This window comes from Phyllostomus discolor, chromosome 3 (assembly GCF_004126475.2).
Source record: "Phyllostomus discolor isolate MPI-MPIP mPhyDis1 chromosome 3, mPhyDis1.pri.v3, whole genome shotgun sequence".
Classification (NCBI taxonomy): Eukaryota; Metazoa; Chordata; class Mammalia; order Chiroptera; family Phyllostomidae; genus Phyllostomus; species Phyllostomus discolor.
The window spans coordinates 156,274,762-156,346,850 of NC_040905.2; the positions used below are offsets into that span (position 1 = coordinate 156,274,762).

The 72,089-nt window shown below is 34.6% G+C and overlaps 1 non-coding gene across 1 annotated transcript; it reads right to left on the bottom strand.

Moving 5' to 3' along the window:
* Positions 1–21,257: 21,257 nt before the first annotated feature.
* Positions 21,258–21,361, bottom strand: LOC114513779. Its single transcript, XR_003685871.1, has one exon. It is a non-coding gene; the product is annotated as a U6 spliceosomal RNA (small nuclear RNA).
* Between the last annotated feature and the right edge of the window lie 50,728 nt (positions 21,362–72,089).

Consider the following 72,089-nt stretch of genomic DNA (forward strand, 5'->3'; position numbering starts at 1 on the left):
AAAAACTCAAAGAAAGGGTTTGAAGTATTCTCTTGAAGAAAGAAGAAAAAAGTAAATATTGTTATGGAAAAGTCCAAAGTTTCTTTATGACTTATAACTGGTAAGTTTAGAAACAGATTCTCAAGGACTCCATAGTACTCCAATCAAAATATAAGCTGTTTCCCATGGATGTAAATCCTTGCTCAGTGAAATCAGTGTGAAAAAGAGAGGTCTGAATTTATGAATTCATAGTTTTAAGCAAAATGATAATGCATTTTTAAAAAGTGATACAATTTTAAATTGACCACTCAAAGTGTAGCTTAAAAAACAAATGTATAAATCAGTAAAGCTAACTTAATAATAACATAATCTGTACTCTTCCACTATAATACATCAAACAATGAAATTAATCAACAAATTATCCTATAAGTTACTTTAATAACAAACTGTAGTATTCAAATTATATTCCTTACCAAGTCTTATTAATTTCTGCCTCCAAACCAGCTTCTTTTCATTTAATCATTCTTTTCCTTCCTATGCTTCAGATTAGAAATTTATTATCTTTGCCCTGGCTGGCTTAGCTCAGTGGATTGAGTATGGGCTGCAAACCAAAGGGCCAGTTTGATTCCTAGTCAGGGCACATGCCTGGGTTGCGGGCCACGTCCTCAGTGGGGGCCACGTGACAGACAACCACACATTGATATTTCTGTCTCTATCTCTCTGCTCCCTTCTCCTTTCTAAAAATAAATAAATAAACAAACAAATAAATATCTTTATTTTATCTTGTTTTTTACTTCAGCATTTTTATACTATTTTTCAAAATTCTGGACATTTATATCTCAAACATATGTCTCTAGTTTATCCTTTTCTTTCCTTTGTGGTCTGCTACTATTCTCTCCAGTCCTTCCATTATCTCAGGGGTGAGTCCTGAGTGTGAACTAATACTTCATCCACTGTTCACCTAAGTCATCCCTCCTATTATTTCCAGTCATGTGTGCAAGCTACTCCTCTCACTATGACTCTAATCACTGGCTGTCTCATGCACAATATCAAGTACATATTCTGTTTCCTTTTTTCCCAAAGCCTTATGCATGCTATTTGTTGAGAGCTATGTTAACCAGGAGAGAACAAGACACAGCCCCTGTGATTTTTGATTTTACAGTCTAGTAGATAAGGCAGCCACTGAACAAGTAATTACAAGTACATCTGAGTTTTATAAAGGAAAAATAAAGCAAGCCACATGAGTATTTAAAGGGTTCTTATTATTTTTATTACATTCTACATACTATTTCTTCTTGTACACTTTTCCCTTCATGAGCGTTCCTTTGTACTCAGGCCTGCTAATCTATTGAACATTCACAAAGCATGTCCCGCTATTTCATAACTGTGTGTTCTTCTGCACTCTTATGCCATACCAAATTCTTAAAAACTCAGGCAGGATGGCACCCCTGATACAATACTTTTTCTGTGGTTCCTGTTGTATTCTCTGAATACTTCTATGATAATACTTGTCACATTATACATTATAGGTAGTTATAATTTTGTCTGTCTCTTCTCCCAGGTTGTTAGATTTTTTAAAGCAAGAATTATGTTTTATGAATGTTTAGACCATTCTAGCATCCAGCTTGTGATTTTATTAATCACTTAATAAAATGTGTGTTGGATTGCATTGAATTGGTTTTATGGAATAGTTGCTTTCTTCTCTCTTCCCAATAGATTGGCAGATAATCAATTTAAAAGAATTAATGTGATCCATGATATCTGTAACTCACTTTGTCTGGTTCTGCAAGGGTGTGGTTGGTGGGGTCATTCAGCTTTTCTAAGTCAAAGCTAAAAGACAATTTAGGCCTAGATGTTAACTTTAGTTTAACAAACCATTGTCTTTGAGGTCAACGGACCTGAGGCTTTGCTTGTGAGGCTGATGCTGACCCTGACCAGAACCTGATTGTGCTGTGGGCTCAGTGACTGAACACACCAAAGAGAGGCTGGTGGGGGAGTCAAGGTGCTGAATGAGGTCAGTCTGAATGAAAAGGACAAAAAAAGTAAAGTCATATTAAATAAATGAAGTTTCTGCGTGGTTATAATAAGACTTCCATAAAAATTGAAACTTGTAGAGACCTATTTGAGATAATCTTTGTTATATTGGCTTGATTGAGGTATTTTGCTACATTACAAAGATCTCTGAGATTCAGTGGAATGGAGCATAGACTTTGAAGGTATTCCAGTCTTCATATAAATTGAGGATCTATTTCTTACTAGCAGTAAGTCCTCAAAACGTTAATTTACCCTTTAATTTCTATTTGAACTTTAATTTCTCACCTATAAAATGATGATTAAAATACTTTGGTGGAATACTTTGACTATCAACAGATGATGAATGTAAAGAGCCTAGTCCATTGGAGGCAAATTGGGGCTGAGCCTGAACAAATACTTTATAAATAATGCCAAAGTAACATATAAAGAAACAGAATATACTGTCATCAGCAACATATTATAATTATTCCTTAATTAGAATTCATATTCAAAGGTTTTCTTTGGGCACAATATTAAGAAAATTAATAAAGGAGAACAATTTGCCATGATGGAATGTGCTATGGAATAGTTCACAGCTAGGTACAAGTCTAAATTCAGTTTTATTTTAACTAAAAGAACTACCATCTGGTCAATGTCTAAGGTCTCTTGGAAATGAATTAGAGGTTTCAGTTCTATGCTTAAGGGACACAAATACCCATAATAGGATAAACCAGAGGCTACTTCCAGATTTAGCACTCTTGTCAAAGCTGTGGTGGAAAGGCCAAGGTTCAAGTGGCATAGAACAAAACTCTTCTCACATTAAGTGCTTGTCTCTTAAGCAAGGCCTCTGAGGGCATCTCAGTTTTTCAGAAAAGAGTGTTGCAAATCTTTCTCCACTTACCATGGAAGCAAACAGGAAAGTCAAGTGATTAAACTGGTACATAAACTGAATAAAATTAGATGGCTGAAGGCATACGCTATTCTGCTTCACTATTTTGGGGAAAAATTAATAGTTGACATGGTCTATTCAACTTTCCTCCTTTCTCAAAGGAGAAAGAATGCTACGGAGGATACCAAGATAATTTATATAATATGTATAAAAAGTAATGACTTTTTCTAAAAGTAAAAATTTTCCATTTTATTTCTTTCCATAAGTACTTAAAATAGAAACCTTAGTAGTTTTAATTTATTAGTTGTTTCTTAAATTACTTCTCTTGTCTTCTCTTGTGAAATTAGCATGGCATGGGATAGGCCATTATATATCCAGTCAAAATCATAATTAGTCCTCCTATTGTTGCTTTTCCCAGAATCTATGGACACCACTGTCTTTAATGCTTGATAGGAGCAAAAGTAAGACAATCACTGGAACATAGCATCATAGTATTAAATAAAATTGAACATGAATAATATTTTCTGTGGAGACTTCACAGTGCATAACAATGACATTCAGATGCACATTGATGGTGTGGACCATGGTGAAAGAGCTATAATCCTAATAGAATGAATACTTCATAGGTAGATTTTTTTACTGTTGTTCAATTACAGTTGTCCCCACTTTCCTCTCATTCCTCTCCCCCGCTCTACCCACCCTCACTGACCCCTTTCAGTGGGAGGGAGCGAGATAATGGGGGGAAGAAGGGGAAGGGTCAAGCAGAGGTAGATGCTTGATTGAACACATGCCTGACAATGTCATGGCAGCCAATTCTAATGTGTGAAGTGTGGCTCTGGGAGTTGTTAGAAGCTAAGCAAGCTTCTAATTCTTTATTTTTGAAAGAGTTCTATAACTCTATAAACCAATTAGGCAATTCTATAATATATTAAGATTTATTATTTCCATGGGGATAGCTTGCAGATTCCATTCTCTGCAACTGAATCCACCAGATACTGCTACAACTTCTTGCAACAGTATCTATCAAGCCCACAGCATATTTTGAGGAAAAAAATTTGGCCAATGTCTTCATTAATTTATAGCAATCTTTATATTTTATAACTTATTGGTGTACTTTAATATTTATATTTCTAGAAAACTACCCAATATTAGAAAATTTTGAAATACATTAGGTAGAGAGTGGTGCTAATTCTGAATATCTGAGATGAAGCCCTACATGGGCAGTGTTCTTCATTTTGTCCTCTTTTTATTTGTTGTTAGATACACACAAAACATTCACCATTCTGTTTGTCCGTTAAAGAAATTATCTCCAGCAATAATTGGTTAATTCTATTTATTTTTGTTTTCAAATTTATTTATTTCTGCTTTAAATTTATTGAGTACTTTGATTTGATCATAATTTTTAAACTTATTTTTCAATTACAGTTGGCAAACAATATTATAACAATTTCAGGTGTCTAATATAGTGATTAAAGTGATTTCCTCAATAAGTCTAGCACCCATCTGACACCATACATAGTTTTTACAATATTATTGACTAGATTCCTTATGTTATACTTGTTAGGTCAGAGTCACTCAAGAAACCAGACGGATGCACCAAACTAAGGAGAGCAGGGAGGTTGGGGAGCCAACCAAGGGAGGTTGGAACTCCCTCAGTTGTTCTGAGATCAGGGTTTTTAAACACAAAAACCTGCAGTTGGGGAATTAGAGTCTGATTGGATAGATCTGGTTGCTGGGTGAAAGCTGCATCCTGTTATGCTGCATAAACTGACCCCAGACCCTAATCTTCTTGAGTTGAGTCTGCAGGCAGTTTTCCAAGGTGCCATTTTCTTGCCTTGTGATTTTCATTCCTCTTAGGCCTGCCTACATCTAACAGTACTTTACATTGTAGTGACTATTTTAATAACTGGAAATTTGTATTCAGTTCCCTTTATTTATTCCAGCCATCCCACCCCCCAACCCACCTACCATCTGGCAACCATCAATTTGTTCTCTGTTATTTATGATTTTGTGTTTCTTTTTTGTCTCATAAACATTTTTATAAAGATTTTTTTAAGATTTTATTTATTTATTTATTTTAGAGAAGGAAGGGAGGGAGAAAGAGAGAGAGAGAGAGAGAGAGACATCAACGTGCAGTCACTGGGGGCCATGGCCTGCAACCCAGGCTTGTGCCCGGACTGGGAATCAAACCTGCGATGCTTTGGTTCACAGCCTGCACTCAATCCACTGAGCTACGCCAGCCAAGGCTGTCTCATAAACATTTTAATAGATGAATCATTTTATGACACATATATTTCCCTTTCCAACTTTTTATCATGAAAAATGTAAACATATAGAAAAGTGAAAAGAATAGTAACTAAAATAAAAGCTTGTATACTGTCTATCAGATTCAACACTTGTTAATATTTTCCCTTATTTATTTTATCTTGCATGCTCTCTCTAGAGAGAGCCCACAGGATAAAATAATTAAGTACATATATATCTGTACTTACATATATGTACAAATGAGTTATATACACACACACATATACTATTTTAAAGGAAGCTGTAGACATCCTGGTATTTCAACATATTCCAGTGATAAAAATAATCTTCTAATACATGTAGTATCACTGTAACTATTAACATTATTTCATTTAATATCCAATTCATATTCAGATTTCTCCCACTTGTCTCACTTTAAAAAAAATAGCTAGGTTATGTTAAAACATAAAAAAGCCAACTTGAAGGGGCTTCTACTGGCTGAATTGGGGACAGTTTTATCATCAAAATAAATAATAAACTAAAAATATGATAAAAATGGAATATTCACATGGTTTCAAAATACCTCCCCCACAAAATACTTATTAATTATTAGGGAGAGAAAAACCACTTAAGATGTGTTTTTAAGAGAACCCTGGCTAATACTACATGAGAAAAAGAACTAAAAAATTTTGTTTTGTTCTTCCTGAATAAATAGCCAACTAAGTTCTTGAGTTGCAAATAAAATGTCTCTTTAGTAGTTATTGTAAATCTATACCAGTTCTCTTACCCCTCTTTTTTTTAACTCTTAAAAATAATTAAATATTTTAAAAGATTGATAGTATTTGAATTCAATAAAGTAGTTCTAATTGTACCATAGCTATTGTTTTGTAATTAATTAATTCAATATCATATTAAATTTTGTTTTAATTTTCCTGCTAGTTACTCATAAAATGAAGTGAGACAGAACATAAGATTAAAATGTCTGCTCTTAGAATTCAACTTTATTTTCTCCTGCCTACTTGCTTCACAAAACAGAGATCCAGATCTTTTCAGGAATTTGGCACCTAATTTTTCTCACTAACAAAGTATAACTGTCAATAAGGTAATTTGTAAATATGCTTTTCAGGTATTTTTTGACTTGAACTAGAGTAGTTATATTTTATTATGAATTATTAAGCCACAGCTTTATCTAATTGTGATAAGCAAATTATTAATTTATGGAATAAATAAATCTTAATTTAGACAGAAAAAATTCAATTACTATATATTAAACAGCTTTCTCCTTTCCACCATCATTATTTTTTTTCTAAACATTTTCTTACTAAGGAAAAAGCATGCAGCTATTAGACATGATAATATTGCACTTGGGAACTGAGAAAATATATGCAAATTTATCTATAAAAGCAACTTTTAGACATTTATTTATTGCAATATAAAATATCAGATTAGCCTTGACTGGTGTGGCTCAGTGGATTGAGCACCTGCCTGAGAGCTGAACGTTTGCTGGTTCAGCTCCCAGTCAGAGCACATGCCTGGATGTGGGCCAGGTCCTCATAGAGAGCGTATGAGAGTCAACCACGCAGTGATGTTTCTCTCCCTCTCTTTTTCCCTCTCTTCCCCTCTGTCTAAAAATAAAATGAAATAAAATCTTAAAAAATAAAATAAAATATCAGATTAGAAAATTATCTGATTTATGTGTGATTATACTAATATATTTTCTTATATTGAACTTTCAGCTAAGATATAGCCTCATAATTATCTGACTATCTACCATAATAAAAACATAACTGATACTGATTCTGATGCCTGGATTAGTGTGGAAACTAGCAGCTTTGTGAAATGAATGAATTATATGAATAGGAATGAAGAAGTGATCTCATATATATATATATATGTATATATGTGTATATATATGTATATGTGTGTATATATATATATATAGTCAGAGGCATGGTACTCTAAATAAATATGTATTTTCACAAAGGAAATTCATATTCAAAATTCAAATGATAGAGGATATGTAATTTAAATGTATTTTTCTGATTTATTTTATAATATAATAAAATGATTATAAAGTGGACAGCTTTATGTCATAAAACATTTTATAATTCAATAAATATGTATAGTGTTTGATTATTTCTATTTGCAAAAATATAAACCCTATATTAACAAAGATTTTGTCAATTTTTTTAACACTATCTCCAGTACTTAGAAAATTGATAGACTTATATAAGTATTTATTGAATGAGTAAGTATAACTTCAATTTTTTTAAAATATCACACAACTTTACTCAACTTCCATGTCATTCTATGAATACACCTTCTGTTTAATTGTACTATCAAAAATCTTGAGAAGAAAAGAGAGTCATGCCCAATCCTAAATTTTTTTTATAAATCACTTTAATGTGATTTGGCCCAGCCAAAGTTTTATATGGCCCAGCAAAACTTCCTAAAGGAAGTGCTATCAAAGCTATGATTACACAAGACAATATAGAGATGATACATTATAGGGTTACACACCTAAATAGTCTTATTAACCACTGTCATCCCAACAAATTTAATAAAAAGAAAAAGCGAAAGAGAAGAACAAGACAGAAAAAGCTACGACATGACTAATTCATAGATAGCAATTTGTAAAAGAAAAGAAATGGTGAAATGTAAATAATATAACTTTTCCCATGTTTCTAGGATGTAATGGTGACACTATCATTTCACAATGTTCTATGTCAGAGTACTAAACCTCATTTGAGAAATGAAGCTAGCTAGAGTACTGGGAAGAAGTCCAGCTTTTGGTGTGTAATGGTCATTTATTCATATTTTCATTTTACTTGACTGAACATATTGATTTAATTTAAACTGGATAAAATTGTATATCATTTAGTTTCTTTTGCTATAAAGTCAGCTTCCATGTCCACATTGTAATGTTATTTATTTTAAATGGATGAAAAAATGTGTTTTTTTTTCTCTTCAGTGTTTCCCAAGGGCAAATGACATGTGCTATATTACTCTTTCAAGTCATGTGCTCAACATTTTTGTAAAGGCTATTTGATTGTAATTGCTTTACAATTCCTAAATAATCTGAATTCTATGATTACATCAAGAAATTGAGTTTATATTTGGAGTAATCAGAGGTTACCATGGCATGTTCTGTTGACTTAAGTCACAGGTGGCAAACACAAGGCCCGCAGGCTGAATCCAGCCCTCCACCTTGTTTTTCTATTGGTGGCAACACTGAGTTCTTTGTTTCTAGTTAAGGAGTAGTTACATTTATACAGTCCTAAAATTACATTTGGCCCTTTGAAGGCAACCACAAGGCTGATGTGGCCCCTGGTGAAAATGAGTTTAACACTCTGACTAAAGTGGTGCCCTCTTTAATACATGACATTATAATAATTTTTGGTCTACAACATGAAAAAGAAACTCATTACAGCATTTCCCTACTTCTCATGCTAGTTAACAAGCACTAACTCTTGGCAAGTCATCTAACCTCTCCACTATGCATTTTCCTCCTTTGTAAAGTGAGGGTATGATCTCAAAAAGATGTTTTCAGATTGTGCTCTGGGAGCTCTTAGAGTTCAACATTTTCTTCAGGAATTATCTGGCTGGGCTGTGGGAAGGATTAAGGGCAGAAACTAATGAGGCAGGACTTCACAGGCCTTCAGTCCCCTCTCTTCCCAGTCCTGGTTGTCTACCAAACACCTCCCCAACCAGAAGTCTTTTATTTATTTTATATATTGTGGTTGAGCATAAGATTTATTTCATTTTTTCCCTATAATGATAACTTCACTCCAAAATTTCAAAACTGTCAAACTAATAACATTATAGATCTTTTACTGTTTATGACTTTGCATACCTAGAAAATGTCTCTTACCTGTTTAAGGAGTTCCTTTTCTCCTGCAGTTTATCTACAGTAAGAGGTTAGCTAATGTCCAGTGGAAAAACATGCATTTTCATCCTTGCATCTTCAAAATGTAGCCAAGTATGAGGCTCCAATGGGTGTTTAACAAGGGGTTGTTTATTAAATGCAATGATGAGTTCATTAATGAATGGATAACTCCATTGTCCAAACTTCCTTCTGTATATTTCACTGGTGATAATTTAAATTAATTCATATTATCAGTTTAGAATAAGGCATATTTTTAGCTATCAATTTTAAACAGGTCCCTTAAAACACTGACAACTATGTTCTAGAACCGATTATAGAATATTTTCATTAATTTGATTAATGCAAGAAATAATGCAAAGTATTAATTAAAAACCAATGTCATTTCCCAATTTTTATGTTGTATACATCAACATACTTTGGCCTCTTTTCTTGAGAATATAGTAAAATGACCCGTGTTCCTATTCTAGATGACTGTCTGAAAAGTGGGGGTTTTGCTAAGGTTTCTGACATGCATCAAGGTACTCCCAATACTAAAATTCAGGAATAATTAATGTTTTTGTTAATGAATAAAGAAAGATATATTGGATTAATTATAGTTCTGAATCTTTTTAGCGAGCCTACCCTGCTTGACAGAACATTGCATTTGTGCACTTCTGCTAAGTGGAGCAGGTATTATCATTCACTGCAGGGATTTCAACCTTCCCAGAGCTGTCAGAGCAGAGGGGTGTAGGGATAAATCACTTAGTAACCAGACTGTAGTGAGTTATACACAGACTATCAGGAAAATTCAGACTAGATAATAGCAACCATCTAAAAGCTAAATTTACACCTTTATAAACAATGCTCAAGCCCATGGTGATAGTACAGAAATTCAGGGATTATTATTATTCCAAAGTGTTTGGAATAATACTTTGGAAATAATTCCAAAGCATTATTATTCCAAAGTATTATTTACCTCTCATCATAATCATGGTCCATAATCATGATGAAAGGTAAATAAATATTTGATTATTATGGACTCACACACCCACTTTCAAATTTATCACTTCTTAATTTGTTTGGTCTCCTCCTGGACTATAAATATAGGACTCCTAGATTTGGGGATCTATTGGTCACAGGAGGTGGACAAGCAGGTAAATCAATCTGAGACTTTGTATTTTACTGGGTTACAGCTCTTGTATTTAAATAAATGTGACAAAATTAATAATAAAAAACTAGACATCTCTCTGAAACAGTTGCAGGCACGGAGATTTAGAACCTTCTTTTTTTAAAACTAAATAGTGCATTAACCATGCATGAGTTTTTAGTAAATTATTTTATTACCATATTTTTTGGACCATAAGATGCACCTAGGCTTTAGAGGAGGAAAATAGGGAAAAAATTGGAGCAAAAATGTGGTAAAATATTTAATAACATAAATAACATAATATTTCACCAATGTAAATGTAAACAGCAGCATTAACAACTATTATTCCTTCCAAATTTTAAGGGGTTGTGTCTTATAGTCCAAAAAATATGATACTCATATAATTCTGTGTCCAGCTTGCTGCTGTTTAACTTTCACTCATCCTTCAGGTCCTACTCAAACTTAATTTTCTTTTTCTGATCAGATTGCTTCATTTCTCTGACAACCTCCTCAACATTTTTTTTCAGCTTAACGAACCTCATTTTTAGCTCAGTTATAGGTTCACAGGAATATCGAGTGGAAAGTACAGAAAATGTCCTTTATTTACATATGGTACAGGCAGGTCTCCCCACTGTCAGGATCCAGACACCACAGTGGTACAACTGTTACCATCACAGAACCTTAACTAAACTGTTATTTAACTCTGAAGTTTTAATGTACTGGATATGGCTACATGTAGTAATTTTTTTTTCTTTTTTGCATTTGTTCAGGTCAATGTTTTCTGAGCTCTAAGATCTGTGGTTTGTGGCTAGGATTAATTTAACGAAAATTTACAGTCATTTCTCCTTTAAATATTGTTTCTGTTCACTTCTCTCTTTTCCTTCTGGTATTCTCATTATGCAGATGTTGCATATTTTATAGTTGTCCCACAGTTCTTGAATATTTTGTTCTAGTTTTATTTCAGTCTTTGTTTTTCTTTGCATTTCAGCCTTGTTTTTTTCTTTGTTTTGAGGATATTGCCATATCTTTCAGTAATCCCTTAGCTTATTAATCGTAGTTTTTTAAAAACTGATTATTCCAACATTCCTGCCACGTTTGACTCTTATTCTGACATTTGTTCAGTCTCTTCAAACTATGACTTTTTTAGTATGCCTTGTAATATTTTTGTTGAACGTTGGACATGATCTATTGAGAAAGTGGAACTGTGGTAAAGAGGCCTCTAGTGATGAAGTGATAAGAACTGAGGGGAGGCAAAGGCTCTGTATTCCCAGGCCTAAGTCTCAGTCTTCTGGTGAGGCTGTGGCCCCAGAATGTAAACTTCACCACAGCTCATGAATTCCCCTCCCCTTAGATGGATCTGGATGCCTAGAAGGGAATGTAGTTTGGTATACCCCTTCCCCTAGGTAGGTTAAGCTTTGATAAAACCCCAGCAGGTTGGGCTCTGGTAAATTGATTTCTCCCAAGGACAGGCCTTATGAAGAAGCAGAGAATGCTCTGATACTTTTTAAATGGTTACTTTTCTTTTCCTTTTCATGCCAGACGCAGGAGGGAATATTTTTCTGATATTCACTGTGAGAGCCTGACAGAGCTCCTGAATATGCATCTCATAGAAGTATGATCACTCTCCATGACTGAAGCAGTCCCTTTGGAATTAGAACCCTCGGATTTGTCCACACTGAGCCTCCATCAGCTTGTCTGTTACAGTTCAGATTCTCTTACCCAAGCACTGGTTTCTGCAGAGGCTTCTGTTGCTGGGTATATGTTATGGTTAAGTTATGATTCTCCAGACTCATGTGTCTGTTTCTCCAGTATTAGAGACATCAGTTTTCCTTGTGACCTCACTTCACTGCCATCTCTAAGAAGAGCTGTTGATTGCCTTTTCAACATTATTGAGTTAAAATTGGTATATAACATTGTGTAAGTATAAGGTGTATAACATGATGATTTGATCCACTTATATATTATGAAAGGATTACCACAGTAAGGTTGGTTAACATCTCCATCACCTCACATAATTACCTCTTTTTTTGTGTTGACAATATTTAAGATTTATTCTCTTAGCAATTTTCATTTACATGTATAATTCACTATTGTTAACTATAGCCACCATGCCATATGGCAGATCCCCAGAGCCTATTGGTCTTAGAGCTGGTAGTTTGTACTCTTTTACTGACTCCACACTCCAGTCCCTGGAACCACAATTCTGTTCTCTATTTTTATAAAGGTTTGGCCTTTTTATATTCCACATAAAAGTGAGGCCATCAGTATTTGTCTTTCTCTGCCTGATCTGTTTCACTTAGCATACTGTCCTTAAGTTCCATTCAAGCTGTCACAAATAACAGAATTTCTTTCTTTTTTATGGCTGAATAATGTTTGATTTTATATGTGTACCACTTTTCTTAGCCATTCCTCTGTCAGTGGAATTATGTTGATTCCACATCTTGGCCATTATAAATAAACACCATCATTTATAATGGCCAAGAGGTATCTCTTGAAGGGAGTTATTTTCTTTGGATATGTACTAGTAAATCAGATTAGTGGATCATACAGTAGTTCTGTTACAATTTTTTGAGGAATATCCACATCATTGTTCACAGTGGCTGTACCAGTTTACATCCCCATGTGCAATGCACAAGGGCCCTTTTTCTCCACATTCTTGCCAACAGTTGTCATCTCTTGTCTTTTTGATAATAGTCATTTTAAGAGATGTGAAGTGATACTCCTTTGTGGTTTTATTTGCATTTCATGATGATTAGTGATGTTGAACATCTTTTCATATACCTGTTGATTATTTGTATATCTTCTTTAGAAAAAAGTCTATTCAGGTTATCTATTATTTAATTGGGCTTTTTTTTTTTGCTGTTGATTTCTATGGTTTCATTATAGATATAGGATATTAACACTTTTTAAACTTTATGGTTTGCAGACATTCTGTCACATTTTGTATATTGTGTTTTAATTTAGTAAATTGTTTCTTTTCTTGTGCAGAAACTTCACAGTTTGATGTAGTTCTACATGTTGATTTTTGCTTTTGTTATTTTGCTTTTAGTGTCATATCTAAAAAGTCCTCAAGAAAAATGTCAAGGGCATTTTGCCCTATTTTTTGTACTAGAAATTTTATGGTTTCAAGTATTATATTTAAGTTTTTAATACATTTTGAGTTAATTTTTGTGAATGGTATTAGTGTTCAATTTCTTTTGTATGTGATTTTCTACTTTAAACAATACTATTTATTGAAGAGACTACCCTTTCCCCATTGAATGTTACTGTCTTCCTCCTCAGGCATTAGTTGACCATAAATGTATGGGTTTACTCTTGGGCTCTTCATTCTGTTTAATGATATATGTGTGTGTTCTTATGCCAGTGCCCTGCTGTTTTCATTATGATAGATTTATAAATATTTGAAATTAAGAAATGTGATGTCTCCAGCTTTGTTCTTCTTTCTCAGCACCGTTTAAGTTATCCAATGCCTTTCGGTGCCCCATATAAATTTTAGAATTGTTTTTTACTATTTCTGTAAAACATGCCATGGGATTTTTTTTTATAGAAACTGCATTTAATCTACAGATGCCTTTGGATAAACATGAAAATTTTAACAATACTGATTCTTTAATCCATGAGTATAGAATATCTATCAGTTTATTTGTATCTTCTCAGTTTCCTTCCTCAGGGTTTTGTAATTTTTGATCTACAGAGCTTTTTATTCCCATGGTTAAATTATTCCTAAGTATTTTATTTAGGGGGAGGTATTATTATTAATGGGTTTGTTTCATTAATTTATTTTCCATGTAGTTGTTTGTTCAAGTGTAGAAACACAATTGATTTCTGACTGTTGATTTTGTGTCCTGCAATTTCTGAATACACGGATTAGCTCAACAGTAATTTGGTGGAGTCTTTAGGATAATCTATATAAAAGATCAAACAAATAATTTTACTTCTTCCCAATTTGGGTGTTTTTTAAAAATATATTTCCCTGCTTAATTGAACTAGCTAAGACTTAGTTGAATAATAGTGGTGAGAATGGGTACTCTGTTCTTCTTCCTGATCCTAGATGAAAAAGTTTCAACCTTTCACACTCGAGTATGATGTTAGATGTAGGCACATGGCATTTTTATTATATTGAAGTACCTAGCTTCAATAGCCAATTTGTTGAGAGTTTTAAAATGAAATAATAGTAGTTTTGTTAAATGCTTTTTCTGTATCCATTGAAATAACTATATGTTTTTTATTTTTTATTTCATTAATGTGGTATATAACATATATTGATTTGTATATGCTGAACCATCCTTTCATCCCAGGGAAAATTTCCACTTGACATGGTCTGTGATCCTTTTAATGTACTTTTGAATTTGGCTTGCTTGTATTTTGTTGTGAATTTTTGCATCTATATTCAGAGTTATTAACCTGTAGTTTTATTCCTTTTAGTTTCCTTATCTGGTTTTGGTATCAGGGTAATGCTATCTTCATAAAATAAGTTGGGAATTATTCTCTCTTCTTCAATTTTTGGGAAGAGTTTAGGAAGATTAGGAATTGTTTTTTCTATATATATATATTTGGTAGAATTCACTGGTGAAACTATCTAGTCCTGGGCTTTTCTTTGTTGGGAGGATTTTGATAACTGATTTGAACTCCTTACTCATTATGGATCTGTTCAGACTTTTTGTTTCTTTGTGGATTGTTGTTTGTTTATGTTTTCAGAAAACTAGTTCTTAGTTTTGATTATTGTTTATATTGTTTCTCTGTTTCTATTTCATTTATTTCATCTATGATCTTTGTATTTCCTCTCTTCTGCTAACTTTGAGCTGTTTTTTCTTTATGTAGTTCCTTGAAGCATAACGTTAGTTTATTTTGTTTTATGTAAGCATTTATGAACTTCTGTCTTAAAACTGCTTTCGTTGCATTCCATAAGTTTAGGTTTGTTGTGTTTCTGTTTTGGTGTGTCAAGATCTTGATTGATTTCCTTTTTGATTTCTTCATTGATACATTGGTTGTTCAGGAATGTGCTGTGTAATTTCCTCATTTTGATGTGTGTTTGTTTTCTCCTGGTACTGCTATCTAGTTTTATACCATTGTTGTAGGGAAAAGACACTTGGTCTTTATTCAAATACTACTGGTGTTCTCCTAAGAAGAGATTAAGACATAGAAAAAAAGACAGGGTAGAAACACACAGGAAACAGTTCATGTAAAGACAGCAAGAAGACAACCATCTATAAGCCTAGAAAAGATGCCTCAGGAGAAACTAAACCTACAGACACATTAATCTCATAATTCTGGACATAAGACTTGTGTGAAGAAAATTTCATTAGTTTAAATCTTTTAGTCAGTGTTATTTTTATGGCAGCATTAGCAAACTACTACAAATGTAAAACACTTTTGCTTTGAAATTACATAAAATATTGTTAAAGCACATTTTTTATGTTTTTTAAAGATTTCTTTCTCCACCAAAATTCTTTTGACCAGCTTTCCTGTACAATAACTTCAGCTTTGAAAACCACTTTGCACTGAAACAAATCTTTACTTTTTTTTGTTATGAAAGAAAAATAATGATCCATATTATTTTCTGATTGGCCTTCTAAGAATTTGTATTAGTCTAATTCAACATCTTAACCTGGGGTGAGTATTATGTTTTAGAGTAAAAACGTATTCCATATAATGTTATTCATTGGAGTCATCCCTTCAAACTTTAGTAGTCTGCAGAATCCAACTGAGGTATATATATATCATTCCAGAAAACCTAATATTTGAGTTGTCCACTCTTCACATTTGTCTGGGTGACCCACTGATGAAATATTTTTTTTGAGAACACAGAACACATAAACTCTATTCAAATTGTACAAAGTTTGTATATCATCTTGATTTAAATATAATTAAGAAATTTATGAATATTTTCTAAACATTGGACACATTTTTCTTAAAAATAATTGATTAAAATACCCTGTATTGGTTGATAATCCAGATGGCATTTTCACTCAAAACTTTCCCACAAGATATATAGGTCTGTATTCCACAGAGAAAAAATAATAATTCGTTAGGTATTTTGTGAAGAGGGCAAGACAGTCAGTGAAACAATTTCTGTTATTTTCTAACTCTTCAATTGTGAGTGGAATGGAAGTCCCATTCCATAAAACTTTCAGTATTACATGTATTTTAGGTTTGTATTTCAGTACAATTCTTTTACAGATTTTTATATGACCATACTTTAAAAAACAAAAGAATGCTAAATGATGCGTTTCCTGATTAGTTCTTATGTACCTTTCCTATATGTGTGTGTATCTGCTCATTTATTCTGGGAAGAGCACACCTGCATGTTCAAATTGGGGCTGGTATTACCATTCATGGAAGCGAGCTGGTGTCGCCTGTGGAGTGTCCATTGCGTTTATCCTTACACCATCACATGGCTCAGCTGCTCGTCTACATTTGCCATCTGTAAATTAATGAGGTATGAAAAACAATCTTTTGAATCAAAGATCTTATAAATTTTTGAGAAATATTACTTAGTTAATTTATTAAAAACAATTCCTAAAATTAATAAGATATAGAATTATATGTCATTGTTTTGCTTAGAATAAAAACTTTAGTTTTTGAAACCTTCAGTAGAGGAAATATAATGGGATATCTGCTATTTTTAGATTTTGTTTTGTATTGTATTGAAAATCAAAAATTAAACGGCACACATAATTTACTACCAAGTTCTTAAAAATAAATAAAATATTGACATTGCTAGCAAACATAAAGAGATTCCATTACATTATTTAATAAGAAAAAAATAAACCCCCATTTTAGCAAAATATAAATAAATAAGTAAATTGTTAAGTAGCCTTGAAATCCTTAAGAAACTGAAGACACACTTGTCTGCAATATACTTAATTAAATAAAAAGCAATTCTTAATTGAGCAAAGGTTTTAAAGTACAAAACTTCAAAGAAGCTAAAACTCATGGTAGTAAAATTAAAAATTTACCTGACTTATATCTCAAAACCTCTTACAAGTATTGTAAAAAGACAATTACAAGGGTGTTTGATGCACCACTATTTTTACTGTAAAAGTCAGGAATGAGCCCTGGCTGGCATAGCTCAGTGGATTGAGCGTGGTCTGGGAACCAAAGTGTCCCAGGTTTGATTCCCAGCCAGGGTACATTCCTGGGTTGCAGGCCAGAACTGCCAGCAACCGCACATTGATGTCTCAGTCTCTCTCTCTCTCTCTCTCCCTCTCTCTCTCTCTCTCTCTCTCCCTCCCTTTCCTTTCTAAAAATAAATAAATAAAATCTTAAAAAAAAGGTTCATTAAAAAAAAAGTCAGGAATGAGTCTAAATATTTGTCAGTAATAATATTCAAATAAAATAACATCACACAAAGATTCATAACAATGAACTACATTTCTTACATATTAATGTGAATAGTTTTCCAAAACAAAGGCATGTGAAGAGAAGATGCATATTTATTCAAAAATAATAGCTAAGTTTGTAAAATAAAATATAAAAATATATACATTTATAAATGAAAATTGTATCTGTTTATAAACATAGAAATTGTGGGCTAGAAAGATATATGTGAAATTTTGACACGCTTTCCTTTCAGAGGTAAGGTAGAACTAAGGAGAGTGAGTAAAGTGAATTTCAACAACTCCATCCGTTGTAATTTATTTTTATTTTCTGTTTTCAAAATGTCAGGAAGGAATTTAACAAAATGTGTCAAATAAACCCTGCAGTAGTGGAAACATTACTTTTGTCAAATTTTTCTTTATAGTCATCTCCATTTTTAAAAATTTTCAGACTAAAAAATAAATAAATAAAAAAGAGAGAGAACCATTCTTTGCAGGAAACAAAATTTCCTACTTTCTAATATTTCTCAAGGAAACTGCTGGGATTATACCCTAAGAGTCCGGAAATACCGATTCAAAAGAATTTATGCATCCCAATGTTCATGGCAGCACAATTTACTATAACCAAGTGTTGGAAGCAACCTAAGTGCCCATCAGTAAATTAGTGGATCAATAAAACACGGAACATTTACACAGTGGAATACTATGCAGCAGAAAGAAAGAAGGAGCTCCTACCCTTTGTGACCACATGGATGGATCTGGAGACCTTATGCTAAGTGAAATAAACCAGTTGGTAAAAGACAAATACCATATGATCTCATTTATAGGTGGAACCTAATCAACAAAACAAACAAGCAAGCAAAATATAACCAGAGACATTGAAATAGAGAACAAACTGACCATCACCAGAGGGGAGTGGGGAGGAAGATAGCAGGGGAAGGAAGAGGAAGGGTTGTCAAGGAACATGTATAGAAGTCATGGACAAAGCCAGAGTGACATAGGATTGAGGGTAGGATGTGGGGGTGGGTGGATTGTGGGGGAGATGAGGGGGAGTGGTGGGGAGGAAAAGGAGACAGCTGTACCTGAACAATGATAAAAATGAAAAAGAAAACTGCAATGAATGTTTTATAAAAAACAGATATACTTGCTTGGTAATGTAATCAGAGAGTCATGGATCATCAGAAATAATATCAGTTACATTTCTGATGAAGTAAGTCAATCTGATTATGTTTTTAGTAAGAAGATTAAAACCCACAGGTTTTAAAATGAGTACAGTGGCCCATAACCCATATTTTTTTCAACATTTCTACTGAGGAACAGGTGAATTTTAGTTTACATTTAGAATCTGTTGTATATTAAATAACATTTTGTTGAAATTCATATCTGAAGAAATTGAAATTTGAAAACAATTCCAGAGCATAATGAGTAAATTACTAAAGGGGCACAAAGTACATTAAGGATAATTCATCTTCCAGAAAGAGTTTGTTGTCAGACCACTCTCCATGAAATGTTTGCCTTTCTCAGATTTTGGATGCAATTTATAATGTAAAACAAGATGTCACCCCAAATGATGCTATTTACCTTGGGCAAGATGCTTGAGCTAGAGAAAATCTGACCACAATGTCAAACTTGTGAAACACTGAAAAAACAAATATGTTTCATTAAAACAAATAAACAAGATACTTTGTGAAAATACCAATATTTGTAAAAAGGTCCTTCTGGACAAAAGCTCATCCTTTATGATACTGGGCCAAGCAGCTTGGCTCTCATCAAGCATAAGCAATTTGCCTCTCAACCCAGGAGAGGATAGAACTTATTTAAGACCCACCAACAATATATTATTTGGACTATATTACTTCTTGCCCTTTGGGGAAGGGTGTTTCAACTCAAAGTAATATTTATTCCACATACCACACTAAATTTTTTTTTAGTTTTCAAATTGATTTTGTAATTCCTATCTCATAGAGCCATCCGAATGGCCTTTACATTAAAGAGAGCCCTGAGACTCAAGACAGACCAAGAATCTCAATGAAACAATGTGACTTCAGAGAAAAACAGTTAAAATAACGAATTGTCTGCAATAAGGACAGTAAAAGAGTAGCCTAAGACTCACAGGAGAAAACTGAGCCTGTGGTAATGAAACTACTTTGTCTATTGCTATAAAACTGTTCAGTGGAATTCTCAGATCTCACTACCCTTATTGCTTATAACAGGGTCAAAGAATGCCTGCTCTAAAAAGTAATTTCTTATTATGTTTCCATCAACAACATACACATATTAAAGAATCCATGGAAAATATGAAGATAATGTTTTCAGTAAACACATTTAAACCTTAAAAATTTATGCAATTGAACTCTTTATTAAAATATAATAACAGCATACTTAGAACATGCTCTTAATTAGCACTCTAGCTACAAAAGTCTTATCTGAGTTTCTGATATTTCCAAGTTGAGCTTTGAATGAAACCATTTATTAGTCATTATTAGAGTAATCCCTATAGACACAAATGCTACTCCAAATAATCTAAGAAATGAATTTGCAAATAATAATTTTTAAAAAGTGTAATGTATGTCCACTTCACCATGTCATAGATATGTGTGTTTACAAGAAGCAATCAAATCTCTATTTTTTTTAATTTCCACTTAACTTTTTCATAGGAATAGTTTTATTAATTACCTAATGTGCATAAAGTGCTTTCCACATACACACACAAAAAAAGTGATTTTCAAAATGTTTTTGTTGAGAAAGAAGATAATTGCTAATGTTCTAAAGTGTATTATTCATGGCCACTCCTCAGGGTAGCATTTAAGTTGCTGGTATACGGTTAGTTGTTGAAAGATATCTAATGACCAAAAATAATAAGCACTTAAAATATGTGTACTCAGATAAATAAATAAATAAATAAATAAATAAGAAAAACAAATAAACAAAATGGAAAAGGAAGCCACTGTCTGGGAGAACATATTCATCAATGATATATCTGATAAGGGATTAACCTCCAAAATATATAAATAATTTATATAACTCAATGCAATGAAGACAAACAATCCAATTAAAAATGGGCACATTACCTGAATAGATGCATTTCCAAAGAGGACATACATATAGACAAAAGACATATGAAAAAATGCTCATCATCACTAATCACCAGAGCAGTGCAAATTAAAATCACAATGAGATATTGCCTTACATGGGTCAGAATAGCTACCATCAATAAATCAACAAACAACTGCTGGTGAGGATGTAGAAAAAGGGGGATCTTTTGCACTGTTGGTGGGAACGCACATTGGTACAGCCACTGTAGAAAGCAGTATATACCTTAATTACCTTAAGGTAACTAGATATTTTAAGTATACCTTAGAAAATTAAAAATAGAACAGCTTTATGACTCAGTGATCCCACTTCTGGAAATGTATCCTAAGAATCCTGAAATACTAAATTGAAAGAATATATGTACCACTCTATTCATAGAAGCATTATTTACAATAACTAAGATCTGGGAACAGCCCGAGTGCCCATCAGTAGATGAGTGGATAAAAACGCTGAGGCACACATTATTTGCCATTCAGTTTTAAATAATACTTTTGCTGGGTAGAGCAGTCTTGGCTGTAGGTCTCTGTTTTACATGAATTTGAATATTTCTTTTCTTTTTTTAAAGATTTTGTTTATTTAGAGAGGGAAGGGAGGGAAATAGAGAGAGAGAGAAAGAGAGAGCGAGAGAAACATCAATGTGTGGTTGCTGGGGGTTAATGGCCTACAACCCAGGCATGTACCCTGGCTGGGAATCGAACCTGGGACACTAAAAATATGGAATGCTTCACGAATTTGTGTGTCATCCTCGCACAGGGGCCATGCTAATCTCTGTATCTTTCCAATTGTAGTATATGTGCTGCCGAAGCAAGCACAAATTTGAATATTTCTTTCCCATCCCTTCTAGCCTGCAAAATTTCTTTTGAGAAATCCACTGACAGTCTTCTGGGAACTCCTCTGTAGGTAACTAACTGCTCTTCTCTTGTTGATTTGAAGATTCTCTCTTTATCTTTAACCTTTGGCATTTTAATTGTTATGTGCCTTGGAGTGGGAAAAACTAAAGGTTCATCATCACCAACCCATTATTATATGAAATGTTAAAGGGACTTATTTAAAAAAAGATGATAAAAATTATGAACAATAAAATGGTGATAAATGTATATCTATCAACAATTGAATCAAAAACAAAAACCTAAGTAAACAAGAATAACAGAGACCAAATCATGGGTACAGGGAGCATTTGATGGTTGCTAGGTGGGAGGGGGGTGTGGGGGAATGGGTGAAGAGGTGAGGGGATTAAGAAGTACCAGTGGGTAGTTACAGAATAGCCAGGGGAATGTGAAGTAGAGTGTAGGAAATGGAGTAGCCAAAGAACTTATACTCATGACCCATGGAAAGGAACAACGGTGTGTGGATTGCCTGAAGGAGTGGGGAGTGCAGGGTAGAGGGGGCAAAGGAGGAAAAAATTGGGACAACTGTAAGAACATAAACAATAAAATATAATTTTTAAAATGCATTTACACATTGAAATACTACACAAGATTTCAATTGTTTTTAGATTCTACATATAAACAAGATCATACAGTGTTTGTATTTCTCTTTCTGGAATATGTATTTCACTTGCATAATGACCTCAAGTTTAATTCATATTGTCACAAATGTCAGGGTTTCTTTTTTTGTGGCAGAAAGTATTATCCAGAAAGTATCCTGCTTTGTGATAAAAAAAAGAGGCATTTATGAAAGAATATACAAGACACATTGCATATTAGGCAATGACTCCCCTTCAAAGTAGGCACCTTGGGATCTCAAACAGTTCTTCCAGTATCTCTTCCACTGCTCAAAACACTGAGCAAAAATTTTTGTTGGAGTCACCATCAGCTACCCCATTATATTTTCCTGAATCTCATGGATGGTCTAAAATATCTTCCCTTTCATAGATGAGTTTGATTGGGGGAAAACCAGAATCACAGGGCACGAAATCTGGGCTGTGGGGGTCTGAGTCACCTGGGTGATTTGATGTTTTGCCAAAAGTTTTTGCATGAGAAGTGATGCTTGAGTGGGCACACTGTTGTAATGAAGCTGCCAATCACCAGTTGCTCATAGCTGGGCCATTTTCATCGTATTACATCTTTCAGCCACTGAATAACATTGAGGCAGTACTCTCTATCAATTATTTGGTCTGGAATGGTGTACTCACAATTGACAACACCTTCCCGACCCAAAAACACAGTTCACGTGGTCTTAATCCTACTATGGCTTTACTGCATCTTCTTTGGGCTTGGAGAACCAAGTGAATTCCACTGCAATGAGTGGGCCTTCCTTCCTGGATCGTAGCTGTACCAGTAGACACACATTTCATCTCCAGTTATGAACTTCTTAAGGAAATCAGGTTCATTGGTGGCAGTTTGAATCAAGTCATTAGCAACTGCAGCATGATGTTTCTTCTACTCTGGTAGCAGAAAACATGAATGAATTTTGCCATGACACATTTCATGACAAGATCCTGTGTGAAAAATCTCAGATACATTAGCTTTCAGATCCCCAGATCAACTTCTATTTCCTGCACAGTCAGTCACTGATCTTTCTTGATTGCATCCTGTACATGTTCAACATTCTCAGGTGTTCTGCTTGTTGCAGGCCTTCCAAAACATGACTCACTTCAAAAGATTTGTAACCATCTTTGAAGGATTTGTACCATACTTTTATTTGCATTGCACTCATTGCATTGTCCCTGGAAACCTTCTGAATCATCCACGTAGTTTCCCTGGAGGAGTGTTCAAGCTTAACACAAAATTTGATGCAGATTTGTTGCTCTACTCACTCAGTCATTTTGAATGTGATGGCCACACAGTATTCATGTTCATTCAATGGCGTCTACTGCCCCCAATGACTAGTACAGTGAGGTTGTTATTGTTCATTCATGCACTCTACAGTCCACTCTCCTTGGCTACCAGGGTACATCAATGCAAACTGTTCTCTTTATTTTAACTATGGCTGGACCTTTTCCAGACAGGCCTCGTATACACCCTCTTCTTTTATCCATTCATCATTGCTGAAATTTAGGTTGACTTCATGTCTTGGCTGTTATAAATTATGGTACAATGAACATAGGAGTGCGAGTATCTCTTTAAAAAAGTGATTTCATTTTCTTTGGATATATACCTAGAAATGGAATTACTAGATTGTATGACATTTCTACTTTTAAATTTTTGAGGAACCTCCATATCGTTTCCCATAGTGGTTGTACCAATTTAATTTCTTAACAAGAGTACACAAGGGTGTGATATTCCTTTGTGGTTTTGATTTTCCTGATGATTAGTGATGTTGAGCATCTTCTCACATACTTGTTGGCCATTTAGATATCTTCTTTGGAAATAAAAGTCTACTTAGTCCCACTGCCTATTTTTAATTATATTTTTGTCATTGAGTTGTATCAGTTCTTTTTACAGTTTGAATATTAACCATCTTTTCATTTTTGATGGTTTCCTATTCTCTACAGAAGTTTTTATTTGACTTTGATATTAAAATTGATAATTGTGTATACTAAGAACAGATTTCAGTGTTTAGCATGTATCTGTCAAATTTTGCCAGTGCTATTTACTTAAGAGACTGTCCTTTCCTCACTGTATATTATTGGCTTCTCTATTCTAAGCCAATTGACCATATATGTGTGGGCTTATTTCTGAGTTCTCATTCTTTTTCATTGGTACTTGTATCTACTTTTATGCCAGTATTATACTGTTCTGATTACTATAGTTTTGTAATGTACTTTGCAATCAGGAAACATGATATGTTCCTCATTGTTCTTTCTCAAGATTGTTTTGGCTTTTTGCTGTCTTTTGTCATTCCTTACTGATTGTAGACTTTTTATTATCTGTAAAAACTAATACTGGAATTTTTGTAGAGGTTACACTGAACCTGTAGTCTCTTTAGCTGTTACTATTTTCAACTTCAGTTTGTCTTATCAATGTCCTATACTTTACAATGTACAGAACATTCTCCTTCTTGGTTAAATTTATTCCTAGGTATTTTATTCTTTTTGATGTAATTATAAGTGAATTTTTTATTGTTATTGTATAGAAATACAACTGATTTTTGTATATTGATCTTGTATCCTGCAACTTACTGAATTTCTTTATCAGTTCTGACAGTTTTATGGTAGAACCTCAGGGTTTTATATATAAACTATTATGTCATTTACAAATGAGACATTTTTACTTCTTCCTTTCTGATTTAGATGCCTTAATTTTATTTTCATCTATATTGTAGTGTTCTTCAAATCCCACCCTGATTTTGGATTATGATAAATTACAAAACCTAAAATTGAGAGAATTCTTGGTAACAAAAGTAAATAGGCCTTTAATCATCTTGTTTGGGAAAAAAATTGTTTCTTTTTGGTTTTGTTAATTAAGCTATAAATATAGCACTCTGAGATTTACGCTATGCATTTTATACTCCTTTTGTGAACTGTGTTATTTACTTGATTTGTAAAAAGTTAACTATACACTTTAGGCAACTTAAAACACAGAGAAAACCAGTCCTGCTGCCGCTCCCTTTTCCATGTAGGGACCTCTATTCTATGTAAATTTAATTTCTAATTTGTGTACTATGAAATTCGCATTTAACACAAATATAAACAAAAAACTGACATTTCTAAGTCATTGTGTATACATGTATTCTGTAAGTGTTGATATACAAATATTAAAGGTGTTCAGACTAAATATGATTGTTATTATAACTCCTCTTATTTGATTATGTATGCAGTTAAAAGCATTTAAATTACCAGCCATGATAATATCATGCAAGTCTGTTCATTTTACATGCTAATTATAAGTACAACCAATTCTGACATTTGGGTGAGCTTCACTGATTACATCTTTGATGTTTTATTTAGATCAAGTAGAATATTAAAGAAGTAAACCCAAAGCACAGATGCTAAAGTAATTTTGCTCGGAGACTTTGCCTCAATTCTGTCAGAGTTCTAGAAAAGCTCTACACCATCCATATATGAGTGAAGAAAGAAGGAACAAAATGATATATCTATGTGTCATCATTTAGTGGGAAAATGTATTAAAGGGACATTTAACACAAAATCTTGGTATGTATCATTTTAATAACAATTTTTTTGTTTTCCTATGTAGAGTTTACTTCTAAACATCAATGAAATTGTCTTAAAAATGTATAGGGTGATAACTTTTAGACAATAAGTCATTTGAGTCAATAAATTCTCCTTTACCATGCAGGATGGTTTTAAAAGGAAATTTCTTTTACATGTACTATTACTATGCTATGCTTGGACAGATTCTTGATCTGTCAGAGGTAATGCCCTCTTTAAAAAACACACTGCTTCTTTAGAGCAAGTGGCTCTGAATTTATGGTGCGCTTTTCTCATCCTATTGGTTAAGACACTGAACCAGCATTCTTGGTAAATCTTCCATTAGTTTTCTCATGTTCTAGCCTTAATAGGTTCTCTTATGCTATCCTGTACTGACAAGTAAGGACTCTAATTTGTGGAAGACTCCGATGTTTGCCATTTGTTTTTGTTCTTGTTTCACTTTTTATAAAGCACATAATCTATTTAAATAAACACAATAAATGTTAATATTCTCATTGTATGATAATTCAAACAAACAATGTACCAGTTACCCTGGTTCCTTCCCCAGTGCAAGGCACTTGCTAAAGAATAATTCCTTTGTTTGTTTTGGGTGTGAATATGTTTATACACATAATTAGCATATATAAAGATAATTTTATTATGTATTACTTATTTTAGTGCATATTGTAGTGATTATCTAAATGTGTCATAAGTTTTTTGATTGTCTATTTCTTTTATTATTATATACATATTCATTAAAAAATCCTGATTATTATGTCTTGGTAATATTACTATGTCAAGTGAATCATCTTATTCTTTAAACTGATGCACAACATTCTGTAGTAGATATTGACAGTTCCCCTTTTTCATTTTTTAAATTGGATAATTTCTCTCTTTTTTGGTGGCCATAATAAAAGGAAGAGTATTTTGGAGACAGCATGATGCTGCTACAGTCAACAACAAAATCTTGTTAATTACATGAGCTTCCTGGTCTCCCAGCTTAAAGACCACAAGTCCACAGCAGGAGATAAAGGACTTAAAAAATTCAATTCTAATAACATTAATTTATTTATTCTGCCTGGCAAATAGTTCAGTGGAAGGAATAATAGTGGTTTACACAGTAGTGATTTAGACCTTCTGAAACACACTTGAAATTACTTATTTAAAAGAAACTCCAAACACCTCACACTTTGTTTCTTCCTTTTAATCTAACCAAGATTCCAGAAACAAAATCCCTTGCAGAGATTGCAACTCTGCTCTATATGTGGCTTTATAATGTTGACTGGTCAAAGAATTGTTCTAACTAGTCCTATAAATTCACCATTTGGTATGAAGACTTGAACAATATTTGCAAAGTCATCTTTCCTGGGTTCCGTGTTTGGCACCCACACGGCCTGTCCTTATTGATAAAAGTAGTGCTAGTTTTATTCATTCTAAGGGTGTGAAGACAATATCCTTCTTTTATCCAAATTACATGAAAAAACAGATGCTTATATACAGGTATATCAGTTAGCATTAAACTGATCTGGGTTTTTTCACTGCTTTTGGATATTATTTAATAACTTTACTGAACTTTGAGCAATATTTGTCATACTGGACATATTTAAAAAGTGTATGATTTGGTAAGTTTTGACCTAGGAATACACTGGTGAAAAGAATGATACAGTCAAGATACTCAACATATTCAAAGTTAACATAAGTCACCAAGGCAAGGTACATAATTTGCTGGTCCCAGTGCAAAATGAAAATGTTGAGAACCCCTACTGGTAATAGGGAAGTGAATGAATTTTCTTATTCAAGGGTTCACTGCCTCAATACTTGGTGGGCAGGAGACCTCCAAGGAAGACAGCCTTTTGCTGGATTGCATGTGATTACTGGATTGGGTGGCCAAGCCCTGCAGAAAATGTTGTGATGCTGCCCCTGCAACAAAAGGAAAATTAGACAAATGTATTCATTTTGATATTTCATATAAGAAAGAAAATACTTTAGTTGGAAATGATGCAGTTAAGCATCTTGGCCAAAAATTAGGTAAAGACTTATTAAAAACTTTTTATATATATGAGGGGGAACCCCCCGAATGGAATTTATTTATAAAAAGTGGTGTATTTATTCTTATATGTTTAAACTTCAGCCACCTTCAAAGTACTCTCCATTTGATAGTGTATACCTATCAAGATGTTTTCTTCCACTGCTCAAAACAGTTTTTGAACTCATCGATTTTGATGTTATTGAGTGCTCCTACCATTTTTTGTTTCCACCCCTTCCACATTGGAAAAATGTTTCCCTTTGAGGACTTTTTTAATCTGTGAAAACAAACAAAAAACATTGCTCAGGGCAAGGTCAGGTGAGTAGGAAGGGTGTGGTTTGGAGGTTATGACATTTTTGGTCAAAAACTACTGATCATTCAGTGAAGTATGGGCAGGTGTGCTCCTAAATCACCCACTATGAAAGGGGAAAACTCACTGAAAGAGTCTTCAGAAAATTCACTGGGGCCAACCACAACCTCTCACGACAATGCCAGCTGGTACACCAATATAGGTGGGTTCTTGGAACAGTCACCTAGCGGGGAAACCTGTACTGCTTTCCAAAAGATAATTTGTTCTTTGTTAGGGGGTCCCCTCTCATATATGTTTTAAACTCAAACTTAACATATGGCTTGGGAGCAACTGTCTGCCTTGAAATTTCAGTTAATTTCAAAAAGGAACTGAGAAGTGATTACTTCCTAAGTTATTTAAATGTCTAATCACTATGTTGTACACATCACATGAAACCAATGTAATATTGTATGTCAACTGTACTTGAAAACATTTTTTTTAATTATAGAAAAAAGAAAGGGTGCTGAAGTGTTAACATATACTTTCCTTAATATCATTAATTCTATAAATATTAGATTTTGTGACTAACTTTAAACCTAAATGAATGTTAAACAACTATTCATAAATCAAAGTGAATATTTTCTTTAGTAAAAGGTCTCAAGCCATAACATTTTCACTATAAATCAGTAAGATGAGAGTAAATAAATAAAACAAATTACTACACATGTAAACATATATGATCAAAAATAATAAAAATTTGAAAGATATTGCACAACACACAAATGATGCGCAATATCTTAAATATAATCTTAAATATAATCTCTTAGAAGTAATGATGATCTCAAGATGATATATTGATAAATATATTAAAAATGTAATTAAGTGTAATTAAATGTAATGTAAAAAAAATATGTAATTAAATGTAATGTAAAAAAATTAAAATGTAAATATATTTATATATTTATTTTTATTACAAAAATTTTATTGTTAATGCACTTACAGTTATCTCCATTTAGTAAATGTAAATATATTTATAAAAATAAATAACTTTGAGATTCAGTAATGTCATTTTATTAATTTGTTATTCAGAGTAGCAATATTTATGCTTCATTTCAACAATTTAAGATAATTTTTTTCATTCTTTAACATCTTTGAATGAAGATGAGCTGTCTCATAATTAATGGCAGCTCATGACTTAATTGGCAGAATGAGTGTAGAAGAGGACAATGATTTCCAATGGGATAGATAGCAGCCTTGATCAAGATACCGATTTCAGCTTTGTGAGACCCTGAGCGGATAACTCAGACATGCTTAACTAGACTAGAGAGCCATGGAAACTGTAAAATAACAATTGTGTGTTGTTTTAAGCCACTAAATTTGTGATAATTTGTTATGTGGTTGTAGAAAATTAATACAACTAGTACTGAATTCCCTCAGTTATTTTTGTTTACTTGTTTGGTTTTGGTCTGAGAATTTTTCCCTCATTTTTTACAATTTTTATTGTATATAGAATTCTGGATTTAGTTGCTTTGTGTGTGTGTAATTTTATTTAAATTTGTCTGTTGCTCTCTCAGCACATTAAAGATGAAAATTGCTTTCTGTCTTTCATGTGTTTTTTTCCATGGGAATTTGTTATAATTCCTATTTTTGTTTTGGTGTCTGTAATATGTCTCTTTTTAAATTTTCCCATGATTTTCTATTCAATATTTGGACAGATATAATTTATTTTATATGTTTGTTTTGGAGGGGGTGTTGATATTTATACTGTTTGGAGTTTTGTGAGCTTTTTGGGTTCTTAATTTGGTGTCTGTCATAAATTTTGGAAAATGCATGACTGATATTTCTTTAAATAGTTATTTTCTGCCGTGGTCTCTTCCACAGTCCTTTTTCTTCTGAAATTCCAAATGGGCCCACATCAAACTGTTTGATGTTGTGCCACAGCTCCTGGATGCTTTGTTCTCTGGCTTTTTTTTTTTTCACTCTTTTATACTAATTGCTCCAGTTTGCATTTCTTGCAAATTACTAATTTCCACATTTGCTAATTCTTCAGCTCATTTTAGTCTTCTAAATAGTCTACCAAAGGGTATTGATTGTTTCTATTACTTCAGCTTTCTTTTTAGTATTTTTATTTTCTGTTTTCTTATAGTTTTCATCTCATTTGATTTTGCATGTTGCCAACATTTTCTGTTATTTTTAACAAGTTAATTATAGTTCTTTTAATTTGTTATTCAGATCATTACTACACATCTCATAATCTGAATGTGGCATTAATTATGTTTTTATAACTTATTTGAATGTTTTTTCTTGCTTTAATATGTTTCACAATTCTTTATTGAAAGGTAAAACTTTAGTAGCTAGTAGAAACTGAAGTAAAGAGATTTTCTGCTTGAAATGGACATGACTTTTCTATTTCCTAGGTCTTAATGCTGGTGTTTCAGTTAATTTAGGGTTGGGCTGCTAGAGTTGAAATTTGCTATTATGTTTACCTGCTATATAGATCCTACACTTCACATTCCTGCCATACCTGTAGTTTATATCAGGGATTGGATTGCCAGAATAAGGTCTGTGGGTCTCTCAGCTTTTGTTCAGACAGTTGAGTTAAACCTCTTTGTGCTTGTTTCCCTCTGATCCCTCTCCCCGAAGAATGGCAGTGAGCTGGGGAAAAGATGGGATGTTCTCCATTTTTGTTTTTGTTTTTATTTTCCTGAATAAGTGTCAGCCTTCAGCAGTCACAATGTCCCGGGCCTTCTGAGTGTGACTTTTACCATTCTATTGCCCAGTCCTGCACTGTAGTTTCAGCCCAGTTTATTTTCTTGTCTCTTCCTGGGAGAATTTCTTTTCCTCAATGGCACTACATTTTCACCAATACCCTTAGGTCAAAAATGTTTGGAGCCCTTCTCCCAGCTCATTAATTCTTCTGGGCCATAATAGAGAGAGGGAATCGGTTTAGGAATGAATTTGTGCCCATCCCTCACAACTTCGCTTCCTCTATACTTGGTCACCAACACAAAAATGTGTGTAGGACTCTCCCTTAATTATTTATGTGTGCCCAGAGACACAGCCTCCAAGCGAGGGACAAACACTTCAATTTCTACAGTTCCAAAGAATTTCCTAGCATTTTCTGGAACTTTCAGTATGCAAGCTTCTTACTGGTTACATAAAGAGTAATATGTAATGATATATACTCTAGTGAATAATCATGTCACTTTTCTCCTTACATGCACTTGTCTCCTCTTAAATTTGGGGCCAGTTGGTTGTTCCGTTTTGTAATTGGTTGATAAAAAGTGTGTTTAATATTGTTCCTGTTGTTTTTGTAAGTGTGTGAGTGACACTCTTTCCAACTCTATATCCTGTAGTGGTAAACAGGATTATCATTTTTATTTTGAAAAATAAATTTATTTTAAGTGTTATTTTTGCTAACATATAATGTACTTTGGTTAGTTTCCATGCACTAATTTGTATTTAAAATCTTCTCAGTTTAAATTATTAAAGAGTAATTTATAAAGATATAACCCACAGAAAACAAAATCTCTTTTAAGAGCTTTTTAAAGAACATTGTTGGTAAGAATATAAAGCAGCACTGAAACCAAGATGTTTTACCGTATCTATTCTAGACTAGTGTGGGGGCAAAGGAATGCTGCAAGCAAATGAGTAGATCTGTTTGTGTGCTCTTGAGTCCTACAATGCCCCGCTGTCCTGCTGAACAAGGACAGAGACTTTGGAAACGTTGATGACTTGAGCAGTTCTCCAACAATAATTTCAGCACCTCATGAAATCTTACATCTTTTGCAAGCCCCACAATTTAAAGTCGCTCTCATTTTCTATTATTTTTGCGCTATAATGTCAGACATTCTCTGCATCTAAGATTCAGCCTAAGATTGACAGGCAACATCCAACTGGAATGAATCTTAATGTTAAACACAGAGCATTTAATTAGAGACTTATTTTAAGTAGTTAGTTCATCAGTAAATATTTGCTCAATATAACAATTTTTGAAAGAGCTGTCTAATTCTAGAGATTTAGCTAATGTATGGTTAGATGATGTGAACAGCTCTGTAATTGGGAGCTTTATCTTTTACTCAATGGCAACAAAATTAGTGGTTTTCTGTGTATGGTTGAGAATATTTTTCTTGAAAAAGTGTCATGTATGTTGTTATTTGTGTGTTCATGTGTGCATATATATTTATGCATAACACACACAGAGACACACTGAGGTTCTGCCCAACTGCCAAAATCAGTTAATTAGCTCACCAGGATGTTAAGTATCACATTATAAAATGGTAATGTATATAACATGTGAAATACAATGTTTTGCTTTTATTTTTGCTTTAATGAACTCCAACATTAATCCCATATGACTCATCTGTCAGGAAGTGTGAGAATTAGAACTGTTCCTTTGGTTGCCTTTCACTCACTGTGAAAACAGAGCAAAGAACAGTCCCTTTGGCACGATCATCAAAACTATGATTAGGCTGGTTAAAATGCAGATATCCTGGAGTGTATCTTTTATCTGCAGTCCAAAAGTGATACCTGATTTATTTGGATCTCGCTAACACACTGTTTCCATGCCTTCTTTACTATTGTTTACTGCTGTTTTTGGCATCTAATTAAAGAAGCACAACTGGAAATTTTGTATGCATGTTTGCTCTGTATGTCTCTCTGATTTCATTTGAAACCTGTCTTCCTACCAGTAATATACCCCTCAGGCATAGCAAGAGGGCAGAATGGTAATTTAGTGGTAATCTGCACTGCATTACCATTGTGTGAGGAATCACAAATCATACATTTTTAAATTGAACAATACCTTCTCTGTTCTTTTTTCCTATTTCTTTTAAAGCATTTGTCACTTGGTACAAATACACAATTTATGAAGATACAAAAATAAGGTGCCAGATCAGTATTTCTCTGAAATACACAATAGTGCTAAATAAATGTCTTATTTAAAATTTCAAGCAGAGGAGGGCCTTTGTATGTGTGTGTTTTTTTTAATTAAGGTAACATTGGTTTAGAACACTATATGAGTTTAAGTGTACAACATTATAATCTAACATCTGTATGTACCACAGTGTGCTTATCACCAAAAGTTTACTTTCCATTTACCACCATACAGCTGACCCTATGTTCCTGTTTTTGCCCTCCTTCCAACTCCATTCCCCTCAGGCAATCACCAATTTGTTGTCTTCCTCTTCTGCCTGTTTTGTTTTGATGGTTTGTTCATCTGTTTTCTTTGTATTTTTTATACTCCACATATTAGTGAATTTGTATAATATTTGTCTTTTCATTCTGAATTATTTCACTTAGCATAATATGCTAAAGGTCATTTATGTTGTGGCATTTGTTATGTGTTATGGCTGAGTAGTATTCAATGTATATGTGTGTGTACCCATACACACACAATTTTCTTCATCCATTCATTCATCAAAGGACATAGGTTTTTTCTATATCACGGTTACTTAAATAATGCTGCAATGAACATAGGTGTGCTTCTGCTTATATCTTTTTAAATTAGTGTTTTTATATTCTTTGGATCAATATTCAAATAAAATAGATCATGTAATACTATTATTAGTGTTTTGAGAATTCTTCATACTTTTTCCATAGTGACTGTACTAATAACACCCATTCCCACCAACAATGTATGAGGGTTCCCTTTTCTTGACATCCTTTCCAACACGTGTTGTTTTTTTTTTCTTTTTGATGATAGTTATTCTAACAGGTGTGAGATGATATTGTGGTTTTGATTTGTACTTTCCTAATAATTAGCGATGTTGAACATTTTTTCATGTGCCTGTTTAACATCTGTATGTCTTCTTTGGAAAACCATTTAATCTGATTGTCTACCCATTTTTAATTGAGTTGTGTGTTTTGTTTTATTGCTGTTGTTGTTGGTGGTGGTGAGATAGATGAGTTCTTTATACATTTTGGAAGTTAACTCTTTATTGGATATATGATTGCAAATATCTTCTCCCATTCAGTAGGTTGCCTTTTTATTTTGTTGATGTTTTTCTTTGCTGTACAGAAATCTTTTAGTCTGATGTAGTTCCATTGGTTTGTTGTTGCTTTTGTTTCTTCGGCCATTAGAGTTGAATCCACAAAACACCACAAAGACCAGTATCAGGGAGCTACTGCCTATACTTTCTTCTATGAGTTTTATGGTTTCAGAGCTTACATTCAAATCTTTAATCCATTTTGAGTTAATTTTTGTGTATGGTATAAGGGAGTGGTTTAGTTTCATTGTTTTCCATGTGTCTCTCTAGTTTCCCAAGATCATCTATTGCAGACTTTTTTCCCTTCATTCTGTATTCTTGGTGCCTTTATGATAAATTACTTATGCACATATATGTGAGTTTATTTTTGGACACTTGATTCTGTTTCATTGATCCATATGTCTGATTGCCAGTGCTATGCTGTTTTGGGTACTTTAACTGTGTAGTATAGTTTGAAATTATGGAGCATAATACTACCAGCTTAGTTCTTTCTCAGGATTGCTTTCAGTATTAGTTCCACAGTAATTTTAGGGGTTTCTTTTTGTCTCATTTCTGTAAAAAATTCCATTGGTATTTTGATAGGTATTTCATTAACGAGTAGATTGCTTTAAGTAATACGAACATTTTAACAATATTAATTCTCCCAATCCATGAACACAAAATATATTTTTATTTCTTGTGTCTTCTTCAATTTCTTTCAACAATGATTTATAGTTTTTAGTTTACAGGCCTTTCACCTCCTTGGTTAAATTTAACTTTAGGTATTTTACTTTATTTTTATTTTACAACAGAGTTTTATATATTGATTTTTAAAAAATTCTCTTTTGGATCTTTTGTTGTTAGTGTATATAACAGATGTTTGTACATTGATTTTGTACTCTCTGACTTTACTGTATTTGTTCATTACTGCTAATATTTTTTTGGTGGAGTCTTCAGGATTTTCTATATATGAAGTTATATTTTCCATAAATAGTGACAACTTAACTTCTTTTTCCAATTCAGATGCCTGTTATTTCTTTTTTCTTGCCTAATTGCTCTAGTTAGAACATCTAATACTATGTTGAATAATAGTATTGAGAGTGGGCCTTATGTCTTGTTATTGATCTTAGAGGAAAATCTTTCATTTTTTCACTGTTAAGTATAATAATTGCTGTGGATTTGTTATATATGGCCTTTGTTATGTTAAGGTGCTTTCCTTCTATACTCATTTTATTGAACATTTTAATGATAAATGGATGTTCAGTTTTGTCAGATGCTTTTTTCTGTGTTTATTGAGATTATCATATGATTTTTATTTCTCATTTTGTTGATTTGGTATATTAAATTGGTTGATATGCAGGTGTTGAACCATCATTGCATTGCTAGAATATATTCCACTTGATCATGGTGTATGATCTTTTAAATTTTTATTGTTGTATTTGGTTTGTTAATAGTTTGTTGAAATTTTTGCAGCAATGTTCTTTAGAGATATTGGCCTATAATATTTTTTTTTGTGCGTATGTGTTTTCCCTGTCTGGTTTTAGAATCAGGGATATGTTGGCCTCATAAAATGAATTAGAAAACATACTCTTCTCTTCAATTTTTTGGAAGAGTTTTAGAAGGATAGGTTATTAAATTGTTGAATATTTGTAGAATTCACCAGTGAAGCTGTCTGGTACTGAATTTTTGTTTGTTGGGAGATTTATATTACTGATTCAATCTCTTTACTAGTGATCAGTCTGTTCAGATTTTCTATTTCTTTATTCAGTCTTGAAAGGTTGTATGATTGTAAGAATTTATTCATTTCCTCTAGATTTTCCAATTTTTATTTGTATAGTTAGTTATAGTAGTCTTTTATGATCTTTTTGGTGGTATCATATCTTTTCTTTTTCCTTCTGATTTTTGTTATTTGAGCCTTTTCTCTTTGTTTACTTAGTGAGTATAGATAAAGTTTTACCAATTTTGTTTATCTTTTCAAATAGCAAGCCCTTTGTTTCATTGCTCATCTCTATTGTCTTGTTTAGTCTCTATTCAATTATTTCTGCCCTAAGTTTTATTGTTTTCTTCCTTCTAATAGTTTTAGGCTTCTGAAACAGATACTGAACCAGCGGTATCCATCACTGCGGACACTTGTTGAAACACGAGAAAAATATACACACAGACAACCGAGTCCTGTGGGGAAATACGTATGAAACGGCCACTCTCTCTAGTGGAGAGTGCCTTGGCCATCCTCCCTAGGGAAGAGCGCCTTGTTCACCCACCCAAGCAGGCTTTTATTAAACATACCATAGTTTGTCAATTACAGTCTGATAGGGAAGATAAAACAAGTAGTTAACTTTGAAAGAGAGTGGCAGGTCTCCCACTGAGATTCTGAGATTTTGGAGTTTTATCATTTAAAAAGACTATAGCACCTAAAACCTTAATTTTGTTTCCTGCCCACGCCTTCATACTCTAATTAAAGAGCATCCTCCAGCAAGCAGGTCTTACAGTGTCTTTCTTATTCTACGTCTCAGGTCTGATTACCCCGGGGTCCACCAACTCTAGTCTGGACTGCACCGCCCCTGTTATTTCCACAGGCTTGAGTCAACAGAGGAAACAAAGGCTGCCAGGAGACTTGGAATTCTCACAACTAAGAACAAGCACTCAGGCTTTTACAAAGCCGAGGAGGCAGGGGTAGATGTCGATCACCCCTTCATTTCCACAGCCCCCCAAGTCCTTCCCTGAGGCCTCCACGTGATCATGCCTGTCTTAGATAATTACCCCCATGGGAAATCTTACCTGTCATTGGTTAACTGATCAAGCATTGGGGGCCGGCACAGAACAAGCAGCATTCATGCCAGGAAAATAAGTTTTTGTCTCCTCAGTGTCTCTGGGTTCAGAGATCTCTTACTCAGCCTTAGCCACAGGCAGTTACAATTTCCTGAGACCAGGCAGGGCAGACCTCAACAGGCTTCACTGGCTCTTCTTTATCTAGCTTCTTTAGAGGTATGGTTACAGAGTTTATTTGAGATTTTTCTTGTTTCTTAAGGTAGGCTTTTATTATTATGTACTTTCCTATTAGTAACACTTTTTGTGCATCCCATAGATTTTGATGTTAGATTTTTAGTTATATTTGTCTCCATGTATTTTTTATTTATTTTTTTAAATTTCTCATTGACCCAGTAGCTGTTCAGTAAGAAGTTGTTTGATCTCCTCTTCTTTGTAGTTTTTCCAGTTTTCTCCTTACAGTGATTTCTAGTTGTATACTATGGTGGTCAGAAAAAAGGTGCTTAAATTTACTAAGACTTACTTTGTTTCCAAACATATGAACATTCTGTGTGCACATAAAAAGTGTATATTCTGTTGCTTTTGAATGGGGTGTTCTATATGTGTTCCTTTGTTTCAATATGTCATTTCTGGCCAATGTTTTCTTGTTGACTTTTACCCTAGATTATCTACCCACTGATGTAAGTGAGGTGTGTAAACTCCCCTGCTATCATTGTGTTGTTGTCAGTTTCACTCTTTAGGTCTGTTAATACTTGTTTTATATATTTTGCTATTTCTGTGTTGAGTGTATTTATATATTTATAAATGGTATGTCTTCATTATCATTATATAATATTCATCATTGTCTTTTGTTACCTTTCATTGGCTTAAAATCTGCTTTGTCTGATTTAGGTATGGCTGTGTGCATGTGTTGGCTGCCAGTTTCTTGGAATGCCATCTTCCACACCCCTTTACTTGGAGCATGTTTCTCTTTAAAGCTGAGTCTTTTGCAGCATACAGTTGAGGGTCATTTTTTAATCATCCTGCCACTCTGTGTTTTTTTGTTGGTGAGTTCATTCTAGTTTGCATTTGGTGTGATTATTAATATATGGGAGATTTCTACTGATATTTTATGTTTTTTCTCTTTGCTCTGTAACTCCATTGTTTATTTTCTCTTGTGATTATGTCTGCTATTTTAATTTGGTGTTTATTATTATTATTATTATTTTGATGTTCAGTTTCGTTTAATGACTCTTATCTCCCTGAGTGACTGGTGTAGGCAGCTAGGTGATGACAGAGATATTCAGTTGAAGATCTTGTCCTGATTGAAGGCTTTGCCCACATGCTGGAAGGCTCCCTTTCAACAAAAGTACTCTGGAACCAGCATTTGTGTCTCTTCCTGCCAGGATTCAATTTCCACCACACATATGACTTGCAGTCTACCTGCCAATCTGGACTCAGTGGAGAGGTGAGCTCCTGGCCTCATAACCAGACTGCAGAAATGGGGTTCCCATTGTTGGTACCAAAGAGGATGACACTGGCAAAGGCATTCTTCTTCAGCTTATCGAAGCCCTGGAACATTCCAGTGATGAGAGTGCAACTTATAAAAGTTTGGTTTGGGGGGAAGCGGTGCTTGGAGTACCATAGGCACCAGCCACCCTTATGAAGTTTTTATTGTTTTTTCTTCTCTTTTTTTATGTTTCACATCTTTGCTCTAGATTGTTATTTTGTGGTTACTATGCAATTTGTGTAAAATGTATCACAGATAAAATAGTCTTTTTCTGCTGAGAGAATCTTATACACATTTGCCTATAAAGGTTCTGTCCTTTTCTTTTTCCCCTTGTATGTTTATGTTGTCACAAATTGTCCCTGTTCTTTTGTGTTCATTACCAAATAGCAATAGTTATTTTTAATGTTTTTCCTTCTTACCTTTATGTTAAACTTGAGTGATTTATACTTTATTCTGAAATAAATTTGTAGTTATTTTATTTTTCTAATTATTCATAATAGTACTCAAAGTTTTATATTCACTTGCTTTTTTATTTCTCATAGTTGAGTTCCTTTGAACATTTCTTTTTTTAATAAATAACATATTTTCTTTTTTTGCAAAGATTTTATTTACTTATTTTTAGAGAGGGAAGGGAGGGAGAAAGAGAGAGAGAGAGAAACATCAATGTGTGGTTGCTGGGGGCTGTGGCCTGCAATGAAGGCATGTGCCCTGACTGGGAGTCAAACCTGTGACACTTTGGTTCACAGCCTGTGCTCAATCCACTGAGCCACACCAGCCAGGGCTTGAACATTTCTTATAAGGTAAATTAGTGGTAGTAACCTCCCTTATTTTATTTGTTAGAGAAAATACTTGTTTCTGCTTATCTGAAGTTTTAACTTTGTTGGATTGAATATTCATGGCTAAAAGTTTCTCTTTAAATATTCATATTTTGAAGATGTCATTTTACTCTTTCTTTTCCTATAGAGCTTTGGCTGAGAATTCTGCTGATAGCCTAATGGGTATACCTATACAAGCTAGTCTTTTTTCCCCTGGATGCCTTTAAAATTCTCTTTATCATTGACTTTTGACAGTTTTAATATAGTATATCTTGAAGAAAGTCTTCTTGCACTGAAGATAATTAGGTGTTCTGTAAGCTTCATTGATTTGTATATTCAGTTCTTTCCTAAGGTTGGGAAAATTCTCAGCTATTATTTCTTTTAAAAAACTCTCTGCTCCCTTCTCCTTCTCTTCTTTTGGGATGCCTATTATTCTTATTTTGTTATTTCTATTGGAGTCAGAGAGTTCTTTTATTAGTTTTTTGGAACTTCATTCTTTCTCTTTTAACACATTAAACATTTCTAGATGTCTATCTTTGAGCATGCTAATTCTCTATTTCATATGGTCTGCTCTATTTCCACTGCTTCTATTGAAAGCAATAATGAATTTTTCATCTTACTTACTGAGTCCCTTAGCTCCATAATTTCTGTTTGGTTCTACTTTAGAGTATCAGTCTGTTTGGTAAAGTACTCTTCCTGTGCATTAATTTTATTCCTGAGCTCATTGAATTTCTAAATTTTTGTGTAGGTTGTTCAGTTTTCTTCATGAAAGCTATTTTGAATTCTCTATCAATTAGATTTCAGTCTTCTATGACTTTAAATTTATTTGATGGAGAAATGCCATTTTTCTTGTGATATCACATTACTGTAACTTTTCTTTTTTCTTTTTTTTTTAATTTTAATTATTGTTCAAATACAGTTTTCTCCTTTTTACTCCCAATCCAGTCCCCCCTCCCACCCTCCCCACTTCCCTCCCATTACCACCCTCCCCTTAGTTTATGACCATGTGTCCTTTAAGTTTGTTCCTGTGAACCCTTCCCACTGTCCCCTTAAATTCCCCCTTCTCTCCCCTCCGGTCACTGTCAGCCTGTCCTCTATTTCAGTGTCTTTGGTTATATTTTTCTTGTTTCTTTGTTTTGTTATTTAGGTTCCTGTTAAAGGTGAGATCATATGGTATTTGTCTTTCACTGACTGGCTTGTTTCGCTAATGTTTTCCAACTCCGTCCACTCTGTTGCAAAGGGTAGGAGCTCCTTCTTTCTTTCTGCTGCATAGAATTCCATTGTGTAAATGTACCATAGTTTTTGGATCCATTCATTTACTGATGGGCATCTTGGTTGCTTCCAGCATCTAGCTGTTGTAAATTGTGCTGCTATGAACATTGGGATGCATAGGTGTTTTTGAATTGGTGTTTTAGTATTCTTAGGATAGAGTCCCAGCAGTGGAATTGCTGGGTCAAAAGGCAGATCCATTTTGAGTTTTCTGAGGAAGTTCCATACTGCTTTCCATAGTGGTTGTACCAGTCTGCACTCCCACCAGCAGTGCACTAGGGTCCCCTTTTCTCCACAACCTCTCCAACACTTGTTGTTTGTTGCTTTGTTTATGATAGCCATTCTGTCTGGTGTGAAGTGGTATCTCATTGTGGTTTTAATTTGCATCTCTCTGATAGCTAGCAATATTGAACATCGTTTCATGTGTCTTCGGATTTTCTGTATGTCCTCCTTAGAGAAGTGTCTGTTCCAGTCCTTTGCCCATATTTTAATTGGATTCCTTGTCTTCTTAGAGTGCAGTCTTGTAAGTTCTTTATATATTTTGGAGATTAAACCCTTGTCTGAGGTATCATTGGCAAATATGTTTTCCCATACAGTTGGTTCTCTTTTAATTTTGATACTGTTTTCTTTGGCTGTGCAGAAGCTTTTAATTTTGATGAGGTCCCATTTGTTTATTCTTTCCTTTATGTCCCTTGCTCTAGGGGGCACGTCAGTAAAAAAGTTTCTTCGTGAAATATCTGATATTTTCCTACCTACGTTCACCTCTAGGACTCTAATGGTGTCACGTTTTATATTTAAGTCTTTTATCCACCTTGAATTTATTTTTGTATATGGTGTAAGTTGGTGCTCGAGTTTCATTTTTTTGCACGTAGCTCTCCAGTTCTCCCAACACCATTTGTTGAAGAGGCTATTTTCACTTCATTTGATGTTGCTGCCTCTTTTGTCAAATATTAATTGACCATAGAGACTCGGGCTTATTTCTGGGCTCTCTGTTCTGTTCCACTGGTCTATGTGCCTGTTTTTATGCCAGTACCAAGCTGTTTTGATTACAGTGGCCTTGTAGTATAGTTTAGTGTCGGGTATTGTGATCCCTCCTGCTTTACTCTTCTTTCTCAAAATTGCAGCAGCTATTCGGGGTCGTTTATAATTCCACATAAATTTTTGAAGTGTTTGTTCTATGTCTGTGAAATAAGCCATTGGTACTTTAATAGGTATTGCATTGAATGTGTAAATTGCTTTGGGTAGTATGGACATTTTGATGATATTAATTCTTCCAATCCATGAACACGGTATATGTTTCCATTTGTTTGTGTCTTCCTTGATTTCTCTCTTCAGTGTTGTGTAGTTTTCTGAATACAGGTCTTTTACCTCTTTGGTTAGGTTTTTTCCTAGATATTTTATTTTTCTTTTTGCTATTTCAAATGGGATTTTTTCCTTGATCTCTGTTTCTGCTGTTTCATTGTTGGTGTATAGAAATGCCTTTGATTTCTGGATATTGACTTTGTATCTTGCTGTTTTGCCAAATTCATTTATCAGGTCAAGCAGTTTTTTTTTGTGGAGTCTATAGGATTTTCTATGTATACTATCATGTCATCTGCAAACAGTGACAGTTTTGTTTCCTCCTTTCCGATTTGAATGCCTTTTATTACTTTTTCTTGTCTGATTGCTATGGCTAAAACTTCCAGTACTATATTGAATAGAAGTGGTGAAAGTGGACAGCCTTGTCTTGTTCCTGATCTTAGTGGAAAAGATTTTAATTTTTGGCCATTGAGTATGATGTTGGCTGAAGGTCTCTCATATATGGCCTTTATTTTTTGAGGAATGCTCCCTCTATTCCCACTTTGCCGAGTGTTTTTATCATGAATGGGTGCTGTACCTTATCAAATGCTTTTTCTGCATCAATTGATATGACCATGTGGTTTTTGTCTTGGCTTTTGTTTATGTGAAGCATTACATTTACTGACTTGCGAATATTGAACCATCCTTGCATCCCTGGAATGAATCCCACTTGGTCATGGTGTATGATCTTCTTAATGTACTGTTGGATGCGGTTTGCCAGTATTTTGTTGAGGATTTTAGCGTCAATGTTCATCAGTGATATTGGCCTGAAGTTTTCTTTCTTTGTTGTGTCTTTATCTGGTTTTGGAATTAGGATGATGTTGGCCTCATAAAAAGAGTTTGGGAGACTCCCATCTTTTTGGATTTTTTGGAATAGTCTGTGAAGGATAGGGGTTAGCTCTTCCTTAAATGCTTTGTAGAATTCTCCTGTGAAACCATCTGGCCCAGGGCTTTTGTGTGTTGGGAGTTTTTTGATTACTGCTTCGATTTCTTTTACTGTTATTGGTCTGTTCAGGCTTTCAGGTTCTTTTTCATTGAGTTTTGGAAGATTATATTTTTCTAGAAATTTGTCCATTTCACCTAGGTTTTCAAATTTCTTGGCATACAGCTCTTTGTAGTAATTTCTTACAATCCTTTGTATTTCTGTGGTATCTGTTGTAATCTCTCCTCTTTCATTTCTGATTGTGTTTATTTGGGTCTTCTCTCTTTTTTTCTTGACGAGTCTGCTTAAAGGTTTGTTGATTTTGTTTGTCTTTTCAAAGAACCAGCTCTTGGATTCATTCATCCTTAGAATTGTGCTTTTAGTCTCTATGTCATTTAATTCTGCTCTGATCTTGGTTATTTCCTTCCTTCTGGTTGCTCTGGGCTGCCTTTGTTGTTGTTCCTCGAGTTCTTGTAGACGTAGGGTTAGGTTGTTTGTTTGGAATGTTTCTAACCTTTTTAGGTGGGCCTGTATCATTATGAACTTCCCTCTCAGGACTGCTTTGGCTGTATCCTATAAGTTTTGGCTTGTTGTGAGTTCGTTTTCATTTTTTTCCAGAAACTTTTTGATTTCTTCCCTAATATCATTCTTGACCCATTCATTGTTTAATAGCATGCTATTTAATCTCCATGATTTTGAGTGTTTTGGTTTTTTTTCCTTTGGGTTGGTTTCTAGCTTCAGTCCCTTGTGGTCTGAGAAAATGCTTGGTATGATTTCAATTTTCTTGAAATTCTTGAGGCTTGTTTTGTGTCCTATCATGTGGTCTATCTTTGAAAATGTTCCATGTACATTTGAAAAGAATGTATATTTAGCTTCTTTTGGGTGGAGGACTCTGTATATATCAGAAAAGTCCATTTCATCAAGGGTATTGTTCAATGCCACAGTATCTTTGTTGATATTATGTTCAGAAGATCTGCCCATTTTTGATAGTGGGGTGTTAAAATCTCCCACTAGAATTGTGTTGCTGTCCAAATCTTTCTTGAAGTCCTCTAAGATTTTCATTATGTATTTTGGTGCTCCTATGTTGGGTGCATATATATTTACAATATTTATGTCTTCTTGATGTATTCTTCCCTTGAGTATTATGAAGTGACCTTCTGGGTCTCTCTTTATGGACCTTTTTTGGAAGACTATTTTGTCTGATATAAGTATTGCTGCCCCAGCTTTTTTCTCCTGACCATTTGCTTGGAAGATTTGTTTCCAGCCCTTCACTTTCAGCCTGTGTAGGTCTTTTATCCTGAGGTGGTTCTCTTGTAGACAGCAGATATGTGGGTCACTTTTTCTTATCCAATTAGCTATTCTATGTCTTTTGATTGGAGCATTTAATCCATTTACGTTTAAGGTTATTATTGATAGGTACTTATTCATTGTCTTTTATGTATGTGTGTTCCTCTCTCTCTCCCTCTCTCTCTCTCTCTCTCTCTCTCTCTTTTCCCTCCCTTGCTTAAAGCAGTCCTTTTAGAATCTCTTGCAGAGCTGGTTTGGTCGAGGTGTATTCTTTTAGACTTCTTTTGTCTGGGAAGCTTCTTATTTGGCCTTCTATCTTGATCAAGAGCCTTGCTGGATATAGTAGTCTTGGTTGCAGCCCTCTGGTTCTCATTATCTGGAGTATTTTTTGCCATTCTCTTCTGGCTTGAAGTGTTTCCATTAAGAAGTCAGCTGTTAGCCTTATTGGGGCTCCCTTGTATGTTACTTCCTTTTTCTCCCTTCCTGCCTTTAAGATTCTCTCTTTGTCTTGAAATTTTGTCATTTTAATTATGATGTGCCTTGGGGTGGGTCTCTTTGGGTTCCTCTTGATTGGGACTCTCTGTGTTTCCTGGATTTGTGTGACTTTTTCTCTCATCAAATTAGGGAAGTTCTCCTTCATTACTTGTTCAACTAGGTTTTTGATCCATTGCTTTTCTTCTTCTCCTTCTGGTATCCCTATTATATGGATATTATTACGTTTCATATTGTCTTGCATTTCTCTTAATCCCTCTTCATTCTTTCTGAGCCTCTTTTCCTTTTCTTGCTCTTTCTGGATGCTGTTTTCTACTTCGTCCTCCAGCTCGCTAATCTGATCTTCTGCTTCATCGATCCTGCTTTTCATTCCTTCTAGTGTGTTCTTCAGTTCAGAAATTGTATTCTTCATTTCCTCTTGACCTTTGTTGAGAGTTTCTATTTCCTTTTTCATGTTTATATAGTTTGCAGTGAGATTGATGTAGTTTCCCTCTAATTTCTGAAAGCTCATTGTGAGTTCATTGAACTTCCTGGTAATCATTGTTTTGAACTCACTATCTGATAGTTGAGTTGCCTCTATTTCATTTAGCATTTTTCCTGAGGCTTCCTCATTTCCCTTCAATTGGGGGTTGTTTCTTTGTTTTCTCATTGTTCATGGGTTTCTTCTTTTTTCTTCTTGTTTGTTAATTTGATCTGTTCTAATTCCCTTTAATTATGGTGTGAACTTCTGTGGTAGAATATTTGTGAGATTCAGTGGTGCAATCTCCTTCGTGTATCCTGGTGTTCACAGCTTCCCCCTACTCTTTTTTGTGATCAGTTGGAGGAGTAAGGCAAAATGGTTTAAAACAGCAAGACAGTATACTATGATACTTACTTTAGCAGCCAGTAGAGAAGAGATGGGTTAGCCTTTGGCTCCTTATAGTGTTAACCATGATCCTCCACCCCACTATCCACGTTTTAGAAAGGATGGAAAGAAGGTAAGACTCTTATTGGGGACGAGAGGATTGTTAGTTGGATCCAAAAAGCTGTGAGGCTGTGGGAGGTCAGATTCTAAGGTAGGGTTGGACTAAAGATTAGTATACAGGAGTAGTGAGTAAAAGAATGGAGACAACACCCACAATAGTATAGTTCAGAAAATTGCAAAGTGGGCTGAAATCAGGTAGGGGTATTGAGAAGCATTTACAATTGTATAGACTAGGTCTTACTAGCAGTAATAGTAAAGTGACAGTCTTGTGGCAGAATTGATGAGGTCTAGATACCAAGAATAAAGTGTATAGAACCTTGAGAGGTGTATTAATGGAACACAGATGAAGGATAGTAACTTATCAACACCTTGTGACTGATATAGCAGGGGGAACCTATCAAATGACAGTATAACCAGCCAAGCAAAGAAGATTATACAGAAAGAAAAAGAATACCAAAATATTATTAAAATAAAAAATGTTGGAAGAGTGAGAAAAAGATAATACAAATTTACAGTAACTTGCAAGATTTAAAAAAAGGAAAGAAAAGCAGAAGATGTAGTGCAGGAGAGATAAATTTGGAGTGGAAAGAATAATATTAGGATGAGTGGAAGAGAAACATAAGGGATTGCGAGATAAAAATAATAAGAATTGAAAAATAAAATGTCACATAAAACACAAGATAAAATCAACCAACAACAGTCAGAGAAACCAAACCAAACCAAACAAACAAACAAACAAACAAACAAAAACAAACAAAAAAAACCTCTTGTTGGTTTCTAACTGGCCAGACCAGTTTTTCTGATCTTGCTGGCTTCAGCTGGCTGAGGGACCTTTGAAATACTTCTCTTTCTCCCAGCCAGATCTCAGCAAGTTTGTCAGGTAGCCTGGGGGCTCCCAAACACACTGGCTCTCTGGATCTCACTTCTATGTTCTTCCAGACTCCGGGGCCCTGCAGGGTTCCAGCTCTATGATCTCAGGAGGCACCTGCGACGTTTTGGGATTCACTGCACCCTCCCTTGGGATTGTAAAAGGGTGCACCCCTCCCCCAAACTTTTGAGGTTCAGGGTCTAGGATCGCCTTAAGCACCTCGCTGCGACCCTTCCGGGATCAAACCACTCGAGAGTCAGTCATCCTGACAGTGCGCAAGACAAGCCATTTCCAGCTCAGTGTTTCCCGCAGAACTGCACTCGGAGTGTCGGCGCCTTTCCCAGCTCCCCCCGTTGGGCTGGCTGGAAATCTCTGAGCCACCACTGTAAGAACGCACCAAGCGCCACATCCCTACTGGGATCGCAGTGCGCGATTCAGGCCTCCCTATGGGGTTCAAGCGGAGTGCAGCCTGGCTCTGTACTGTCCACCCATCTGCACTTCTACCGGGCTAGGGGTGCAGGCGTCCTTCCAGGCTGACCCTGGTCCTGTCCGCTAGAGGCCCTCACTTCTCCCCGGTCTCTGGGCGGGTGTTCATAGTCCCTGGGCGATTGTTTCCCAGTCCAACTGGCCAATCTGTTCCTTTTAGCAACACATTCTCCCCTGGAGTTGCTCACCCCCCGTATTTAGGGGAGGGAGCAGTGACTTCCCTCTCCCGGGAGCCCTGGGGTAGACCCTGGAGCACTGGGCGGGCCTGGGGTCTGCACACCCCTAGACCCCGTGCTGATCCCTGGGCCCCTTTTGTCCTGTAGCCATCTCCTTACTGTCTGGTTTTCCAGTGAGTGCAATAATTTTTGATGCCCTGCTTTCAAAAGTGATTTGGTAACCTAGCCCTCTTGCTCTGTTTCTCCACCGATCCACGAGTTTCCCCCCTCTTCACAGAAGCCAAGAAAAACGCTGCCTAGAGTAAAGCCGCTATCTTCCATCTGGAAAGACATTACTGTAACTTTTCATAGTGCTTGGATAAATTGTTCCTCTGCTGGTGCATTTGAAGTAGAGAACACCTTTCTGAGTTGCCTCCAGTTATATTCAAAGGCTGGTGCTTTTCACCTTTCATTGACTTTGCCAGTGGTACTACCATGGCCCTTGTTGTTGTTGCTTTTACCTTTGGGATCACTGGTATCTTGCTGTTGGTGGTTTCACTGGGTTGTTGGTGCTGCCACTATTTCTGAAGCCTCTGGTATCAAGTACCACAGCAACTCCTGGAACCTCCAGTCTTGGGTGCTGCTCCAAGCTGCTGTGGATGCCATCGTCTTAGGTTTAACCCCTATACTGGGATGGTAGAGGCCAAAGTCACTGTCACTATTGGGAACTCAGAACTCAGTCTTGGGTGCTACCAGTATTCATGGTGCTTTTGGCCTGGGGTGCCACTGCAATTATTGGAGCCTCAGGTCACAGGTTTTACCACTGCTACTCTGTTTTCATCACTTCTGTGAGGTATAATCCACCCACTTTCAGATACACACACACACGCACACATATGAATGCCTATATATATACACACGTTTGGTGGTATGTCAATCTCTAAGGTTCCTATTGTGCTGCGCAGAGGATCCTATTTTGGGCTATAGATGCACTACTGCTGGTTATAATTTGAAGAGACAGAGGGAATGGCTTATGCCACCATGATGCTGACATCATTCTATGTATTTCATTTTTATTGCATGCATTTTCAATAGTCTTTTTTTTTTCATATATGTTTTCCCTAAGATAATTCAGATCCTGGAAACATCAGACTTGCTAAGGGCTTTCTTATAAATCCTTGTTACCTTTATATCACTTCAGGTTTCTCAATTATTGTACTAAATGACATAATCTAGAAATTTTTGTTTTATTCTTTTTAAAAAGAGTCACTTAGCTCCCCACACCCACAAATAAAAAGACATAAATTACAAAAGGAAAATGGAAATACCTTGGAGAAATAAGAAGTTATTTTAAGTCAAGATCAACTTCTTCATTATATGTTAATTTCTATACTACAGAATTCGAAATGGAAAGCTGTGAGAGTTAGTCCTTTGTATTAGCTTCATGTCCATGTAGTATTTGTTCAGCATCATAAACAGCAGGGAATATACTATTTATTTTTGTGATCGTCCCCCACTCTTGTTAACCAAGAGAGTTTAATTCAAGCCTTGGTAATTGTGAGAGCAATTTGGATATAATTATATTTTAATTACTGTGGTGGGTATAACTCTATACCATCTGACACTTCAGAGGTAATTGTGTGAACAAAAGGAAAAAAATTGCACTAAATATTTTTTGTAAGGTTAAGAAGGGAAAAGTAATTATTGTTTGCTTTTTTTATGGGAAGTTAAGTATATATCTAGTAAATGAATATGTAACAGCACACACTATTCAAAATAATTCTACTTTATGTTGGTGAACTTATATATTTAAATTATTATTTTTATATGTTTTAATTTATGGATATTATATGTATGTATCAGATCTTGCACAATTATAAGAACCAATTAGTTAAACACACTTTGAAGGTAAAGATCTAATATTTGGTGGTCAGAGTGTGAAGGAAAGGCATTCAAATATAATATCTATGTGGTTATAATTTGGTGCCAACATTTTGGAGGCAATATTTTAAGATGAATTATTCTTATTTCATGATAGATTAATAATAGTTCTAGAACTCTAGGTACAGAAAAATTAGAATGAATGCATAAATATATCTATTTACATATATACACCTCAATGCATAATTTATTGAAATGTAAATTATAGTAACGTGACATTGGCAATAATTTAAATGGCCATAATAAATGACTGCTTAAAATAGTAAAAGGTTAGAGTTTAATACTAAGCAACATTTCCAAAAAATTAAATTAAATCTATGTGTACTAAACTAGAAATCCATTCACAATATATTTTTAAATTAAATTAAAAATTATGTTGTTTAGTATAATGTGTTATATTATTCCTTACATAAATATGTTAATTACATGGATATATTTTAATGCATAGAGATATATTTTTATGACCTGGGTTAGGGAAGGCATCAAACTGCTAGGAATAGGTACCTATGGGGTAAATACTTGAAGGAAGATCAAGCAGAGGAACTTTCTTCTTCTAACTTGTGGAATTTAAAAGGAGATGGAGCGTATTAGATGATATTTATTATTTAGTAATGTTTCATTCTTCCCATAAAGATTATGCAGTTCTCAGGATCAATAATACTTCCTAGTTATGCTTACTTGGTGTGTGTTAATGATACAAATATTTAGCCTTGCATGTGAATGTCATCTATTACTGTTGGTGACTGACAAGGAATGCATTTCACACATCTTCCTTCAGAATTCTGATCCAATTGACAACAATGCAGTCGCTTAAATAAGATAGATCATTACCCCACCCCCACACTCTTCCAGCACCGTCTGATAAAGCTAGGCTACCAATGGAATGCCATCTGATGAGGTCACTTAGGGACCCATATTTCCTCTTACATATTGTTTTCCCAATTGTGTTCTACAACAAAGTCAGAATTGGGTAATGGAATATCTGATGAAGAAAAAGAAAGAACCCAAAGAAAAAATTTCCTATAGGGAGGTCACACCCTCAGATGGATGCTTTTTATTTTTGCTCTCATTCCATTGGTGATAACTTGGTCACAAAACCACACCTAGGCAAAAAGAGTATGTGTACCTAAGTGTGTATATATAACCTTTTACTTATCCGGCCCTTGGACAGCCATTTAATGTGTTTCAATTATCTGTTTTTATTTAAATATACTTTTGAAAAATGCATTATTTGTGCCAGAATTTCTTGCAATGCACTGGAGTGAATAACTGTATGGAGTGGCCGATTACCACAGCACAAAAGTACTGTCTTCTGTCCCTTAGAAAATTGAGTTTACAAACATTAATCAATAATAAATTTCCTTCCACCTTTACTGGTCATATCTATTAAATGTTGCAGATCACATTGGTATCTTCTTATCATTATTTCTTTAAAGTTCAAATAATGTCACATTAATTAAAACTTTCATTTACAATATCAATTATGCAAATCTACTCACAAGTGCCCCTAAAATGGTGGTTAGCCAGAGATACAGTGAGTGATATTACTGTATGATGTTACCATAATATACTCAGCTTGTTATAAAATACCTAATGCCCTGGAATAAGAAAAATAAAATCAAAGCTTTAGCCATTTCCTTCCAAATTTTAAAAGGCATCATCCTTGGCCTCTTTAAAAGAATGTGTATATTTTTCCCTGGCTGGCATAGCTCAGTGGATTGAGCGTGGACTGGGAACCAAAGTGTCCCAGGTTCGATTCCCAGCCAGGGTACATGCCTGGGTTGCAGGCCATAACCCCCAGCAACCATACATTGATGTTTCTCTCTCTCTATCTATCTCCCTCCCTTACCCCTCTAAAAATAAACAAATAAAATCTTTAAAAAAAAGAATGTGTATATTTTCAGATACTTGTAAATTATGTTTTGGCACCAGGAATTAATACAGCCAAAGTTTTATGGATACTAATATTTATCAAACAAAACAAAGATTATTTTCTATGAGATTAATATAAGTCTTTTTGATTTCTATCTAGTACTTTAACATTTCACTTTCTTTAATATAATGTAATTACTTTTAACAAGAGTTAATTTAGGTCATTTCCTACTGATGCCTCAGTGAGCATAAATTGCTATTCCATTGTGTCAGCTTTCTACTCTGAGTCAACGACCCATAGAACCACTTACATCACAAATGTAAAATGATTCTGTTAACACACAGCAGTTTTCCAGTTTCCCTAATATTAGAAAAAGAGCATTTAATATGGACAATTTTCATCCTTTTTTTAAAGATTTTATTTATTTATTTTTAGAGAGGGTAGGGATGGAGATAGAGAGAGAGAGAAACATCAACGTGCGGTTGCTGGGGTTCATGGCCTGCAACCCAGGCATGTACCCTGGCTGGGAATCGAACCTGCGACACTTTGGTTCGCAGCCCGCGCTCAATCCACTGAGCTACACCAGCCAGAGAGACATTTTTTATTCTATTGAAGAAACCTATCAACTAAACTTTTTATTTTAGTTCCACATTTCTTGTCACTCTATAATTTCTACTGTCAATCACATCTCAATTCATTGTCATTAAGCTTCAATCCTGATAAATATTCTCAAACTAGTCTTTCAAAGATCACTGTTTAGTCAACTAATACCTTTGGCCTTTTTTCACTCTCAGTCTTAGCTTGTAGTCATTATTGGAGATAAAATACTTTAGTGGTTATGCCACATTGACATAAGCCTGAAATTTAAATTTCATGCATGCCTTCAAACAAGTTACTTAAACTGTCTAATCATTTTTACTTCATGTGGCTAAAACTACTGTTCTAAAGAGATTCTTTAGGTGAAATAAGACATAAAAAGTACTTATTACAAGATCTGGTATATATTAATGGTAACTTTATACTAGACATGATTTCTATTCTGAATATTCATGATCTGTCATTTTCTGTGAAATATATGATGAAAGTTTTCACCCTACTTCTCTGAATACTTCTTCTAATGTCTTTGGTCATTATTCCTTCATTTAAATGTGTTATTTACCTATTCCTCAAAGTGTTTTCCTGTCCACAGGCTCCCTTGGGTATCCTTATCCTCCCTCTTTGCTGTGGACAGCATTTTTGTTTTCTCCCAAATTTCACATATTGAAACCTTAATCACCAGGTGAAGGATTTTGGAGATGGGTTTGGAGCCCTAATTATGGGATTAGCGACCTTATCAATAGAAAAATGGGTGAGTTTGCATCCTCTCTGTCACATATGAATACCGCTGACCATCTGCCAACCAGGAGGCAACCTCTCAACAGACATGCGTATCTTAATCTTGGACTTTGCAGCTTTCAGAACTGTGAAAAATAAATGTTTGTTTTTTAAGCCAATCAATCTATGGTATTCTAGTGACAGCCTGAACTAAGACAATCTTGGAATCGAAAAACCACTTCACACTTATAATCATTTAAATTCTGGAATATAGATCTCTAAGGATACCTGCTTTCTTAAGATCACCTCTTAAATTTCATATTTTCTTCAGAATATTTCTAAGTGTCTTTCTGATAGCTCAATCTCCATAAAATTCAGTCTGAATTAATCTGGTTCCTAACTGCACTCATTCTAATTATTCTCAAGTTTCAGTAAGTGCTACTTCTATATTCATAGTCACTCTTATTTTGAATCTGTTGTAATTTCTCACAGTTAATTATTTGCCTAATAACCTTAATTCTTCCTCAGCATTACTCCATTCACACCCATGTATTCTCACCCTGTTACACTCAGGCTCTCCTACCTTCTTTTGTACTGATGTCAGATTAAACCTATCTATATACCACCCAAGGATTTATTTGCTTTCCAATTATTAACTAACATGCAACAATAGTCATGATTCAGTCCTATTTATCTCATCATAAAAACTGACCATCAATGTTGATAACTAGAAATAAGTCAAAAACAGAAAAATATGAAATTATTTTGGATGAAAAGGAGAAGGATGAGAAACTGTCTGAAAATCCTTAGATATGAAGGTCTTGGGAATGCTTTACGTGGATAGAAAAAGTCATAAGTTGTATAACAATTTATTACATATAGTTCTTGAGAAAGTGTACATTTACTAAAGGGGTACTATCCAGACATATTATTGTTTTAAAAATCTACAGAAATCACAGGAGAATGGTTCTTGATGAAGACTTCTTAAATGATCAAAAGTATTGTCAACTTCTAAAGTTCTTCTGATATAGTAGCCAGTTAGACAGGCATGAGCCCCAGTTGCCTAGCAATGGACAACTGTAGGATGGGACCATGCCCCCAGGGTGACTGTGTTGCTACCCTTCAAGGCCAGGCAGGGTTCATGGCATTCATGCAGGTGGAAAAATATTCACAGAGTCTTTGGGATGTCTGGCATGCCTTTATTCACAGGTGGGCAAGCCATGCACACTGCAAGCTGCATGTCTATCTGCATGTCTCATGTTATGGCACCTGTCCTCTTGTGTGTCTCTCATCATCATTGTCCCCAGCAGGAAGTCCCCACCTGTTTAAGTACTAGAGAGGAACAAAGCTGGCAAGATGCTAGAAATTATATAACATAGCATAATTCTGCACATGAGAGCCCACTTCATGTTATGGGGAGAGACTATTAGACCCAGTCTCAAGGCTGTGGAAACACTGCTCCCCTTAGTTACCCAGACACCTGGGTGAGGAAGTCAGACTGCCTCCATTTACCATACAGTGACTTTTCCTCCACTAGCATATTGCTGGTTATGCATTTTTACCCCCTGTCCTTTTCACTCTTGGCATGTCCATAGTCATATGATAAAGTTGGAACAAGGGAACAGGTTGACATCAGGACCAGCTGTGATGACTAATGACCCCTGCTCTGAAGCCTCCAATCAATCAGTGGAGATGGTGATCCTGGGGGAATGTGCATCTAGAAAGCTAATGAATATTCTATTGGTATCCTCCACTGAGACCTTCAGTAAAACCCCTTAAGACAAAGGATTAACACAACTCTCTCTCTTGAGGACTCCAGTGCCTTCCTCCCTTCTTCCCCCAGGCCACTCTCTAATTTCTGGTGCACGTCCATGCCTTTCCCCACTGCCTTCTTTCTTCAGGTGTGTTCTCTTTGCCTTTCTTTCTCCTAAGATCCAAGGGTCCTTCTTTGCCACTGCAGCTTGCTTCCTGAGTTCACACAGCCCAGCTGGCTCATTTCTTCCACAACTCACTTCCACCTCTGTGCCTTTCTAAGTAAACTTCCTCATATAATTTGAGTTCTTGTCTCTGAAGTCTTTCTCAGCCAAACCCAAGAATCAAGGTTGCTGAATTAAGATCCAACAGGTGCTGTCATTTCACCACTAACAGTTTTACTCACTTCCCTGCAAGTGATTAATTAGAAAATATATTAATACTATTATGTGAATTAATAGAATGCTTGTCTTGAGAATTTGTGAAATTTTTATTTGATCAAGGAATCACCAAAATTTTATTTGTATGGGTAGAGGCTAAGAATCCTATGATCAGTTATTCTGTATTTACCAGATCAATTAAGGTTACTAATTGCCATTTAGTGGCTAAAAAAATTGGCTGAAGTAAATAAAGGCACTTATAAGTATCTCTGTGAGTTGTGGTCCATAAATCTATTTGTCACATACTTACTACTTTATTTTCAATGTTGTTGATAAATAGAACAGGCGAAGAAAAGGGCAGATGATGGAAACTGATAAATCTAAATATGAATATAGTTTTTTACCCTAATTTCATGAATTGAATATTCAGAGTAAAGAAAAATATATTGAAGACTAAGCCTTGAAAATGAAAAGGGCAAATGAAGATTTTGTTTTTCTTTTTTTTTTAAAGATTTTATTTATTTATTTTTAGGGAGGGAAGAAAGGGAGAAAGAGAGAGAGAGAGAGAGACATCAATGTGCAGTTGCTGGGGTCATGGCCTGCAACCCAGGCATGTACCCTGACTGGGAATCGAACCTGCGACACTAAGATTTTGTTTTTCAAACTCCCTCATTAAAGTATAAATTCACCAAGAGGGCTGATACCTTAAACTTTGTCAGATAACACTTGAGGTTTCAGCTATCATCTTAATTAACAGGTAACACTTTAGCAGAGACTAGCATCCATGTACAACCTGCCCTTGAGATCCCAGGATGGAAAAGGTGAAATGTCAGGAGGGGCAGATGAAGCAGAGTCTAAAGAGGAGAGATGCCCAAAATCACAAAATCTATGGCATCATTTGTTGACAGCCAGCTTACCACCTAAAACACCTTGCTCTCTTAAGAATTCAAACTATTCCTGAGAAATCTAAAGTTAAATGTAGCAGGAAAAGGTTTTGTGTTTTCCCCCAGCCCACTTTCACCACCTTCTTTACTATTTCTCGCCCTTCAGAGGGAGCTTGTCTGTGGTGAGATGGTGATGCATAATTATTTATAACAGATTTCCATGAGTGAAAAGGTATGTTAACAAGAGAAAAACCTTGTTGATGCTCTGTTGCAAAGGTTTTTAAATACTAATGAATTGTATGTATATTATTATGAAAAAATGCATGAATATTCTTCTGGTTGAAGTAGAAAAAAATATTACTGTGAATTTGAAGCTACAATAGCCAACTACCAGGATAGAGCAAGAGTTGGGGAAAATAGAAGAATTAGAAAACAGAACAAAACAGACTTTAATTAAAATGACAACAGAACAAAAAGAAAAAAATATTTTTAAAATGTATAAATTTTTCAGCCAAATGTAAGTGTTTTGAAGTGTTTCAGAATATTTCAAGATTAGTGTTGATGTAAAAGAAGAATGGAATTTCTCAGTATACTGGAATATTGCATTATTTATTTCATTCTTTAATAGATATTCATTTTTAACTAAAAACATAAAAAATGAACTGTATATGATGTAACAACCAATGTATTTTTATTATCATTTGGAGAGTTTAATAACATGATTATTAAATAAAAGTTAAATTATTTTTCAGTTTTTGCATTTTTGTCTAAATGAATATTGGATTCCAAGATAAATTATCTGATAGTTACCCATGATCTCACTTAATTTGAAAGAACATTTTGTTTTCTTACACAAACTTTGTCTACTTGTTTACTTCCTTTTTCTCTATTAGCACTAAAGCATGGCTGAAATTTAAAACTTACTCATGCACGTTTTGGTTTACTATTTTCCACAATGTAGGCTCTAATTCCAGTGAGAAAAGGTCAGTTCTCTTTTCTATCTTGCTTAGAATTTCACACAGTATTTAACTCATAGTAAATGTTTTAAAATAAATATTGAAGGAACTGAAAAAAACCATCTGAGAAGATCTAGACAAGACCATGTGTGAACTATCTGAGAGATTGCCAAGCGTATAACAGGTGCATGTACAACTAATTAGTTTCATATATAACTAGCAACTTGAAGATAATCATGTAAATCCTTATTTGATCATTAATACATTCTCACAATATAACCAAAGCAACCTTTTATTTACTAATAGGCAAATCAAATATCAGTATTGTTTTTTCTTTTATTCCTATTCCCTAGCCTGCATCATGTATTTCTTTGTTTCAAAATATTTTTTTTTCCAGTGGACTAAAGGGATTCTCCAACACATTTTGCATTTGCAGTTTTTAATTTCCTCTAAAACTATAAACTCAAGGACAGAAATGTAAAATTAAAATTTAGCTTTTTGTAATGTATCCACATTTTTGTTTTGAATCCCTGGAACAACTCAAAAAATAACTTTTTTGTTGTTGCTTTTGCTCTGAAATGATTTTGGGTTGTGGGTGATGTGCAAACACATAGGTGTGTAGGTATATCTGTACTCTGGTCCTCATTTACCCATGCTGGCTTGGATGTTATCACCTCTGACATTCCAGTTTTAGTCCATTTGACTGCTTTGGCAAAGCCCTTTTTGAATCTCACTTTAATACTATACCTTCTGGGAAGACAGGGATATTTCTATGTAGCATAGGCAATATCCTACCACTACATTTTCAAGGATGACTTTTGAAGAGTTCCATGAAGGAGGGTATAAACTAAATCTCTGCTCTCTCTGAGATACCCATAGCTAATAATTTCTTGCTTCTTTCCTGAATCATCATCCCCACTGCATTCTGTTGATGGCAAATGGCTCCAGATTTTGGACCTCGGTTCAGCAACCTCAGTTCTCCAATTTGGTTAAGTAAAGAATTCAGAGCCATGGGACTCAAATACAAGATAAAGTTTACTTAGAAAGTCACAGAGGTAGAAGAAATGAGCTGTGGTAGTGAGCCAGCTGGGCTGCTTGAGCTCAGGAAGCAAGTTACAAAAGCAATGAGAAGGGCCCTTGGAGCTTAGGAGAAAGAATGCATAGATGGCATGCCTGGGGGGAGGTGAAGGAGAAAGACACAATCATGCTCCAGAGAAAATTCACCTGAGGGAAAAAGGGGGTGGAAAAGGCCCAGAAGTGCTCAAGAGAAAGAGATAGCATGCACCCAGTCCTACCTCTTAAGGCCTTTTATCTGGACATCTTAGGGGAAGATCTCGATAAAATATTCATCAGCTTTCCAGGTGTTTTTCCTCAGGGTTGTGGTCTCCACTGATTAGTTGGTGCCAGGGCATGGGGTCATTAGTCATTGAAGTTAGTCTGATGTCAGCCATGGCTTCTCCCTGCCTGGTCTTGCTGTTTTTTGGGGCCTGGAGCTGAAACACAGCTGAGGCCTAGATATGATCTCTAATTTGACCAAAACTCTGTCTCTGTGGTCAGTAAACTCCAGTCTTTGTTTCTAAGATTATTTGATGTTTGTTAGAAGCTCATTGTCCTAAAGACCTAGTACTTAAGGGGATGGTTGTGCAAGGGCTCATATGGGAGTCCTGTGAGGCTATTCTGCACCTCCACACCACTTGTTCCTCCTCTGAGAGTCTACTCCATGGTTGACAACATGTTTGGGGAGAGTTTGAACAACATGACCACAACATAAAAGGTGAGGGGATCTAAACCATATGCTAGCAGGGAAAAGATCACCCTGGGGGTGAGATACTACCCTATACTGTCCCTTGCTAGACACCCAGGGATTTCTACCCTGATGACTTTCTGTACCTAGCTTATCATTCCTGTTCTCTCATGCCTTTCTAACTTCTTACCCTGTCAGTTCTCTCTTATTGCTAGTATGTTTGGTCTATTTTAGAGGCATCTGTTATCTATCTGTCTATTTTTTTTAATACTCAGTAATATTGTGGAATAAACCCTTGGAATCAAAGTTGTGGTGTTTTGTTATTGTTTTTTGTCTCATACTCAACCACCTTCATATCAATTTCTAGAGGGAATGGATATCTTAGAGAATAACTGATGACAAACAGAAAGAGAAAATATCAGAGGATAATTGCTTAATATTCCCAAATGTTACTCCATCATATATACATGCATTGTAAATGTTTAGTAACATGATATATACACACTTAGCACTGAAATTAGCACTGCTAATTTACTACCTTTGCTTTACCTTGACAATTATTGCATATTATGCTGACTTCCATATCTTGTATTCACCATTTTTTGGTGATGTATTCTTCATTTGTATTATACTGATTTACTTCGGCCAATTCTTGTCCTAAGACTTGTCTTAGGCTTTCATTTTGGTTGTGTGTAGACAGGCCACTGTTGTCTCTCTTGCTTCACCAACGCCACTAGAATAACTTGCCCAGGAAGGATCATGACAAGTATGAATCTCACACTTATCGAGATCTTTGGTTTTGGTGATATGCACTACTCTCTATACGTCAATGACACTGAGAGCTCTGAATTCAACACTTAGTAGACTAGGAGGACCTATGTGGGCTGCTCTCAGATTTGGTAATAAAAAAAGGGAGAAAGAGAAAATATTAGAGCACATTATTTCTATACAATAATTTTTAATAGTAGTTTTCTTATTTTATGGGTTTTAGTGTCTTCTTTTTTAAACTGCCCATTTTTAGAGTTTATTAGTATTAAATATCCATCTTAAATATATCAATGACTTACTACCATTGGGAAAAAAAAAACTCCATAATACTTTGAATCCCTAAATTTCCCCTGCCTTACTGGCAGGATGACACTGGAAATTGAGAACTCTCATAACTCCTGTGCCTCTACTCTCTTTCTTTTTGTGAGCATACTATAGTAATTCAGCTGAAAAATGGCTCTATTGTGGCAATCTTCTAACCAATGTGTATTATAATATTATTTCACTGGCATTTGCCTCACCTCATCATTTCATTAGTAAAGAGATGACTCCATTTTTAGAACTTACCTTAAATTGCAGAATATTGATTGTTGATTATTAACAGCTCTATTTTGTGTAAAAATATTCATAGACTCACTATAGTAAAAATTTAGATTGACTTTTGATTCTGGTTATTTCTAATTTTAAAATCAAGGCACAAAGAAAGAAGTCAGAACATTTGAAGATGTATTTATCATTATAGAAATGCCTTAGGCTTTCCAGAATGTGTATATGTTCAAACTTAATATATTCTAGGTAGCGTTCTTTCAACATATGAGCATAGCGAGTTTCTCTTCTTACTCTCAGCATTTTTTCAAGTTTAATTTGACTCCACCAACTAACAAGAGAAACATTGAGAGTGTATAAAATACAAAGATGTAGCCCTTAAAAATATAAGTGCAAATGTTTTAGATAAAATCATTAAATGTCTATATAACAAACATTCAACAAAGTTAAGTAGTGTGTACAAAACCTATATAGGCAAAGGATTTCTTTCACTTCTCAAGTGATTTACAAATCCTTTCTAAATAGACCAAAAAAAAAAAAAGGTAAGAAAATGGACTGAATTCTATGAGAAGTAGTCAGGAAAAAATATAAAGGAGAATCTACAAGAAGAGACGTTCAATCTCACTGTGATATAAATAAGTAAATAAAAAATCAAATGCCATTTTTATACATCTGGCAGTAATTTGGGGGGGTTAATTTGGCAATAATATGTCAAAATTAAAGTGCATGGATAGGCCTAATGATTCTAGGACTAGGAATTTATAATAGATATATCAGTATTCAAAGATAAATTCAGTAATTTTTGATAGCATATCAGGTATGTCCAGAAAGTACCCAGCCATGTACTATAAAACATAGAGACATTACTGAAGAAGATACAAGATACAAGAAACATTGTACAAAGGACAATGATGCCTCAGTCCTCCTCAAAGCAGACACCTTGGGACCTCACACAGTTTTCACAGTCATTATCAGCTGCCTCGTCATATTTTCCTGAATCTTATCAATGGTCTGAAATCTCTTCCCTTTCAAATGTGATTTTAGTTTTGGGAAAAAACAAAAGTTGCAGGGGGTCAAACCTGGGCTATAGGGGGGCTGAGTCACCTGGGTGATTCAATGTTTCACAAAAAAAACTCTGCACAAGACATGATGCATGAGCAGGTGTGTTGTCATGATGAAACTTCCAATCACCGGTTGCCCATAGCTGTGACCTTGTGAATAATCCAAATAGTTTCTAAAGAGATGTTCAAGCTTAATACAAAGTTTGATGTAGTTTCACTGCTCTACTCATTCTGTCATTGTGAATGGTAAGGCCACACAGTACACATGCTCACTTAATGATGTTTACCACCTCCACTAACTAGTACAGTGGAGTCATCATTTATGCCCTAGTTATTGTTCTAGTCCACTGTCCTTGGCTGCCAGATTATATTGATGTCATGCAAACTGTTCTTGTTATATTAATAGTGGCTGGAATTTTTCCAGGCAGACCTTATATATACAAAAGAATACTACTCAGCCATAAGAAAAGATGAAAAACTACCTTTGCAACAATATGGATGGATCTTGAGAATATGTATCATGCTAATAAAAATAAGTGAGAGAGAGAAAGTCAAGATCCATATCATTTCACTCATGTGGTTAGAGTACTGAAGGCAACAACTGAACAAACAAGAAAAACAAACAAAAAACAAAAACTCATAAACTTGGAGGAAAGAGGGGTGGAGTGGTAATAAAAGTAAAGGGGGTCAAATACTGGATTGGCCAAAAAAGTTTGTTTGTTTTTTTCCATAAGATTGCTCTACTAGTCCTTAGTTATTTTCAACTTCATTTGAAACAATTTTGTTAGATTGTATTGTGAAAGCTGTCACATCAGTGTGCATTTAAAAAGAAAACATCAAAATTGGTGAATTTTTGTGTAGCCATTTTAATATTGAAGATGGAAGCAAATATGCAACATTTTCAGCATATTATGCTGTATTATTTCAAGAAAGATAAAAATGCAACTAAATGCAAAAAAATTGTGCAGCATATGGAGAAGGTGCTATGACTGATCAAATGTGTCAGAAGTTTCATGCTGGAGACTTCTCACTGGACAATGCTCCATGGTCAGGTAGACCAGTTGATTAGCGATCAAATTGAGACATTAATTGAGAACAATCAACATCCTACCATGTGAGGGATAGCCAACATACTCAAAATATCCAAATCAATAAAGTTATTAATGAAAATGAAAAATGTGTCATTTATTTTATGGAAAAATCCATACAAACTTTCTGCATGATTTGACTTTGGGTGGTGGGCACACAGTGCAATATACCAATGATGCATCATAAAATTGTATACTTGACACCAACATAATTTTGTTACTCAATTTTACCCCAACAAATTTAATGCAAAAAGGATGTAGGAACCCCTATGTTTTTTGCAGCATTATTTATAACAGCCAAGATATAGAAGCAACCCAAGTGACCACCAATAGATGAGTAGATAAAAAGTACTACACATGTACAATGGAGTATTGTTCAGCCTTGAAAAAGAATAAAATTTTACCATTAGGGACAACATGGATAGAACTAGAGGTGATTATTCTAAGTGAAATAAGTCAGACAGAGAAAGACAATTATCATATGTTTTCACTTATATGAGAAATCTAAAGAACTAAACAAATATACAAACAACATAAAAATAGACTCATATATGCAGAGAACAGACTGATGGTTGCCAGAGAAAAGGAGATAAGAAACTGGATAAAAAAGAGAAGGGGTTAAGAAACAATCAAATTGGTAGTTACAACATAGTTAAGGGGATTTAAAGTACAACTTAAGAAATATAATAGATACTATTTTAATAGTTATGTAAAAAGCCAGGTGGGTACTTGAAATATCAAGGGCCAATTTTGTAAAGTATATGATTGCTAACCACTGTGCTGTACCCTTGAAACTAAAACAAAATAATAGATTGCAAGCTGTAATTTAAAAATAAAATTTAAAATTAAAAAAAATTGAGGCAATCAAAATATATAAAAAGTTGTGATTCAAGATGATTATCAATTTAATGTAAGCATGTATATAATACAGTAGCAACAAGGATAGAAAAGAGGCTTTAGATTTATTTGGTAACTCTGGAGTAGGTTTTTCCCATGAGGTAACACTAAAGCTAATAATTGATGAATAAATCAAAAATTTCCAGGCCGAAAAAGCGTGAGGATAATCAGAGCAGCCTGTAGGCCCAGGATAATATTATATGTCCCAAGATGGCAGGCTACAAGTCTACCTTTCCTCTGAAGTTTTGGAGCTCCAAAACATTCTGAGATCAATATTACAAGTCACAATGTGAGTGCTACTATGTAGGTCATTTTCCAGTTTTTAGTTTTAACTAATTAAGCTTGCAACCTAGGTTTTAACCTCATTTGCTCTCTGTAGCAGAGAGGGCATATAATGTCAACATGTGAACGTAACTAATATTAAAACTGCATGATCTATTAAAATCACCTTATTAAAATAGAATCTTCACCTTTTCCTATTCTCAAGCAAAGCCTTGTCTTCTCTTTCTAATTTAATTTCACATTCAGGATTTTTTTTCTCATTTTCATTGGTCTTAAATGTAAATCTTTATGTAGATTTGTAAATGTAATTAAGGAAAAACTTGTATGTTGAGTGTTAATAGGTTTAACAGCTAGATTAAATCAGACTGTTACTTACAGATTAGGTAAACAGGTAAGGCAAATATCTTCCCGACAACAACCCTGATTACAATACTTAAAATAACAGGTTTATGACCATGGTAGGCATAATTTTAAAACACCCACTCCTAATGTCTCCCACGTCAATTCAGGGACTGGTGATATAATGAGAGATCACTCTCTTGTAACATGCTTTTGACATGTTGGAAAAGGGTTTGCAAATGTTTTCAAAGTTGTTAATCAGATGACTTTGAGTTAATCAAAAGGAAGATTATCCAGATGGATTTTTAGTAGTGGTGAAAGAGGAAGTCAGAGGGATTAGGAGCTCTTGGACTCAAACTGTCTTTGGTGGTTCAAATATGAAAAGGCTACTTCAGAAGAAAAGAAGTGGGTGGCTTCTAGCAGCAGAAAGCAGCCCTGAGCTAACATTTAGCAAGGAAATGGGAATTTCAGTTGTCTAAAGGCAGAGACCTGAATTCTGCAAAAAATCTCAATAAACTTGTGAGCATTTCATCTTCTGAGCATCCAAAAAGAGCCCAGGCCAGATGTCACCTTGATTAATACCTAGGGAGACCCTAAGCAGAGAACTCAGTAAAGTCCTCCTAGGTTCCTGACCTACAGAGCTTGTTGGTAAGTGTGTGCTATTTTATATCACCAAGTTTGTCATATTATGTTACTCAGACATGGAAAACTGACATAATAACCTACTCATAGATAGGTGTTTATCAAAAAAATACTTAAAATGCAATATTTGCTTACTACTTCTTATTCTAATTAATCCCAAGGAGGATAGATGCTAAAGTACTAATGGCTTTGAGAATTATTATGTAAATAAACTTTATAATCTCTTGAACTTGCTTTATGAGGTCAGAAAGGGGAAGTACTACATCTGATTTTATTACTTCCCCTAGCCTAGCACAATGTTTTTTTTTAATCTCATGATTGCTCTCCAATGTACTTGATTGAATTTACACAAATATTTTGAATCTATTTTTATAATCCTGTTGGCAGTGGGGTCAGACTGGACCTTGGTTCAGCAACCTCGATACTTGAGCTTTGGCTAGGAAAGAATTTAGAGTCGAGACTCAAACTATAAGACAAAATGTATTTAGAAAGTTACACAGGTAGGAGTGAGCAGTAGAAAAATTACTGTAGGAAACAAGTTACAGAGGCAAAGAAGGGCCCCTGGAGCTCAGGGGAGAAGAAGGTAAGGGTGGGAGGAGTTGGGGGAGGTGACTCCTGTGTCCCAAAAGCTTTTAAGGATGGGGATTTTAGGGGAGGTCCCAGGGGAAGAATTTCAGTAGAATATTCATCAGCTTTCCAAGTGTGTCCTTTCAGAGTGTGGTTTCCACTGATTGGTCAGTGTCAGAGCAGGGGGTCATTAGTCAATGCAGCTGGTCCTGAGGTCAGCCTTGGTGCCCCTTGTCTGGTTTTGCTGCTTTTCTGGGCCTGGAACTAAAACACATCTGAGGCTTACATGCATTTGATACTGAGCAAAACCTCATTTTCTTGGGGGCTTAATGCTTAAGGGCTATTCTCTGGCTCCCCTTGTTGTTCCCCCATTAAGGGGGGGGGTCTAACCCGCATGACTAGCAACATGCCAGGGGAAGAAAGGTCAGGAGAGGTTCTGAACCAACTGACCACTGATATGACTGGTCAGGAGGTCTAACATACATGACCAGCTACATGTTAGAGGAGGAAAGGTTACCCTGAGGTTTGCCCATTGCTAGGCAATCAGATCTCCCTGCTTGGGTGACCTTCTCTACCCATTCTCTTTGCTCTGCTCGTGTCTGGCTAACTACCTACCACGATTCAATTTTTCAGGAATCCAAGTAGGTATCACTGTAGACATCTACTCCTTACTAGGAATTTAACAATACAGAAGAATGTTATCCTTAAGAAGCCTACAGCCTATAAATATGATTCATATTTGCCTAACAGATCTATGTTCATGAACATCAAAGATGTGTTTAGTCTTTACTGCAAACCATGGCATTTCAGAAAAAGAAATGAAAAAAAATCCTTTTGCAATTGCAACAAAAATAATAAAATATCTGTGAATAAACTTAGTAAAGGGTGTGAAGGACCTGTACACTGAAAACTACAAAGAACTGTCATTTTGAATTTGCATTTTAGTTGGTGAAGATATGGAGCAAAGTGAAGCCTTGTACTATATTGGTGAGAATGCAGACTGATGCAGCTCTGTGAAAACCAATATGGAGATTCCTCCAAAAATTAAAAATAGAATTGCTTTATGCCCCAGAGATTCCATTTCTGGGTATTTATCCAAAGAAATTCAAAACACTGATTGATTCACTTTTTATTCAGTCTTCTTAAGGATAAAATTATATATTTTTATTTCTATCCATAAACACCCCAAACTAAATAATAGGTGAACAATTAATATTTTGTAAATAATCACCCTATTAGCCAATTTTTTAAATTGTAAAATTAGCCTACAATGATGTGTGTATTTTAAAACACAACTGTTCTTTACATAATCTTTGTACTTTGGAGGAATCATCAACTATATATATATATATATATATATATATATGATTTTTTTAGGGAAAATGTAGGCATTTAGCATCATCCCTAAAGAGCAGTAAATAGAGTGTAATTTCATGACTTAAGTTTGACCAGTTGGATATACCAATTAGTGAGTTTGACCTTTGGGCAAATGAGAAACTCCAGGGGAAGAGGACATTCCTGGAGTGTGCTTCCTTGTGTGTATGAAAAATTCTACTGGTATTCTGAGTGGAACTGCATAGTTTTGATACAATTTTGGGAAAACTCCAAGCTATAATAAAGTTTTAGTACTCATACATGTAAAATATGTTCACATTTATTGTTTTATTATTATAGGTGTTTTTCAATAAAGATCTAGTATTTTATTTGTTAAGTAATCAACAATATAATTTATTAATAACTTTATAATCAAAGATATAATTTATTTTAAAATTCATTTTTGAATCTATTTCTGCTAGAAAATTTATGTTAACTTGTATTTTGATCTTGTAGTCATGAAAATTCTTAATTTTCTCATTTATAATATTGTATAGTTTTTTTGTGTTTCACCTAGAGAATCATATCATCAAAAATATTTTGCTTTATTTCCACATTTAATATTTTATCACTTTTACCCAATAATTTTACTACACTTATGCAGATAATACTTTTTTACTCTTAAGTACTTCAGTGTGAATTTTGTAATGAATGGATTCTCTTATATCAAAATGTTAAAATTGGCATGGAAGAAAATACTATTTTCAAAATTGCAGACCTTACTCATATTTGGCAATTGGATGAATAGTGTCTCTTAGAACAAAAGAACATTTATAACTATGAATTGCATTTAGTTGTTGGCATGTCTTATCAGACTCCTTTAGTTTAGAACAGTCCCTAAAGTTTTAATTGCATTTTATGAAATTACCATTTTTAAAGAGTAGTCACTAAGAATTTTATAAAACATACCTCAATATATTTAGTCTGATATTTTGTTATGATTAAGGATCAGTTATTCATGTTTTGCAGGAACATGGAAGTAATGATGCTGAATTTGTCTCATTGCATCAAATGGAATAACTTATTTGCATGAGTACAGATTTATTGATTTCTACTTCAGTCAATGGTTACAGTCCTTTATTTTTTTTTGATGCTTAGATATTCCTAATTTTGTCCAATAAATCAATGTTTCAGATCTCATCATTTAAGCTAGATTGTTTTATTCTGACAGGCTAATTTTATGCTTTATTTTATCCAAACTCAGTAATTGGTCATTACTTCCATGATCCCTAGTTCCTATTAATGGAGAATGATATTGAATAAGTAAAAAAGTGGGTGCCAACTGTCTGTTTTCATTGCTACTGAGGTGTCATTGCACCCAGGCCCTCTCAACTGGCAGATTTTAAAATAGAACTGTATATTCACATACAATATATTTATACATGTACATGCACAGACATATATTTACATCCAGGGTCAGCTAGTTTCTATAATTTCAGGATGTGTACATTGACAGTTTAACTCTAGTAAACTCATTAGGCAACCTGATTTGAGTAACATGTAGAACATAGAAGACCCCACTAAAGATGTTTTCCTTCACTCTGCTGAAATAAAGATTGCACATGCAAAATCTTAGTGGTTCATAATCTGAAAATAAAACTCCTCCTTGTGCAACTAATAAAGGATCCTAGATCATTGCGCCTGGAAGTTACTGACTATTGCAAAGCTTGACTGTAATTTATTTCTCCTACTGTACCATTTCCCTTACCTATATTACAGCCCTGCATATTTGTGCTCTGTGGAGTCTTGTGATTCCTTTAAATGATCCAGTCCATGTAATTTTTGTAGCATGTATTTACCATTTCAATGTTCATTTCTGTATTATACTACCTAGAACTGTATTTAAAAAAATCAGATTACATTGATAACTCCAATCCTAATCCAATGCCACAATATTGTTGCTACCCTTTGTCCTTTCCATATTTGCAATTTTCTATGCTGGCAGTGAGAAATCTAGTCCCATTATCCAAAATATATTCATTTTATTTGTTAAAACTTTGAATGTGAAAATGTAGTATCAGGAATGCTATTGCCTCTGCAAAAATAAACCTATTTAGAATTTAATATCTGGAGTTTTTATTTGTTATTATTTTTGCTTTTGTTTTCTTTTTGTTTTTAGCACAAGGATATATAATTCTAATACTCTATTCAAAAGTTACTTGGATTAGCCCTGGCTGGTGTGGCTCAGTGGATTGAGCACCAGACTGTGAAGCAAAGGATCTCTGGTTCGATGAACAGTCAAGATGAATTCCTGAGTTGCTGGCCAGGTCCTCAGTAAAGGGCATGGGAGAGGCAACCACATACTGATGATTCTCTCCCTCTCTTCCTCCCTCCCCCTCTCTCTAAAAATAAATAAATAAAATCTTTTAAAAAGTGACAGGTTCTTTTTTTATTGCTTTAGAGTGATTATATTATTTATTTAAAATATAGTTTATTATTTTGAGTCTATGTTAAATTTTAGAGATTTTTATTTCTTCCTTATAGCTTGTATTTGTGTATTTATCTATTCATTTGTTTATTTACTTGAATATGTGAAACAATAAATTAGTTTTAAATGACAGGTCAGTACAAAATGATATGTTCAAAGAAATGTTATTTTTCCTAATTCCCCATACCCTTTCTGTCTCATTTCTACCTATACCATCTTGGGACCATTTCATCCATCTCTTCATTATCTTTCCTGTGTTTTTTGTCCAAACCTGTGGATATGTATATATTTTATGTTCCTTTTTCTTTACATAAAGTATAGCATACTATAGATTTGGGATCATCAAAGTTTTTCTAAAGGCCAGATAATAAACAGTTTAGGTGTATTGGACTAAGAGGCAAATTAAGGATATTATGCAGATGATTCTTTAATAAGAGAAAAAATCCACTATTTTAATAACTTTAACATAAAATTAAAATTTCATATATTTTTACAATGCATACTAACTACAAGAATGAAATTATTTTAAAGAAATATTTTCTTAATTAGGGTTCAAAACAAGCATTCTCCATTGACAAAATCAATTGCAAAATTTCATCTGTTAATTCTGATCTATAATCAGATTTTACATATGTCATCTTTAAATGTCTTTTCTCTGAAAAATACTGCAAAATTCTGTTATCAATCTATAAGCATATGGTTTTAAGTGAGCATATTTATCACTTGGAGAGTATTTACAGAATTATATTAAAATATTCTCTTGCTATGTACCTTATAGCATGCCATCATTTTTCAAATCAATCATTTCCAAATGAAGGTGAGGTGGAAGCTCTTCAATTACACAGTGAAATGGATTGTGAAATATGAAAACTTCCTTTGTGCATGCACTGAGGTCTGAAAAAGTCTGGTGATGTGTAATTTGAACTTAGAAAATATATTTGCTGCAAATTTTTGTGGAAATAGAGATCATGCACTTTGTTTTAACTTTTGACAGAATGAGAAGCATATTCAGTAGGTTGACATTACTTGTGACTCCACCATTAGTCTCTATCAAAATGACTTTGCCACAACTTAAATTTCACATATAAACACTATTTTATTTATTCATTTATTTTTAATATAATCTGTATTATATTCATTTCCATTGAAATTTAGCCCTCTTATAACTTCCTACCCCCACCAATCACCACACTGTTGTCCATGCCCATGAGTCCTTTTTCCTTTTTCAACCTCATAATTTTAGATTGAATTCCCTAAGAAATATAGTAAAGCATATAGCAAAAGTTTATTTCCAAAACCGTTCAGTGATCAGCAGTGGTTTTAGAGTAGTTCTTCCAATTCAGAAGAATTTTAATCTTGGCTTGGGGCTCAATAAATTGAAGTAGAACTTCACCATTGCTAAAATGTAAAACTACTGTGTTGTAGGACAAATCAGGATATTAAACTTCTTTTATTATAATAACCTATGGAACTAACAATGACTAAATTGACAACTGTGAATGACACCCATCATTGACACTACTGGCTAAATAATATGCTAGAGTCACATATCTTTGTCCTCAAAGTACCTGCTGATGAATGGTACAATGAGTACTATAGGCTTTAAACACCTCCATTTGTCACAATCTTTGTAAATTTGTCCAAGGAAGCCTTTTTGTTTTCTGATTCGCATATTTTTTGCTATCATGAGTGTTAACACTTAGCAGATTTCACTCCAGGTTTTACTAAATTAGCATTTTCTCAACTTCTGAAATGTTTGCCTGTACTTGTTCATGCAAGACTATTCCTAGAAGGTCTCTAATTTTTTAATCATGTCACTTTGGCATTGACTCCTTGAATAAGTAACTAAGCAGAATCAATTACGTCTTCCTATTCCTCAAAATCCAGTGCAAAAAAACACAAAATCAATTGCCTTGTTATTTTTTATAGTTTTCAAAAATATTTAATAACTAGTAAATGTAAGATTGTTTCATATAGGATGGTTTATTTTCTCTACAGCAAATTTTTTACTAGTTCAGATTATTTTAAAAATATGAAAAACACTGTATTTGGTAGTTTGTTCCTAATTGTTGATATTATCTCAATATTTTCAACTCTTCAAGAAATTGTCCTCACCAAAAATCTCATATTCTTAAATAAGTTTATTTTTTCTGGATACATATCTTTGACTGCTTGAATGAAATAATTTTTAATTAACTATCCATCATTGATTGTCTTTCATTGCCAAAAGAACGACTTGAACTTTTATTGTATCTTTATTTTTAATTTTTACTTTCATGAAGAAACTCGACTGTGGTAACAGTGTGGAAGAACTGGAATATTTGTGCATTGCTAGTGAGGACACAAAATATTTTAGCCAGTTTAGAATACAAATTGGCAGTTTCTTCAAAAGTTTAATCTAATTTTATAATGTGACCAAATAAATCCATATTTATTGGGGACCTCCCTGCCTGGTCTCAGGAAGCTGTATACCCCCATGATTTAGGCTGAGTGAAAGACCTCTGGACCAGGAGCCACTAAGGAGATAAAAACTTATTTCCCTGGCATGAACGCTCCCTGCTCTGTGCCTGACCTCCTAAGCTTGATCAGTTAGCCAATGACGGGTAAGATTTCCCACGGAGGGAATTGTCTAAGACAGGCATGATCTCATGGAGGCTTCTGGGAAGAGACTCAGGGCTGTGGAAATGAAGGGGTGATGGACATCAACCCCTGCCTCCTCAGCTTTGTCAAAGCCTGAGTCCTTGTTCTTAGATGTGAGAAATCCAAGTCTCCTGGCTGCCTTTGTCTTCTCTGTTAACTCAGGCCTGTGGAAATAGCAGGGGCGGTTTAGCCCAGACCAGAAACGGCAGACCCCGGGGTAATCAGGCCTGGGACATAGAATATGCAAGATCCTGTGAGATCTGTTTGTTGGAGGATGTATTAGATTAGAATTTGAAGGCACAGACAGGAAACCAAAACTAGCCCTTTGAGCCCTGTTAGACCTTTCAAATTATAAAATTCCAAGCTCTGCCCAGAATCACAGCAGGGGTTCTGTCTGTACCTTTGTAAGTCACCTACTTCTTTTGATCTTTTCTCAGACTGTGAATCCACAAACTAAGTCTGTATTCTCAATAAAAATCTGCTTGGGAATGGAAACGGGGCACTCTCCGCTAGAGAGAGTGGCTATTCTGTCCCTACTTCCCCATAGGACCTGGTTGTCTCTGTGTATGTTTTTCTTGTGTTTCAATGAGCATCTGCAGCAGAGACAGATACTGCTGGCCGGTATCCACCACACACATTTAGATGGTTATACAAAAAATGTGAAAGAAATATATATTTACACAAGGACTCACATTCATAGATATTCTTGGAAGCATTTTGGAATAGTCAAAAGTTGTCTCATGTCTGACACTAGTATACATATATAATGGGGGCTTATATAGCTTAGGTTATGTAATAATTGACTATTATTTTGCATTTTAATGGGATTATTTGTGGGGGTTTTGCCGCCGAGTTGTATTTTAGATATTAATCTCTTATTGAGTATGTGGTTTGCAATTAATTTCCCATTTTAGAGATTGTCTTTTCATTTTGTTCATGGTTTCCTTTGTTGTTCAGAGCTTTTTAGGTTCATTTATTCCCACTTGTTTACATTTACTTTTGTATTTTCTTCTGGTATTAACTTCAGAAATGCATTGCTAAGACCAGTGTCAAGGAGCTTACCCACTCTGTTGTTCAAACTTAGGTTCTTAACAGTAACAATATCGGCCAGGAGCCTGTTACTTGTAGTGAGCCCCCACAGAGATCCCAGAAGGCCTTGTTGTTTCTGGACTGGACCTTGTAGTTCTTAGTATGATTGCAGGATTCATTTTGGAAAAACCCTTCAGGAAACTTTTTGATAAATAAGATTTATTACTCACAGTTCCTGGAGGACATATGGCATGGCTAAGGGTCACACAGCTACATCACCAGTAGAGAGGGAGGATCTGACATTTTGCCTTTATTAGGACTACAGGGTATGCTGTCTAGAGCTTGATGGAAATTAGAGAAGGAGAAGAGAGGACACTTAAAGTTTGGTTATCTAGGTGACACTGGTGGGGGAGACCTAGTTCCTTGTTTGATTTTTTGCTAGTGGCTATGTCATACAGCTGACAGTTCTTGATTGAAGATGAATGTTTCTTGAAATGGATGTTCTGGCAATCAAAATTGTAATGTCAGGCACTTACACTCCAACCAAAAAGCTTCATGGTGGGCATATGATGCTGCCTGGAGAAGGCTATGTGTATGATGCCCTTTAAGAAATGGATAGTCCAGAAAATGTGAAACAATAAAAATCATATGGAGACCATACTCATTTAATACCTGTGCAATATAAATGTAGATTTAAGATAATTTGTTTGACTTTCCTATGTATGTTAATTCATATTTGCTTTCTTGACTCCAAGCTTTAACAGTAATTCAATATAGAATAGAAATAAATAATATGTTACAAAAGGGATATAAAAAATGATGACACGCTAGGAGCTGATGAATCACAAAAGTGTGTTTTTTCTCCTTCACA